This window comes from Oncorhynchus keta, chromosome 29, assembly GCF_023373465.1.
Source record: "Oncorhynchus keta strain PuntledgeMale-10-30-2019 chromosome 29, Oket_V2, whole genome shotgun sequence".
Taxonomy (NCBI): Eukaryota; Metazoa; Chordata; class Actinopteri; order Salmoniformes; family Salmonidae; genus Oncorhynchus; species Oncorhynchus keta.
In genome coordinates this window covers 40,333,937-40,400,021 of record NC_068449.1, presented here as the reverse complement: position 1 = coordinate 40,400,021, position 66,085 = coordinate 40,333,937, and the positions used below count along the sequence as shown (strand labels likewise).

The 66,085-nt window shown below is 42.7% G+C and overlaps 2 protein-coding genes and 1 pseudogene across 2 annotated transcripts; 2 read left to right on the top strand and 1 right to left on the bottom strand.

The window, feature by feature from the left end:
- Positions 1-6: 6 nt before the first annotated feature.
- On the top strand, positions 7-3,999 carry LOC127913647 (putative nuclease HARBI1; annotated as a pseudogene).
- A 1,676-nt stretch (positions 4,000-5,675) lies between these two features.
- On the top strand, positions 5,676-13,922 carry LOC118362890 (TNFAIP3-interacting protein 2-like). The gene is made up of 6 exons (XM_035743604.2): positions 5,676-6,468; positions 7,127-7,432; positions 9,225-9,314; positions 9,974-10,315; positions 10,551-10,673; positions 12,152-13,922. The coding sequence occupies exons 1-6, from the start codon at positions 6,127-6,129 to the stop codon at positions 12,443-12,445; spliced, it is 1,497 nt and encodes a 498-aa protein (XP_035599497.1). The 5' UTR covers positions 5,676-6,126; the 3' UTR covers positions 12,446-13,922.
- Positions 13,923-20,386: 6,464 nt separating this feature from the next.
- On the bottom strand, positions 20,387-62,973 carry LOC118362889 (protein FAM193A-like). The gene is made up of 23 exons (XM_035743603.2): positions 62,534-62,973; positions 60,436-60,510; positions 59,810-60,055; positions 58,018-58,202; positions 52,016-52,183; positions 51,259-51,490; positions 48,952-49,076; positions 48,556-48,703; positions 48,254-48,328; positions 47,787-47,861; positions 47,572-47,684; positions 46,914-47,168; positions 39,949-40,096; positions 39,400-39,543; positions 38,896-39,180; positions 34,534-34,750; positions 33,379-33,699; positions 30,466-30,772; positions 25,207-25,393; positions 24,510-24,869; positions 23,296-24,169; positions 23,031-23,112; positions 20,387-21,390 (listed from the first exon to the last, which is right to left on the bottom strand). The coding sequence occupies exons 1-23, from the start codon at positions 62,750-62,752 to the stop codon at positions 21,297-21,299; spliced, it is 4,935 nt and encodes a 1,644-aa protein (XP_035599496.1). The 5' UTR covers positions 62,753-62,973; the 3' UTR covers positions 20,387-21,296.
- Between the last annotated feature and the right edge of the window lie 3,112 nt (positions 62,974-66,085).

The window sequence follows — 66,085 nt, the reverse complement described above, 5'->3', positions numbered from 1 at the left end:
GGGCCTGTTGCACAAAAGTAGAATTAAGACATCCGGGATAAATGACTCAGCTGAGCTCAATGAATCCAAAACATGTGCGTCCAGGCTTAATTGGTTGCACAAAGACCAAGCCAGGATGAGCAGACACGGATTCATTAAGCCAGGTGAAACCAATCCTGGATAGGTGCGCGCTCACGGCTCACTCAAATAGACCCCGCCACAGATCACAGATTAACTGATTTACCATGGCAACTAGAGCCGCGTACTTTTCCCCGTCGGAAGCACAAATCCTCATGGAGGCATACGAGGAGGTAAAAGATATAATTAAGAAGAAAGGCAACACCGCCACAGTGATAAAGCAAAGAGAAAAAGCGTGGCAAAGTATTGCAGACCGCCTGAATGCGTAAGTAGTGCACAATTACACACTCACCGCTCTGCTGAAACATCACAATTACAATTCAAATATTTAATTCACATCTCCAAAAACGCAGTTGTACTGTAATTATGAAACGGTTAAATTTTAATTGAAATGCACTGCAGATATGAGTGAAATTGTGTAAAGTAAGTCCATCACACTGTATAAAGCTATGATAAATTATTATTAAAGCCTTACATTATTATTTAACGTTACTACGCTCAGTACGGTTTAATCTTAGCCGTTGTACACTGCTTCTTATGTTGTCCACCGTTTTTTTTGTGTTTCTCCTGCTTTCATTAATGTAAAGCTGCTTTGACAGAATTAAACAATTGTGAAAAGTGCTATAAATAAAATTTAATTGAATAAATAGATGAGCTATAATAATAATCACTTTAATTTATATAGCGCCTTTCAAAGGACCCAAGGTCGGTTGCTCACCGCACTGCAAAAATGTCTTTCTTACTTAGTATTTTTGTCTTGTTTTCAGTAAAAAAAAATATCTAAAAAACATCTTGAATATTTTCTTGAGCAAAATTACCTAGGAAAATAAGCAAAAAAATATGCCAGTGAAACGAGAACTTTTCTAAAATTAAGTGTTTATGGAAAAAGTAAACTTATTTCAAGAGAATTTTTATTATATTGACAGATTTTTTATTTGCTTGTTTTAAGCACACATTTACTTAAAGTTTATATTTTTTGTCTAAACTATACTTATTTTGCTAGGTCATTTAGCAAATCAAGAAAATACATCTTTATTTAAGTTTTTTTTTTTTTTATATTTTTACTGAAAACAAGACAAAAATACCAAGTAATTTTTTGCAGTGTGACTCCATTAAATGTGTGTGTGTGTGTGTGTGTGTGTGTGTGTGTGTAGATTAAACATGAACGGGCCAAAACGGACATGGCAGCAGGTCAAAATCAAATACAAGAACATTCTGCAGAATGGTATGGTCCCTGACTAATATTTAACAAAGCACAAGCATATATTGTACCCAGAAGGTGCCTGCTCACACATTGTCTGTACTGTTTTAGCAGTGAAAAAGAATACCCACAGACAAGGCACGGGTGGTGGGTCACCAAAGGCTGACCTTACCCCAGCAGAGGACATGGCCTTGGAGCTAAATAAAGGCAGGCCCGTCTTAGAGGGGATCCCTGGGGGAAAGAGACGAGCATAGGTTCCTCCCAAGATGCCACCCGCTTCATTCAAGGTATGTCCTTCCATCTCTACATGGGATACAACCACATTCATATTGAATCAATTTGGACTGTCTGACTTTGGTTTACCTATTGCCTTGCAGTGTCTGGCAGCACTGTGTTCCTGTTAGAGCCACCAGCACAAGCACCAGACGATGCTGATCCAGTGAGTACTCCATCAAAGGCATACTGTAGGCCTGGCATGTCTTGTCTACTAGCTTCAATATGAATCCGATTAAATGTGATAGGGTGAAGGCCCCAGTGCAGCAGCAACAGCACATGATGGAGACGATGATGATGAGGAGGAGACCATCTCTCTGGATTCCAGAAGGCATGAGGTATCATGGTAAGACTGTGAAAGTACTATTTACTCTACAATGGTGAGGAGTCCTCATCAAAATCAAAAAATCTAATTTCTTTTACAGGACCCAGATGCTATACAGTGGGAAAACCAGCCTGGCAACATAGTGCGTATTAATAAAAGGACACCACATCCTGCCAAATTCCAGCTGCGCTAATTGTATTGTGTTCACAGAGCTCACAAGCTATCAGAAAGTTGTATGGCAACCACCTCCGGCGCCAAATAGAACTGGCAGACATAGACATTCAGTACAAGAAGAAAAAGATGGAAAATCTTGCACTGGAGTCCGAAATAAAAAAGAGGACAATTAGGAAACTGGACCTTGAAATAAAAAAACTTGAGAGGGAGGTGAGATATGCCTTCAATGTACACTGTATGCTAACTGTAACACAAATGTATTAATCATTATTTGTATTTCCTCCCCCAGCTCCAAGAAGATGACACAGCTCAAAATAAAAATTAGGTATATTCTCGTAAAGTCAAGTGAGCCATGACATATGAGCTCTTATTGTGAGCACACAGGACGGTGGCATCTTTCTATGTTTTTTTTAATTTTCCCAGCAATCAGTACAACCAAGTCATCGTTATAAGGCATCGCCCTCTTTTGCCCACCCCCCCAGCACCAGGTGTGGCCACTAGCCTATATGAAGGCCCAAAATTGTGTGTTCCTTTCTGCTCTGACAATGGCATGCCCATTCGTGCGAGATGTGGTGGATGAAGAAGCACTTGTGCTGAGGAGAGCCTTCAGGAGAGAAAGGGTCTTCAGGGACCGGTTGGACCCACTGGCCTTCCCTGACGACCATCTATATGAAAGATACAGGTTTTCTGCAGATGGCATCAGGTATCTATGCAGACTACTGGGTCCCAGGATTAAGCACCGCACTGCACGGAGCCATGCACTGAGTGTGGAGCAAATGGTTTGTGTGGCCTTGCGCTTTTTTGCTAGTGGAGCCTTCCTGTACTCAGTGGGGATGCAGAACAGCTGAACAAGGCCACAATTTGCCGCACAATAAGGAGTGTGTGTCTGGCTATCAAAGCATTAGCAGATGTCTTCATCTCCTTCCCTGGCCACAGAAGACTCTGTGACATCAAAGAGGAGTTCTATAGGATTGCAGGTAAGAGGATCTACAAATTACAGGACAACTGTTAACACATAGTAGGATACTCATTACTTTGTGTGACAGGTTTCCCCAATGTCATTGGTGCAGTGGACTGCACACACATAAGGATAAAAGCCCCCTCAGGTGCCCATGAGGCCGATTTTGTGAATAGGAAATCCTTTCACAGCATTAATGTTCAGGTGAACATAACTTTTTGATATTGTCCATTGACGAACACTCTGCATTGCCAGTGATGTGCATTGATTGGTGTAATATTCCTCATCTTATGATTTCAGATGGTCTGCAATGCTGACTGTGTGATCAGCAATGTTGTGGCAAAATGGCCTGGCTCAGTCCATGACTCCAGAATCTTTCGGGCCTCTGAAATCTATCAGTGCCTCTGAAATCTATCAGTGCCTATCACAAGGTAAGCCACACAACCCCTATTTATAACCATCATGGCTGTGTCAAGAATATCACTGTGTTTATGAGGTAGTAATGATGAGATTTTGTGTTGACAGGTGAATTCTCTGGTGTGTTGCTGGGAGACAGGGGGTATGGCTGCCAGCCTTTTCTCCTGACACCTTTCACAGACCCCCAGGAAGCACAGCAGGCCTACAACCATGCCCATGCCAGGACCAGGGCCAGAGTTGAAATGACCTTTGGCCTCCTGAAGGCACGCTTTCACTGCCTTCACAAATTAAGGGTCAGCCCTGTTAGGGCATGTGATATTACTGTGGCTTGTGCTGTCCTCCACAATGTGGCCTGCCTGAGGAAGGAGAGGGCCCCCAGAGTGCCACCAGCCATGGACTGGGACAATCCGGCAATCTTCCCTGATGACGACAGTGGTCGGCTGCTGAGGGACCAATATGTGTTGAATTATTTTAGTTAGTATGTGTGCTTTCAATTTTGGTTAAATATGTCCTGCGGTGGCAGAGGAATTTGGGTTTTTTGGGTTAGTTTTTTACGAATTTGGCCTCTTATGATGTTTGTGCGGTATACTGTGTGTAATACAAGGCTGCAGGGAGGCTACTGCATCCAGTCATTTGTCTGTTCAGTTGATGTGTATGGATTTGTCCTGCATTTATTTTAGTGTGCAGACATGCAGGGTGTGTTATATACAGACCTTTGAATGTGTATGTATCATTTTGTATAATATGCTTGGATTCTGTGCTTTCCATCTTGTAGAGTCACTGTGACTTCAGTTTTGAAAGGAGCTGATGGTTTACCTGCTTTGTTTTGTCCTTATTCAATAAAGGAACATAATGTTACACATTGTGTTTTTATATTCATATGGAATGTGTATTTGTTTATATGACAGAGTACTAGGGCCACACTGAAGAAAAAGGATAAAGTCATACATTTATGAGGCTGGTTCTTTCTGCAGAAAAGCTACATATTGTTTTTACAGTTTTGATACTTATGACAATGTGATACTTAATATTCTGGCACATCAGCATGTCTTTGTTTATGAAACCATACTGAAGTACAATTTCACGAAATGCCCCGCATCTGTCATTTTAACAACTGTCCTCCTTTAAAACAACTGGTTACAATATTATGACTTGTCTTTTTTTTTTCCCTCTGTGGCCCTAATATTATATCATTTTATATATAGTCTATGGGAAACTGTAAATTATCTAATGATAGCAACATCTAAAAATCATTTTTTATCCAAAATCATTGAAATTAATGATCACAAACGTTTAAATAATGACAGTGGGTCTAGTTATGTGATAACAATGTATAGTGAGCAGTGAAATAACTATTGGTTTCCATTTGTGGTGACTGCTGACTGACATTAGGGATGAGATTAAATAGATCCTGGAATTTAGCCTGGTCTGGAGCAGGCTAGCTCCACAGAATAAATCTCCATGGTAATTTATACCATAACATATCCTCCTGCCCCTATCCATCTTTAGTGCAACCGGATTACGGATCAATTGAGCCAGGATCACCAAGATATCCTGGCTTAATCCCTTATCCTAGTTTTGTGCAACAGGCCCCCTCCCTGGCCGTTGTTACAATGTATCATTACGAACTGGGTTTGCAGAATGGATACATGTTTGCTTTAAATAACCACAACATTCCATTGCTGATTTCACCCAGCCGGTTAGCTCAGTCCTGCTAATAACGCGAAGGTCGCGGGTACGATACAGGTACTGGCCACAGACTTTTGGTCAAAATCCCAATGTAGGCTAGGTAGATCTGAGGTTGATAATTCATTGCCCACGGGTAAACTCATGTATAGGCTAGCCTACGTCCCACTGCTGGCACATTTACAACTGACGCTTTTCCATAATGTTGAATAAAACATCTGTTTTGTAAACAAATGAATTAAACACACCAGATTATGGCTACATAATAGCAGACAACCTTTCATGAAATTATTCGGAATTGTCATTAATTCAGGAAAATAGAGCTACCGGCAACTCGTTTTACATTCCATCCGATAAAACAGAGTTGCTTCACGGATTTTTTTACCAATGCGGATTACTCAAGCAAAGGCCATATGTTTAGAAACCGTCAAAACCAGAATTGCATGATCTGTGGATTTACGCAAATCACAAGAGGGAGGTAGTCTAGTATGTTACCCGAAATGTTGTACGCATGCGCAAATAGTGATTTCAGCTGCGTTTTAAATTTTTTTACTCCTGTCAAACTGTCAATTTAGTCCAGTCTACTTTATTATTAGACGATTAACGAAATCATATTATTTAGATTGTTACTGGAATGGATGTTTGAACAACTCGGAAAGGAGTTGTCAATTTACCCGACGTTGTTAAAAAGTAAAGTACAAGAAAAGTCCGCCTATTGTTTAGGGGAAGTCCCTCTAGGAAATCCCCTGCAGTTGTCGGAATTATTTCTTTCCAAATTCAGATGAGCCACATCCTTTAGGCTACATAGTTGACATCCTCCTCAGTCTAATTTTGAAGACATGTTGCATAAACTACGAACACGAACTCTATCGAACCAATAAGCAAAATTATTTATTAAGAAATTGATGGAATATTGAAGATTTTTCCCAATCCCCATCTATCAGAAGCAAAGGTGTTACCTCTGGAATAAGGAACATGACTGGAATAAGGAACGCGATGGATGTCAATTTGGATAATGATACACTGAAAGCAAAGATAAGGAGCTGCAATACATTGAATACTTTCTACCACGAAACTCTGCTGGAGATTGACACATTAAGTAAGAAAATCTACAAAAGGGACAATTTAATCGCAGATTTAAAGGCTAGGTTGGGCAAATACGAGAATACCTGGATCAATGTGGAAGGGTATGACCATGTTGTCATAGCACCGTCCAAATCTTTGCTGGAAAGTTTATGCAAAGAAATCTGCAAACTGAAGCAAAAATGGAAAGACACAGAAATGAATACGGCTCAGCAAGCAGAGTTGAGCCAAGAAGTGAGTAGAATTGACTGAATTGTATGTGTTCTAAATGTGTATCATGTGGAATTTAATATTTAGACTAACCCTGTGAAACATAGTTGTGCCTTTTAACATTAGGTTATAGCCCTACTTGAAATTTCAACGTCAATTATTAAAAACGATCCTTTATGACATATGTCCTTTCTTTCATTTTCAATTTGCACATTATGAAAGAAGGTTATTTTAGGCCTACTGTAAATGGTCTTCTCTGAAAATAGCCACTAGCCTACACCATGCCTATATGCACTTGGTTTGAGATAACCCTAACCCTACACTAGTTCACAACTGAGGTCTATTGGAAATACTACTAATGTAGGCCTAACCAACCCCCAAACTTGCCAACTCGGCTTAATGAAATGTCCCTGCTTCAAAACCACCTTGCAGTGCATAGAGGATGTTGCTATAGCAATAACTTCTCTTTTCCATTTCAATGTGTGGCGGGGGTGCAGGTGACAGTGTTGTTTCGCCTTAACTTCACAAAACAAAAACAAATCTGTATCACATAAAAGTCATAATTCAATACAATTAAACATTACAAAAAGCTATATTGTCCATCAAAAATAATAATAATTTTTAAAAGTATCTTTGGAATTTGACACTCAAGCCTATTCTATTCTATTCTCTCCCGATGAAGGAGATACAGAGGTTGCGACAGCAGCTGAGGGTGAAGGAACGAGAGCTGGAGAGTGTGACCCGTCAACCGGACCACGAGAAGGACCAGGTTATCCAGAGGCTACGCTCTGCCTTGGCAGAGAGGGACCGAGCACAGGCCACCCGTGCAGTTCTGTGTACCTCGCTGGCTGAAGAGGCCGACCAGCTCCGGGGCCAACTGGGAGCCACAGTCAGGGTGTGTCAAGAGTTACTGGGCCGACTAGAGGGAGAGAAGAAGGGAGGAGAGAGAGTGACGGAGGAGGTGAAAATGCAGCAGAAGGCAAAAGAGGTGTGTATGAAGGTTGTATGATTAAGAAATAAGGCCCAAGGAGGTGTGGTATATGTTCAATATATCACGGCTTAGGTGCTGTTCTTATGCACGACGCAACGAGGATTGGCCCTGGACACACCCCTTCGCCATGGTATATTGGCCATATACCACAAACCCCCGAGGTGCCTTATTGCTATTATAAACTGGTTACCAACGCAATTAGAGCAGTAAAAATACATGTTTGGTCATACCCGTGGTATACGGTATGATATACCACGACTGTCAGCCAATCAGCATTCAGGGTTCGACCCACCTAGCCTAAAATAAGTGTGTAGTAGTATGGTTATCAAGCGCTTTTATCCAATGCAAATTACAATTAACCCCTTACACTCGTAGGAATTGGCCTATATAGATAGGGCTAAATTGAAATGTTTTTAACAGAAGAAACGTGGAAAGAGTATGCATAACCCTGGTAGCAATCAAAAGGGAACAGTTTGGAGATTATGGGAAAATACTTATTAGACTAAAGGTGATGACAAAACAGTTAATCTGACACAAGACTGAATCCAAACAAAATCAACACAATAATATGTGTGTTTTACATTTACTGTTCTGTTTGCCACAATTGGGGGCGGCAGGTAGCCTAGTGGTTAGAGCGTTGGGCCAGTAACCGGTTGCTCGATCAAATCTCTGCGCTGACAAGGTAGAAATCTGTCGTTCAGCCCCTGAACAAGGCAGTTGACCCACTGTTCCTAGGCTGTCAATGTAAAATAAGAACTGACTTGCTTAGTTAAATAAAAATAAATAAAATGAACTCAAATACTCTGGTCAGGTGCAACATAAGACAAAGAAATTACTTGTGAGAGGTCTAACTGGTGTCTCCATGTGGCAGTGTGTTCTATTGCGAACATGGCTAGCTAAGTTACGGAATATGATCTTACGGTGCTTTCACAAGGCCATTCAGAAAAGCAAATTGGCATTTTGGTGCGAATAGAATCACGAGTTCCCGGCAAATGTCTTCGCAATACACCATGACATCTTGTAACTGTACATCAGCATAGTGATCATAAACGTTGGCATTGTATATTACATGAGTTCTGTGATATGAAATGGGGAAGTGCACATTTGAACTAACGGGTGTTTGGCTTGCTTGTGTGACACCAAAGTGGTAGTATTATTGTTCACGTCTCATTTTTCAAAGTACATAAGAGTACTCTTTATTGACAGCATTTCCCTCACTCAGACGACACAATTTGTGGGAGATATGGGGGTAACTTCTTGTTCATGTTCAGAACCAATACTGCGCTGGGAAGCAGAGACCTTATGCTTTGACGTCACACATCGCATGTTAGTGTACAGCCGCTGCATTCCAATTTAATGTGTTTATCATCACCCAAATCTGCTATTTTTGAACCCATAGAAGGGTACGAGTGTAAAGAGCTAACTCATATCCACAAACTGTATATACTGAATGTTATATTCAGTATATGTGGCCTATGCGGGAATCGAACCCAAAAGCCCACAATCAAGCACTGAACTCCAACTGAGAGATTGGAACAACAGTGGCTACATCCAAACAACATCCCCATCAGCAAAATACTTTGAAAATACGTATGTGCTCACTGGGAAAAGCTTTTTTCACTGTAACTGTCTTTCAAAAATTTAAACCAAAAGAGGTTTGTGTACTAAAGAGTTTGGAATCTCTCTGTCTCTGCCATTATGTGCTTTTCAGCCAAGTTGTTAGTGTTTGATTCTGTTGTATTTATAAACAGTATCATTTTGAGCTCTTGTTTCCCCTTTTCATGGTCAGATGTCGGATAATACGGAAGCGGGTCGTGGTGACACTCTGGTCAGCAAACTCCAAGAAGAGAACCAACAGCTAAAGCAAAGAGTGGCATATGTAAGCAGGAACACACTGTAGAAACTCCCTTCTACCTACATGAAAAAATATTATAGTATACTATGGTATTCACTGTAATGTTTTTGCAGACTTTACTGGAGTATTCACTGTAGTGTTTTTAAGGACTAAAGTCTGCAAAAACACAACAGCAAATACTGTAGTATTTAATATACATGACTGTAGTATACTGTAGTATGTACAGTAGTAAACTGTTGTATATGTATACTATAGTAATTACTCTAGTGTTTTTGCAGACTGTAGTAATCCAACATTGTCATAGCAAATGGGCTATCAGAACCCAAGTGGTGCCGCGGTCTAAGGCACTGCATCTCAGTGCTAGAGGTGTCACTATAGACACCCTGTTTCGAATCCAGGCTGTATCACTACACCGGCCATGATTTGGAGTCCCATAGGGCGGCGCACAATTGGCCCAGCGACGTCCAGGTTTGGCCGGTGTAGGCTGTCATTGTAAAAATAAGAATTTGTTCTTATTGACTTGCATGGTTAAATAAAGGTTAAATATTTTATATATTTTTGAAAGAACTAAAGTTGAACAGCCGTGTGTGTGTGTGTGTGTGTGTGTGTGTAAGAAGCTGTGTGCACAAGTGTGTGTTTGGGTCTAATGTCTCCCTCTTCCCCTCCCTCCTTCATTTTCCCAGGTGGAAGGTCTGAACTCCAAATGGCAAAAGTATGACTCGAGCAGGGAAGAGTTTGTGAGGAGCCTGTGTAAGAGGCTGAATGAGTCTAGTGCCCTGACTGCTACCTCCAGCCCTGCTCCAGGTGTGGGGCCTAGGCTAGGGCCCAGGCCTACACAAGAGCCTGGGGCTGGCCTGGGCTTGTTACCTGAGTTGGCCTCAGCCAACGCTGGGTTGCTTCAGCAGGAGATAGCCAGGCTCAACGGCCTACTGGAGGAAAAAATGAGGGACTGTGGGAGGTTGGGGAGAGAGCTGGATGAGAACAGGAGACGATACCAGGAGAGCATCCAGACGCTAGAGCAACAGGTTAGTGTGGTGTAGGATCGTCTGACACCTCTCTCTTTCTTTCTCTTTGTCTCTCTCACATTCTCTCTCTCTCTTTTTCGCTTTCCAACTCACTCTGTTTCTCCCTCTGTCTCCCCACTTGAATCCAGAAACCTCTCTTCTCTCTCACATACAGATCTATCCTATTCAGTTGAATCAGAAACATACCCCTCTCTCTTTCTCACACACCATCACCCTTTCCCTCTCTCCTTCACAGGTTCTCATCTACACAGATGACTTTAAATCGGAGCGGGCAGACAGGGAGAGAGCGCAGGGCAGGATCCAGGACCTGCAAGAGGAAGTATCTCAACTACAAGAGCAGCTACACACACAGGCACAGGTAAGGCCACACACACAGTCATTACTAACATACATAATATTCAAATGTGTTACAGGAGACAAAAAATATCTATGAAAAGGAAGCTTTTATGTCCGTCCCCTATTTGCCATTTATTGAGGATTGATGATACAATGATGTTTCGACAGACATGTTCTTCATACAGTTCGCTAACGGCTAATAAGATACAGTATTTGTATTTATTAGGGATCCCCATTAGCTGTTGCCAAGGCAGCAGCTACTCTTCCTGGGGTCCAATCATATAACATTACTACACCACTACATATCTACAATAAAAAAATGTATAATACAACAATATTACAATATACGTGTGCTAGCACTTGTATGCGTGTGTCTGTACCTTTGTGTGTGTCTCTTCACAGTCCAGGCTGTTCCATAAGGTGTATTGGTACCTGTTTTTTAAAATCTGATTGTAAAGTGACTGTCACTATTGTGAAGTGACTGTCACTATTGTAAAGTGACTGTTCTACTGGATGTCATAAGGTGAACGCACCAATTTGTAAGTCGCTCTGGATAAGAGCGTCTGCTAAATGACTTAAATGTAAATGTAAGGACTAAGAACAAACAAGAGAGAACTATTGTAAAGCAGACTGTGTCTGTAAAATGTGTATAATACGTATACATTGAAGGTAAAAGCAGAAGTGTTTATTAGTTTACTCCAATTGGGGGATCGGCGGTAGGGTTTGCGGGGAATAATAATAAAGGTATATTCTTTTAAAAAAGTATGTATGTCTATATAGCTATAGCTATGTGTATGTATATATGTGTATATGTATGCATGCGTGTATGGATATATATATTTACCAAAAAAATATGGGGGATTGGAAATGATGCAGACAATTACATTTGAAGCAACATTCTTTCTGCAATATTAAGCTGATCCACCCCTTTAAAAAAAAGATTGAAAGATTCCTGATTCTACCTGGATTATGTTGGAGAGCTTTCCATTAAAGACCAACCTCTGTTCTGTTAGACAGGTAAATCTTTATCCACAATATAGCAGGGGGTGTAAAGCTATAACACATACGTTTTTCCAATAGCAGACTATGATTGATAATGTCAAAAGCAGCACTGAAGTCTAACAAAACAGCCCTCACAATATTTGTATCATCAATTTCTCTCAGCCAATCATCAGTCATTTGTGTAAATGCTGTGCTTGTTGAATGTCCTTTCTTATAAGCGTGCTGGAAGTCTGTTGTCAGCTTGTTTACTGTAAAATAGCATTGTATCAGGTCAAACACAATTTTTTTCCAAAAGTTTACTAAGGGTTGGTAACAGGCTTGATTGGTCATCCATCACATTAGGAAACAACAAAGAGCACTTTCCTAAAATACTAATAATGATATAGTGATAATTTTATTTGTATGAAGTGTTTCATACATTATCCTCAAAGTGCTACTATGCCCAGTTTGGCTATGGGAAGGAACACTTTTACTCATGATCATTCATTTCTATTCCAGAGCCCTACTAGAGATGTCGACTCCACGTTCCGAGTCCATATGGGACACCGGATCTCCCCACGTATGAGCACGGACTCGGCCGAACCACTGCTGAGGAACAGCGTTGATCCACCTGCGACAAAACTTCAAAGCGGGACATCGCCTGGGGGGGCGTCGGCGGTATTAGCACCCAGTCCCACCTGGACAAAGTGTCAGGGATCGTCGGATCTCCAATGCCCAGGATGCTTCACCACGTATGATGACGCACATACGGTGGAGTACCTCAATCACTGTGAGGAGTGTGCCAGACTATGAGCTCCGGCGTGAAGTTTCCTCTAGGTACAGATATAGGATCAGCTTCCGTTCCCCAAACAAAACCATAAAGTGGGGAAAATGCTAAACTGACCCAAGATCAGTGTCTAGGGGCAACTTTGCCCTACTCCCAAGCTATGAGTTACTACCCCGCCCACCCCACTGGGGTGTTAAGACAAATATCACTAACTGATGATAATTGAGCACTGAAGAAAAAGCACTACATTCACCCTAAGAAGGGTTGGGACCGGGGAGCTTAGAAAGCTGACTAGCTGTGTTCATTAGGCACTAAAATGGAAGAAAACGGACTGAAACAGGGAGGTACTACCTGGGCTTCAGACGCTACCATGTTCTTTGGTTGTTAAAGGACAGAATCTAATAGATTATCGATGCAGAGTTGGAGTGTCAGTACTAGCTTGGTGGTCGTAGTGGGAGAAATATTGGTATAACTTTATTTTACAGTACATAAAAGACCAGGTATTTACCAGGAAACTACATGGTAAAATGATAACACAGTAATGACTTTGAATTACCTGTTTGTTTCTTTCGGATTCGTAACAACAAACACCACTGGCCACCATTTGAATGGGTTGAGCTCCTAGTAGGTACCTGATAAATACCAGTGGAAAAAGTAAGTGTGGAAAATAAAGTTTTTGTGAAATAGCTTTGGTTTGACAAGCCGAAGCGATTTCCAGTGCAAAGCCACTCATGTTTGACTACATGATCCATGTCAATTATCACATGATACTGCATGGGTGTGTTTCTGATTGCGTGGTCTGTAGAAAATCTAGATGGAAAATTGGATGTTAATTGCCATATTTGAATGTCACACACCTCAATTCAATATTCCGGCATCAAATTGTTAATCTGTTGCACTTTCCTAACCTGTTTACCAAAGTAATCGTTAATGTACAGATGCATTTATTGGATTTGAAATGCATAAGCTTCTTTCTGGTTTAAGATAATGTATGAACGTTGCCTTTCGTTACCATGGTGCTATTTGTTGTACTGTATATTTTGATGTTGTTGACATGTTTTGTGTAAGTAATCTATTTTCTATTTAACCTATATATATATTCACCTATGTGCCTGGAAATATGTATTCACAGTATTATATACGATTGAATATTTATTTGCTATTAGTGGGGCCTTTTCAAATGGGCAAATCTTTACAGTGCTGGGTCAAAATGAACTTCGCCATCATGTCTTGAGGTGTCGTCTGAATCCTGGCACACCAAAGCAGTATGTTTCCCACATCCTGGTAGGATAAGACAGTGTGGGAGACAAATTCTCCATAACATGGCACCTTAAAAAAAAGTGCCATTTCAGATCTGACATTTGAAACTACATTAGTAGAAATTACCTCTGAACTGACAAGTTTTATTTTTCTAGAAGCCATTGATTTATAAACATGTGATTATCTGTTTTAACCTGTTTTAATGGAAAGGATATTTTTGTAATAAAAAAAACTGTTGTTTGACCAATCATGTGGAGTGTTTGTGATACAAACCAGGCAACATCTCAGCTTGAGGAACTGTTGCTGGATTTTTGTTTGTTTGGTGGATAACTTCTTGTCAAATTATAGTTTGGGGTGCAGAGTCAGGAGGAGTGAGGGTGTGAGACAGCGAGAGGCTCTGACCAAAGATTAACCATTGAAACTCAGGACCCAAAGTGTGTGTGTGCATGTGTCCGCACGTCTGTATCTGCATTCGTGTGTGTCTGTGTGTGCTCGTATGTGCGCATTTGTGTGACTGTACGTTCCTTGTCTGACTGTGTGTATGTTTGTACACACTTTGGAAAACCCCTTCCCAGAGTAGCCTGAATGGGCACGCTGTCCTATGTGTCAGTGCCACATTCCCAGCTGTCCTGTGTGGCTGAAGTGAACACAGCAAGGGGACTAGAGACCAGTGAGACAGAGGCTCTGGTTACATCCTGCTCCTAACTACTGATTTGGGATCAGTTGTCTTCAGACTAGTTCTCAATTAAGTAATTTTGAGCTAAACAACACACGTCCAGGACCAGTTGTTACGGGTACAATATGGCCGCAGGGAACTGGACATTCCCTGTTATAAAGTCGCTATTTAAAGGGGTGGCAGATGAAGCACCAAACAAGGTCTTTGTGTGTGTGTGTGTGTATTGTCCATGTATTTCCGTGATAGAGACACTTAAAGTAGCAGATCACTGGATCATTAAGCTCCATTGTTTTTTAAATTTTATTTAGTGGGTAGATCAGCTTTAATATTGCAAAGCTCCATTGTTATTGGAGTCCTAGTTTATATTGAAAGAGAGAGAGTTCCATGGCACACTGTTCTGTGTTCTGGTATGATTAGAACACAATTTAAAAACCTACTCAATTATTTAGCAATTCAAAGAGGTATAGGTGTTACTTTGTTTTTGTACCTTTCTACATTTCTATTGATGATTTAGCCTAATGAATTATGGCTGATATTGATATAGTGTATTATGACTGCCTACGGAGGATTATAGTGTCACATACAGTATATACAATATGTTCTTTAAGTCTGTAATAGGTATTACTGTTGTAATATTGTACAATGACAGTTCAATAGAATTTGAAACTCTAAACTCTAAAAAGTGTCCATAACAGCCTTTAATAAATATGTCCTATATAGAGTACATACGAGGTCACTCTTGCTATACAGATGCAGATGGGGCCCCACTTATAGGAACTGTGACCTACAAGAAAGGCCTCGCTAATTGTGTCAAGGGACTACAGCAGCTGAAAGAGATAGAAACTCCATTAGAAGTTTCAAAGTCCTCCAAAGAGCTAAGTCACAGACTGTGTTCCAAATGGCACTCTATTTCCTATATAGTGGACTATTCCCTCAAAAGTAATGCACTAAACAGGGAATAGGGTGTCATGTGAGACTCAGCCACAGTCTCAAGATGACATAGCACGCCGCATGCTCACATACTCATATGCAGTCTGGGGAAGATGTTTGTGGTTGGACCAGTTCCTATCATTCTCACACATTTGCATCTGTTCAGTAAAAAGAGGGTGATTCTATGAGAAGTTTAATTCAAGAATTCAATTGGTTGTGTTTCAGATTGTAGCTTTGTACAGCAATCCTTATTTGACTGTTGCATAAGACCCACACACATAGTGTCACACACACGGCCCCCAAATAAGATATAGTTGGGGTTGACAGGAATTCCCCCCCCCCCACAAACACCTACACAACTGCATGGTTGGTCTATATGTGAACACACAGCCCACCTGCATGGAGTGGAACAAATATGGTGTCACAAATCCCTTTAGCTGAACTCAGCGTCCTTTTAATAGAAACAATGGCTGACTACCTACATTTACAAATCCATGAATTTCAAGTCAGATGACGTGGCAAAACAGTTCCTGGCGCCACTAGGTTTCCATTAACCGGGTGTCTACGAGATCTGTCCAAGTCATGCATTTTTTCAGCAATGGGAAAACTTAGCCTGACACTTATCTAGACAGACTACAGAATGGATAAATGTGGCCTTTAATCTCATGTGTATCCAAAAATAATGGGAAATTCCCATAAAGGGAATTCCCAACACGTACTGTTTGTTATGCGCTCTGGTTCACTTGAAAGTGGAGCGTGGCAGCTCTATACTTGGGAGCTGTAGATCATTATTAGTTATAGGGGGGTGGAGGTGGTTGATATTATTGCCAATTTCTTTTGTTTGTTTATTTTTATAAGAAAGGCCAGTTCATTGGCTTCGAGTGATTTTCCACTTGCTGGTACAAAACGTAGAGTATAATAATGAACCCCCTCCCTACTGATTACAAGCTACAAGCAACCTTCAGGTCTGATCCCCTCTAATATCCCTATTGCCTCTCGCCCCTGTCATAATTAGAGCCCTGCACCGTGTACTAAAGACTCAATAGCACCATGATATTTTTTCACCCCAGCCATCACGGGCTAAGGATAGAGACCAAAGCGGAGGCCAAAGCCAAGGATTGTCAGGTTTCTTCAAAGTTATAGTGATGCAGATAGGGTTTTAAAAATGATTTTAGCGATATACATTTTTTTAGAATAAGAGTAATGTCATACATGTGGTCCGGTATGGCTCAGTTGTTAGAGCATGGCAATTGCACCGGGGTTCTAGCGTCGATTCCTGGAACCACCCATACGCAATGTATACATTTAATTTACCTTTATTTAACTAGGCAAGTCAGTTAAGAACAAATTCTTATTTTCAATGACGGCCTAGGAACAACTACCTTGTTCAGGGGCGGAACGACAGATTTTTACCTTGTCAGCTTGGGGATTTGATCTTGCAACCTTTCATTTACTAGTCCAATGTTCTAACCACTAGGCTAACTGCCACCCCATGACTGTAAGTTGCTTTGGATAAAAGTGTCTGCTAAATGGCATATATTATGTATCATACATGTTCATTTTCGTGAACTTTGGACACCGAGGGATTCCTGAAAAAGGAAATAAATAATACTTTCATCAATGTATTATTGTATAATTTACAGTAACTTAAATTATGTTTCACAAATACCAGAGCAAATGTTAATGTCCTTGTCTAGTTCAGGTAGTCTTTCTTGTATGCCCTCGCTTACTCAAAAGCAGGTGTCCGTTCTTGCATCATTGGTGATTGATAGCAAACACACTGTACAGGCAGGCAGTCAGTCGGTCAGCTATTCATTACAGAAATAAACAATGACTAATTTCAGCTGTGCCGTCTCTTCAATCCATAATGTTTTTACTTCTCTCTGATGAAAATTTCCCACATTTCTTTCATCTGACAAATGTGTATGAATAGTGACTATTCATTGTGAAACCCATCTGTGATAAGAACAGTTGATCCTTGAAAAATATGAGGAAGCAAGCAATAAGGGAGAATGTCCTACTGTTAAGGTCATTGTTATTCAATTCCTCTTCCTCTCTTGAAATGTTTGATTAAGTCACTCCAACTTGTTTTATATTTTAGTCACTTAGCAGACTCTTATCCAGAGTGATTTACATTAGTGCATTAATCTTAATCTTAAACTAGGTGAGACAATAACATATGACAATCGTTGGAAGTACATGTACCCTCAACAAAGTAGTTTTCAACAAAGTAGGAAAAGACAAGTGCTGTGGAATTTATTTAAGATACTCTTTAAAGAGGTAGGTAGTTTTAAGAATTAAGTTTATGGGGGAAAATCTATATTTGATGAGTATGTAATGTTATGAGAACACTTTACTTACAATGCATTATAATGCGATTATAATGCAAAGTAAGACCTGTCATAAACATGTATGGCCCATTAGTCATTTGAGGCAGTTTTTGCTACAAAGATTGACATAATATATTTTTTATCCTTATAATACGACATCAAAAAGGCTCATACATGCTTATAACAAGTTATAAAGCCTTATACCTGTCAGTTTTAAGTAGGTGTTAGTCTGCCTAACAGGAAGTCTGCCTCACAGGAAGTACATACTGGTTATTGTGTGACTGTGACCTCATTCCTGTGTGAACCCTTAGTGCAAATGTGCAGTACCTCATACAGTAAAACAGAGAGCTAATCTACCTAATAACTAGTTTGTCTAGCTATTCATATGGAAATGAGCTCAGATGATCAAGCACTGTTGAACGAATCTCGTTTGGTGTCATGTGACATCAAGGGTGCTTGCTCAACCGCGCACTATGGCGCTTGGCAGGATGCTAAACAAAAACCAAAGGAAGTTCAGAAGATGACAGAGAGCCTCAAAAAGGTCCCTTTTTGTAGGTGTCATTTGAAAGAGAAAATAAAATGAATGGGAGTTGCCATTGGGGGCTAAAAATCATGTGGTTTGTCATTTCAAGAGCACATCCTTCTGGGCCCCCTATGAATGTGCACTGCGTTCATTTTAGGTATGTTAACAAAGTATTCATACCCATTGAGGTATTCCACATTTTGATGTGTGACAGTCTTAATTCAAAATTGATTAAATTGTTTTTTCTCCCCCATCGACACACAATACCCCATAACGACAAGGTGAAAACATGTTTTTATAAATTTTTGTAAATTAGCACACCCCTGAGTCAATACATGTTAGAATCACCTTTGGCAGCGATTACAGCTGTAAGTCTTTTTGGATAACTCTAAGTGCTTTGCACACCTGGGTTGTACATTATTTACCCATTATTCTTTTCAAAATTCTTCAAGCTCTGTCGTTGCTAGATAACCATTGGTTGTTGATCATTGCGAGGCAACCATTTTCAAGTCTTGCCATGGATTTTCAAGCAGATTTAAGTTAAAACTAACTCAGGAACATTCACTGTCTCCTTGGTAAATAACTCCAGCGTAGATTTGACCTTGTTTTTTAGGTTATTGTCCTGCTGAAAGGTGAATTTATCTCCCAGTGTCTGGTGGAAAGCAGGCTGAATTAGGTTCTCCTCTAGGATTTAGCCTGTGCTTAGCACCATTGTTTATTTTTTTATCCTGAAGAATTCCCCAGTCCTTAACAATTACAAGCATGCCCATAACATGATGCAGCCACCACTATGCTTGAAAATATGGAGTGGTACTCTGTAATGTGTTACTGGAATCACCACAAACACTGTATTAACAAAAAATGTATTGCCTTGCCATTTTTTGCAGTATTACTTTAGTGCCTTGTTGAAAACAGGATACATGTTTTGTAACGTGTTATTCTGTACAGGCTTCCTTCTTTTTCCTCTGTCAATTCAGTTAGTATTGTAGAGTAACTACAATGTTGTTGATCCATCCCGTCTTCTTATCACATCAAATAAACTCTAAATATTTTAAAGTCATCATTTGCTTCATGGTGAAATCCTTGAGCAATTAACACTTGTTTTTTTTACTGCACACAGAGTGAGTCCATGCAACTTAAGCACATTTTTACTCCTGAACTTTAGACTTTCTATAAAAAAAAAAAGAGGTTGAATACTTGACTGAAGATATTTCAGCTATTCATTTTTAATTAATTTGTAATAAATTTCAAAACTATTCCACTGTCATTATGGGATATTTTGTGTAGGCCAGTGACAATTTGTTTAAATTTAAATCAATTTTAAATTCAGGATGAAATGTATAAAAAGTCAAGGGTGTGAATACTTTCTGAAGGCACGTTCACACATATTACATTTAGAGTAAATATAATTGAATAAGAATATAATAAGAGGGACAGACAACACTAACAGTGCCATACATTAGTTTGGTATGTGGGCATCTAGGACCTTCATTTCTATCAGACTACCACGTCATTTCACAAACACACATCAACCATTTACCCTCCAAGGGAAAACCGTCAATTTCATAACACCATCATCAACCACGTTTTCCCCAGAGTTCTGTAAATATCGAAGAGCGACTTATGTTCTTCTAGAGGACTGAGGGTAAATAACTCACATTTCACCACTGACTGTCATGATAGTCAAGTCAGCCCCTTACCTTTTCAGTCACTGCTACGAGAATATGGGGTCCCACAGGACTCAGTCATAGCTCCACTACCGATTGGTACAATCAGTGGTAGAGATCCAGGAAAGCACACGGTACTCCACATGACTCACTGTCCCGTAGCATAGTGTGGCTGCACACCCCAAATGGAGAAGCATCAGTGATGTCTTTAAATGCCAAACATTCCCTGAGAGCACAACCAGTAAATATGAATCACCTTGAGGACGGTAATGGTGGACAGTTACTATCATCCTCTCGATACTGAGTGATTTTGCGACAGTATCTTCTTAGCCTACAGCTCTCTAGAATCTATTTTGGTGTATAATGTGCAGATGGACATGATTTACAATCTCCACCAGAGGTCCATCTAGGTACGAAGGTGAGAATGGATCTCCCCTATACATTTGGGGAAAATGTTAAATAAAATAAATACTCCTAAATGAAACTATACTAAATATATACCCCCCCTCCACACACACACACACACACACTGCATTAAAGAAGCGCCACCAAGGAAATAAGCACAGACAAGACACACATCCTGCCATACTACTGTATTCCATCTTTCAAAAAAGAAAGATAAGATTTTAATATTACTTAACAATATGTTAAAAAGGTAGCCAGTTTGGCTTCAGTGTTAATACAATATACACTCTATAACAGATTGATAGTGTGCATTGTTCTTTTCTTCAATTTCATTCTGAAAGTATTGTGATACAAGTTGGATACAAGTCAAAAATAGAAGAAAAAAAAGGGTACACTTTTACTTATCGGTTTTGTTAAATGGAACTGAAAAAAAAAAAGAAACGTTGTCAAGTATTAAGCCAAGCTCCTCTCAGTGAAGTGAAGGTTGTTGGGGCAGGGGAGAGTGCGGCAGACCATGCCCATTCCCTTGTCAGTTAACTGAATGAGATGCCGTGCGAGGAATCGTGGGTAACAAGGGGATAGTAAGCCACAGTAACTGAATGAAAGGCTTTAGTTTAATTCATTAGATATATCTTTTTTTCTCCACATTTTTTCCATGTGTGTCTGATTTCAGAAAGCATACATAGTAAGCATCTTTTGACTATGAATCAGCCCAAAAAAGAAAAAAAGAAAATGAATTTCAGAACATGGCTTTAAGTCAGGAGAAATGCCCCTCAGACTAAAAGCACACAAACAAGCAATAAAAAAACAAAACAAGTAGAAAGTAGCATTTTGTCATTTTTCTTGTCATTTAATTGAAAAAACAAAACAAAAAAACAATTCTCTCAAGAGTTCTGCTTGAGGATCAGACCAGAGGATGGGTTCATGGTAGAACCGCACAGCAACAAGGAACAAGGCAGCGTGGGTGGGCACAGCAGGGCTAGGTGATGACGGGGTCTGTGATAGCAGTTTGCATGGGGGAGGGGGTGGGGGGTGCTGATTGCTTCCTGCCACAGTCTCTTTTTCTTTGCCCTACGAGAGGTTCCATCAGTGGGCGGCGAACGTTGCTTTCTTCAAGCTAAAGTTGGACCAGTTGATGGACAGCCGTTGTCGGGTCTGCCTGGCGGAATCCAAGCAGAACCTGGGGGGGGAGGGAGGGAGGGAGAGCGATGGGGAGTTAAAGATCTACTCTAAGCAAAATGTTCCACTAGGGGCATTTGGAGGAGGGAAGTACGCTCAAGCTAACTACCAATTATCTCTCCTTCCTCCTGAAGTGTGCATTTGTTCACTTCCCTTCACTGATTTGAAAGGACTCCACCAATCTAATGCTTTTGTATTTATGGGACTGATTTGAAAGGACTCCACCAATCTAATGCTTTTGTATTTATGGGAAGTGGTGAAAAAGTACACACTTTCTCTCCACGCCCACAAGCATAAGCTTAGGAACACAAGTCATTTCTTTTAATATTTTGGGGGGATTTAATGACAAATTGATTCACATAATAGACTATGCATAAACTCAGCAACAACAAAAAAACATCCCCTTTTCAGGACCCTGTCTTTCAAGGATAATTCGTAAAAATCATAAGAACTTCCCAGATCTTCATTGTAAAGGGTTTAAACACTCGTTCAATGAACCATAAACAATTAATGAACATGCACCTGTGGAACGGTCGTTAAGACACTAACCACTTCACGGTTATGAAAACTTAGCACACTAAAGAGGCCATTCTACTGACTCTGAAAAACACCAAAAGAAAGATGCCCAGGGCCCCTGCTCATCTGTGTGAACGGGCCTTAGGCATGCTGCAAGGAGGCATCAGGACTGCAGCTGTGGCCAGGGCAATAAATTGCAATGTCCGTACTGTGAGACGCCGAAGACAGCAATACAGGGAGACAAGTTGATTTGATGGTCGGATTCGTTTTTATAATCGAAGGAATGAGAGTTACACCGAGGCCTGTACTCTGGAGCAGGATTGATATGGAGGTGGATGGTCCGTCATGGTCTGAGGCGGTGTGTCACAGCATCATCAGACTGAGCTTGTCGTCATTGCAGGCAATCTCAACGCTGTGCGTTACAGGGAAGACATCCTCCTCCCTCATGTGGTACCCTTCCTGCAGGCTCATCCTGACAGCATGACAATGCCACCAGCCATACTGCTCGTTCTGTGCGTGATTTCCTGCAAGACAGGAACGTCAGTGTTCTGCCATGGCCAGCGAATAGCCCGGATCTCAATCCCATTGAGCACGTCTGGGACCTGTTGGATTGGAGGGTGAGGGCTAGGGCCATTCCCCCCAGAAATGCCCAGGAACTTGCAGGTGCCTTGGTGGAAGAGTAGGGTAACATCTCACAGCAAGAACTGGCAAATCTGGTGCAGCCCACAAGGAGATGCACTGCAGTACTTAATGCAGCTGGTAGCCACACCAGATACTGACTTAATTTTGATTTTGATTTTGACCCCCCCTTTGTTCAAGGACACATTATTCCATTTCTGTTAGTCACGTCTGTGGAACTTGTTGAATCTTATGTTCATACAACTATTTACACACCTTTTTTAAAAATTTTTTTTAAGTTTGCTGAAAATAAACACTGTTGACAGTGAGGACGTTTATTTTTTTAGAGTTTATAAACCATCCAGCTTCACTTCAAGCCAGATTCAATTTCAATACTTCGCAGCTAAGCTTTCGGACGGATCGTTTAAGCATTTTTATCTTTAAACAAAGCTTTATGGAGTCAATGCAAAGCAAGAGTCATTTGAGTGAATAGAATTAGGCCCATACCTTTTGAAATACTCCACCTCCCTCTCAGTCTCGTCCATGTCAGTACTGTCCAGATCAATGTCTTTGGGCAGGAAAACGTCATCTGCAATAAGAGAACACTCGGTCACAAAATGCCAAGTTAACAATTGTAAATGTATGTTTCACATTGTCCCCGTCTCAATATGTCTGGATGTTGTATGCTGCACTTCTGCAGCCCTGAAACTAACCATTCTACAGGGATAAATAAAACTGCACAACATAACCTAGCAGAGCATAGCATGCTGACCTATTGAGTTGTTCATCTTGTCAGCCTTCTTTTTCTTGTTCTTCTTGGACTTGGCCTTGGGCTGGGGGGATTCTGCGCTGAGGAGTTTGCCGTTCTGCTGGGGCTGCGCCGTCTGTGAGGCAGGGGGTGGGGAGGGCTCCTTCAAGGGTCCGCTCCTCTCCTCTTTCGCCTGGCTCGCCGACTGCTGATGGTGCTGCCTTTTCCCGTTGCTCCTCTCCTCCTTCCTGGGTCCCGGTGCCAGAGGGGCGACCGGATCTTCTGCGGGAGGCCTGGGTCGGGTCACTTTGACATCTGGTGGTAGTTGTGGTATACCGTTGGTGGTGGTCGCCTCTGGCATTTTCTTGACCATCATTGTCTCGCTGGCGGATTGCCCGATTGGCTGCTGCTGTTTTGGCTTGGCTTTGCCATTGGCCTCCGTCGGTTGGCGTGCGGCGGAGGAGCCGTTGAGAAGAAAGGGGGCTGGGGAGTTGGGGGCATTTGGGGTGAAAAGGGCCGGAGTAAGGGCTTTCTCCCTGCTGCTCTTTGGGCTGTGCTGTGAGGGGGGAGGCTGGGGCCGGGGTCGGTGCTCCACTCGGGGATCCTTGTGGCCAGGGAGGCGCATGAGGCTGTGCAGGAGCTGGCTCTTGCCATTGCGGAGGTTCTCAAGGACGTTCTGGGCCGTCTGTTTGAGGGGCTGGGGGTTGTTCTGAGGTACGGGGGTAGGGAGCGGGGTGGCGAGCTCCTTGGCCTTATCCTTTTTCTTCTTGGCGGCGCGGAGGTGCTGCAACTCTTGCAGCCGGAGGAGTTCCCGTTGAAGGGCCTCCTCCTCCTCCTCCCGACGCCGCCGCTCCTGCTGCTCACGGACCTCCGCCTCCAGACGCACCTTCTCCTCCATCTGAGACACACACAGACAGACACACACACAGTTCATATCCAGTTGGTCCTTTGCTTTATTTAATAACAAAAACGATGGCTTGAACCAACTCCCCTTTTCAACTAATTCCTTTGCACCCATGTTAAAATTAAACCTTGAAGGGTTAGTTCAGCCCAAAATCAAATACTAAAACATATCATGTGTGGATTATTAGCGCAACTATAGACCACTTTTGAGGTCAAAATGCCAGGGGTGAACTATTACTTTAAAGTGTCACTTTAATCACAAAACTGTCATCTAAACAACAAGGGGTAACACTTGAAACACCTTCAAAATGTTGTAAAACTCTTTAAATCACTACCTTCTTCTGTTTGTGGCGGGCCCGCTTGGCGGCCTTGGAGCTAGAGGCAGGCTTGTTGTCGCTGGCGCTGTTGATGAACTGCAGCAGGTCCTCCACCAGCCGATGGTCCTCCACCCGCCGGGGGTCCTCCGCCCGCCGGGGGTCCTCCGCCCGCCGGGGGTCCTCCACCCGCCGGGGGTCCTCCACCCGCCGGGGGTCCTCCACCCGCCGGGGGTCCTCCATGCCGTCGGCAGCGCTGTCACGCTCCACCACGGCTGGCTGCTCCTCCCTCTTGGGCTGCTCCTCCTTCCGCTTGGTCAGACGGAGGCGCAGCTTCTCGCGCATTTCCGCGTAGTTGCGGCTGGTGGGCGCCGCCGGGGGCTAGGGGAGGAAACAAGGAAATATAGTGTTAGATTATTCTGGTAGTTTCGAGTTGAATTGTGTTTGAATATCAGAGCCCTCAATACTATCTGAGGTGAGTTGCCCCCATACAATGTAAAATGTGTCGGGGACCTAATCAAAAGTTCTATTGAAAGTGCCAGCACTCAAGACAGTGTCCAGCAGGCCATTATAGTAAAGATGTACATACTGTATTCTACATAATGTCAGTCTATATCAGTAAACACTATTAAACTTCTGTTTCTGACTTTTCTGCAAGTTGATACATAGTAATATACTCATATTAGTACATGAGTATATGCGTGTGTGCATGTCTCACCCCGCCGTGGCCAAAGAACTCGCAGTAGCAGCAGTCACAGTACTTCCCTTCCTTCTGGTTGGTGGAGGTGGAGGTGGAGGAGCTGTGCTCCGAGCAGCTGTCCTCGTCCTGGCTCTCCTCCCCGTCGTAGCCCTGGTGGTCGTACGCCCCGTTTCCCTCACAACGGTGGCCCTCACACTCGGGGTCACTAGACGGGGTCAAACGCCAAGGTCAAAATGTCAATGTCATGCCAATATGTAGTAGTTGAAGCCCCGGTATGTGAATTTCACCCAATAAATATCGGAACTTTCTGTTCTGTCAAATAAAGTACTTCCAATTGAATGTATTTGTTTTACCAGAAGGAACCGGCGGCAGGGTAGCCTAGTGGTTAGATCATTGGACTAGTAACCGAAAGGTTGCTAGTTCAAATCCCCGAGCTGACAAGGTACAAAATCTGTCGTTCTGCCCCTGAACAGGCAGTTAACCCACTGTTCCTAGGCCATCATTGAAAATAAGAATTTGTTCTTAACTGACTTGCCTAGTAAAATAAAGGTAAAAAAATAAAATAAAAAAAACTAAGTTTGGATAAGACAAAGATCTATAGTAAACGTATAACCAGCAACATTCACACACGACTGATACAAATGCTTACAAGGTATACGCAAGATAAATGTGGGGCACAAAATATATCTACTTCATTAAAGAGCTGTGCTATACAAAATAAACATACTGTAAGTCACACAAATATATTTTTCACTTAAACGCCGTACTGATACCGATACAAAATGTTAGTAGTGCTCTTGGTTTTAAGAGGTAAAAGACCTGAGCCGGTTCCCCGATGGCAGTACTGCATATTGGTTGTCCAGTGGATGTGTAAGATTAAATCATTATTTCTTTACCATTCTTATGTGTGCGCTCTTTGTAAATATAGGAGAGCCCTTTGCCTTCTCCCGACAATCTTACCACTGACCTGCACAACTCTCTAGGGTATTCTGACTTGCCCATGTGAGGGAGCCAAACCAGGCAACTACACTAAATGTTAAGACAGGCTCAATAAAACAATTTGTAAAAGGACAAACAGATTTACATCAGGCCTTCTAAGTTTACAAAGGAAGTACAGTCTGGATTGGTATTTAGATAACACTGTCCCAAAGTTCGCTCCTAAGTTCAGCTTGTTGTTAACTATTGTACTGATGGTGATTGACTTGGAGCGAGACGGCCGCTTCCTAAAGTCCATGATTAGGTCTTTGGATTTCAGCACCAGAGGTCAAACTTGTCCACTGAATCAGGTCATCAGAATCAGACGTGCCAAGATTAGCAGTGTCATCGGAGTATTTTATGTACTGTATGTTCTCTCAGGGCAGGTGCTCCTACAGTCCTCTGTATAGTGTAACCAGGACAGGAGAGATGATTGAGCCCTATGCTGCACTCACAGTTGAATCTCACCAACGGTGGTCTATTTGACAAAAAATATAAAATCCACAGAATGAGTTTAGGACTTAGGTTCATATTCAAAAGTTTCTGACCCATTAGATATGGCTGTATAGTGCTAAAAACACTGGAAAAGGCCAGAAACACCATCCAGGCATAGGACTTAGCAAGGTGTAGTACAGTAGGAACACAAGAACATCGTCCACCCCATTGCTTATAGGCAAATTGAATGGGGTTTGTATGTGGGAGAGAACCAAACACTCCAGATTTTTCATTATGACAGGCGTTAATGCAACAAGTTGGAAATTGCTGAGGACAGCAGAGCGGATCTTCTTGGGCACTGGGAGTACGATGGATGGTTTCCACAGGGCTGGTAATGTATGCTCCCTCAGTGAGCGATTGAACAGCTCACAGAACACATTCAATTCAGTTGCTGATGTTATCTGGGGCAGTTTTGTTTACTGACATTTGATTTAACTCCCTATCAACATATGCTTCCTCTATAACCAAATCAGCTTCCCTTGTGCTAAAGATAAAAATTCACACAACAGCTCATCCTCCTCCGTACTGAAGTCCAGACTATCTAACCTAGAATAAAAAGTGTTCAGACTCTTGGAAAAATCTATGCAATGTTCTTTTGATTGGACATTGAGCTCAGTGTGGTTAGTTGGTAGTCCAGAGAGGGTTTTAGGCCCTTCCAAGTACCCCTCATCTTTCCATCCTGGAATAGTCCTTCACCCTTTTATTTGTAACCCTTTTTGCTTATTTTATTGGTCTGTTTAGCTTCAGCTGAATATGCTTTGATTCCATCCTTATTACCAGAGGAAAATGCTATTTATTTTCTAATTTAATGTTATTTCCGGTTCCTTTGTAATGCAGGAAATATGATTTGAAAACACTTTTTGAAGAGACCACTGTATCCTCACAAAAATGTATATAATCAGACAAAGCCTCTAAAGTATCATCCAGTGTGACATTTTCTGAGAACAGTCCAAATCTGTACTGCCAAAGCAGTTTCGCAGCACTGTCCTGGATGTTTCATTCCACTGTTTGACTGATTTATAGACCATTCCCTCTTTGTAGTTTAGTTCGGTAGGCTGGTATGAGGTGGACTGCATTATGAGTCGCAGTGCTTAGAGGAGCCTTCTGAATAGACTGGTGTTTTACTACCCCATGTTGCACATGTAACATATTGCTGATAAGGAAGTCTTTTTGAGAGTACAGCTGTTGAAATCACCCAGTTTTACTGAAATCGGGGAGTCCGGGTGATTTTGACTATGCGCTGCACGCAAGAAGAGATAACATCTGCAGTGCACGTAACATTGGCTGTGGGTAGTACATAGACAAGAATGATAAAGAACTGACCGAATTCACAGGGCAGGTACTTTGGTCTGAAGAAGAGGGATAGTAGCGCCACATCTGATGAGCAGTGCGATTCCAGAGTGGTACAATATACTACAATGCAAGCTAGATCTACTCAGGCTTTTATAAAGCTAGCCAACTTCAGTTAGCTTCACACTCCATCTGAGACTTCATTCGTACTATGACAGTGGATATTGCTCGACTGCCTGCCGCTAACTCTATGAGGGATGTAGCACGTGGCGAACACCGAATTCGGGATTGAGACAATGCTGAAAAATCTAAAAAGCGATGGCCGATTTCAGTGCCACATTTTTATTAAATCAAAATTAATTGAGAGTTTTCTTGCAAATTCAGAAGGCTATAGTGTGAAATAGGCCATTAGAAGTGCGGTCTCTTTTAATCTGGCCCTCAAACCATCATGGTCACCTAATAATCCCCAGTTTACAATTGGCTCATTCATCCCCCTCCTCTCCCCTGTAACTAATCCCCAGGTCGTTGCTGTAAATGAGAACGTGTTCTCAGTGAATTTACCTGGTAAAATAACAGCTAAATAAAATAAAAAATATTACGTAGCTTTAATGTCGTCTTTGGTGTGCTGATCAATTTCAACAGCTAACGACCTGCTAACGAAACTACCTGCTACTCAGGCCAAAAAGCTAAAATATGCATATAATTAGAGATTTGGATAGAAAACACTGAAGTTTCTAAAACGGTTTGAATGATGTCTGTCAGTATAACAGAACTCATATGGCAGGCAAAAACCTGAGAAAAAATCCAACCAGGAAGTGGGAAATCTGAGGTTTGTAGTTTTTCAAGTCATTGCCTATTGAATATACAGTGTCTATGGGGTCAAGTTGCACTTCCTAAGGCGTCCACTAGATGCCAGCAGTCTTTAGAACCTTGTATCAGGCTTCTACTGTGAAGGGCGTGAGAATAAGAGCTGTTTGAGTCAGGTGTCTGGCAGAATGCCATGAGCTAAATCATGCGCTTGGCCATGAGAGTATACCTCCTTTTAATTTCTAAAGACAAAGGAATTGTCCGGTTGAAACATTGAAGATTTATGATAAAAACATCCTAAAGATTGACTCTATACATCGTTTGACATGTTTCTACGAACTGTAATATAACTTTGACATTCCATCTGAACTAAGCGATCGCACATTGAGCATTTGGATTACTGGGCTAAACACGCAAACAAAAAGGAGGTATTTGGACATAAATGGACTTTATCGAACAAAACAAACATTTATTGTGGAACTGGGATTCCTGGGAGTGCATTCCGATGAAGATCAAAGGCTAGTGATTCATTTAAAAATCGCTATTTCTGACTTTTGTGAGCCCTCTCCTTGGCTGGAAATTGGCTGTATGGTTTTCTGTGACAAGGTGCTGACCTAACAATCGTTAAGTGTGCCGTAAAGCCTATTTGAAATCGGACACTGTGGCTGGATTTACAAGAAGTTTATAATACTTGTATGTTTTAGGAATTTTAATTATGGGATTTCTGTTGTTTTGAATTTGGCGCCCTGCAATTTCACTGGCTGTTGGCGAGGTGGGACGCATATCCCAGAAAAGTTAATGAAAAAAAAAAAAAAGAAAGAATACTGACATGCCAATGCCTAACCACTGATACAGGCTAGGGTGTACTCTGCCCAGAGTAGGTGAAAACGCACTTTCGTGATGACATTTGCCTTCTTTACAGTTTACCAAGACAAATATGATTCTTCCTGTTCTGAATCGTTCTGTGGGTTTTTTCTCTAACATATTATAATGAAACAGCAGGAAGCAGGTCGAGGGTTCTAGCCCGAAGGCCAGAGCGCTATCGACTGTGCCGCAAAAGCATGCTCGAGCGGCAGAGTCGATATCCACGCTTATAAACCCAGAGTCGTTACACGACTCCCTCCTTTCAAAGAGCGCATCCTCACGATAGCTTGCGACTCAACGTCTTATAGGAACGGGCTCACCGGCCAAGCACACGCACAGTCGTGGATGCAAGGTCCGATCCCACTTCCGACACCAATGTAATGAAACAGCAGGGAGCAGGTCTCGAACCCTCGACCTTCTAGCCCGAAGTCCAGCACGCTATCAACTGTGCCGCAAAAGCAAGCTCGAGTGGCAGAGTCGATATCCACGCTTATAAACCCAGGGTCATTACAATATCATTATATCCAAAACGTCGGATTTTGTAACCTAATAATTCCGATTTAAAAAGCACCGAGCTCTATTGACAGTAGCGTAGCTTTCTCGCTGAAACTTTTGAGGATTATACATTTTTTGGTCATCGTCTTCCAAGTTGTTTTCTGCAGGTCGGAAAAAGCTAAAATAGAATGACACGAGCTGAATTAAAATGTAAAAGGCTTTGAAAATAAAGCTTGCAGTATGCTCAGGCCTTGATATTTTATCAACACTCGAATGGTCAATGTTAGTATCAGGAGTAGGTTAATCTGATCTTAGATTTGTGATAAAAGGAAACTTAAACAAGGGATTGACCTGCACACGCTGGGCGGGGCGCTAATGGCCCCGTCGGCTGGGGCAGCGGCAGGCGGCTCGGCTGGGGACAGGCACATGCCCTGGTGGTGGGCCTCCATGAAGCCTGGGGCTGGGGTGGCTGTCGTTAGGAAGGGCTGCGAGCCCATGCTGGGGTAGTGGTGCTGGGCGGTGCTGCCAGGCGCAGGTGGCAGGGCTGGGCCAGATGAGAGGGGAGGAAGGGAGGCCAGGCCTGTGGGGCTGTTCCTAGGGGCGATAGGGCCAGGTTGTTGCCTATGGTCCTCTTTACCTATATTGTGAAATACGTCACCTGGCAGAGACAGAAAAAAAAATGCATACGAAATGCACATTCAGCAGCTGAAGATCGGAGACAATTTACATGAAGTCATCTCAAATGCCCCAATGGAGGAAATGCATTTACAATCTATCAACACTAAGTCACACCCATGTTTTTGGGTCATCGGGTATATTCTGACCTCTGCGTGTCTATTGTGTATTTGGAACATGTTAAATTACAATCAATACTGCAAACACTTTCCCTTTCTCAGGCAGCTGTCCTGTGACATCAGTACAGATCAAGGAGATGTCTATGAAAAGAAGCTAATTCAGGCCATTGAAACGCAGCCTTGGGGCTAGTGACTGCTAGCCGTAAGCACCCCCCCACACACACACTTTGTCACGTACAATGGGGCAAAAAGTATTTAGTCAGCCACCAATTGTGCAAGTTTTCCCACTTAAAAAGATGAGGCCTGTAATTTTCATCATAGGTACACTTCAACTATGACAGACAAAATTAGAAAGAAAAATCCAGAAAATCACAATGTAGGATTTTTAATGAATTTATTTGCAAATTATGGTGGAAAATAAGTATTTGGTCAATAACAAAAGTTTCTCAATACTTTGTTATATGCCCTTTGTTGGCAATGACAGAGGTCAAATGTTTTCTGTAAGTCTTCACAAGGTTTTCACACACAGCTGCTGGTATTTTGGCCCATTCCTCCATGCAGATCTCCTCTAGAGCAGTGATGTTTTGGGGCTGTTGCTGGGCAACATGGACTTTCAACTCCCTCCAAATATTTTCTATGGGGTTGAGATCTGGAGACTGGCTAGGCTACTCCAGGACCTTGAAATGCTTCTTACGAAGCCACTCCTTCGTTGCCCAGGTGGTGTGTTTGGGATCATTGTCATGCTGAAAGACCCAGCCACGTATCATCTTCAATGCCCTTGCTGATGGAAAGAGGTTTTCACTCAAAATCTCACGATACATGGCCCCATTCATTCTTTCCTTTACACGGATCAGTCGTCCTGGTCCCTTTGCAGAACAACAGCCCTAAAAAAGCATGATGTTTCCACCCACATGCTTCACAGTAGGTATGGTGTTCTTTGGATGCAACACAGCATTCTTTGTCCTCCAAACACGACGAGTTGAGTTTTTACCAAAAAGTTATATTTTGGTTTCATCTGACCATATGACATTCTCCCAATCTTCTTCTGGATCATCCACATGCTCTCTAGCAAATTTCAGACGGGCCTGGAAATGTACTGGCTTAAGCAGGTCGACACATCTGGCACTGCAGGATTTGAGTCCCTGGCGGCATAGTGTGTTACTGACGGTAGGCTTTGTTACTTTGGTCCCAGCTCTCTGCAAGTCATTCACTAGGTCCCAACGTGTGGTTCTGGGATTTTTGCTCACCGTTCTTGTGATCATTTTGACCCCACGGGGTGAGATCTTGCGTGGAGCCCTAGATCGAGGGAGATTATCAGTGGTCTTGTATGTCTTCCATTTCCTAATAATTGCTCCCACAGTTGATTTCTTCAAACCAAGCTGCTTACCTATTGCAGATGAAGTCTTCCCAGCCTGGTGCAGGTCTACAATTTTGTTTCTGGTGTCCTTTGACAGCTCTTTGGTCTTGGCCATAGTGGGAGTTTGGAGTGTGACTGTTTGAGGTTGTGGACCGGTGTCTTTTATACTGATAACAAGTTCAAACAGGTGCCATTAATACAGGTAACGAGTGGAGGACAGAGGAGCCTCTTAAAGAAGAAGTTACAGGTCTGTGAGAGCCAGAAATCTTGCTTGTTTGTAGGTGACCAAATACTTATTTTCCACCATAATTTGCAAATAAATTCATAAAAAGAATCCTACAATGTGATTTTCAGGATTTTGTTTCTCGTTTTGTCTGTCATAGTTAAAGTGTACATATGATGACAATTACAGGCCTCTCATCTTTTTAAGTGGGAGAACATGCACAATTGGTGGCTGACTAAATACTTTTTTGCCCCACTGTATGTACAGATCAACAAGACATGGAGATATAGCGACTTTAGACTATGCAGATATGGCTCAGCTCCAATACCCACACTAACATACTTCTTAAAGCTTCTGCATGCAAGAGTGTATTATGAAGACATTGTGATATTATTGTTTGTTTTGGACTGCTTGTTCGGGCACTATTATTTTTTTCGTTGAGGCAAAACGAAGTCGGTAGCCGAAGTCTACGCCCCTTCGTTGGTGATTGGTCAACAGTAGGTATTCTTCAAGTCTTTGTTGTCCTTCTACAACATACCTTTTAATTGAAAAATGCTGCACCAAACATCTTAGTTAAATGTAAAATTGCACGACTAAGATCTTCGTCAAAAACGTCAAAATTAACAGACAGATTTCTTGAGTTCTTAGTTGAATTCTGACTACAGCGTCTCAAAATGGGCGAACAGTACTACTGCTGCTTTTATGAAATATTTCAAGCGAAGATCTTTTAAGGGAGTACACAAGCACACTAGTTCGGTTATGAAGCATGCTGACGCCTTTAGAATTAACCAAACGTATGCATGTGGTGGTGTGTTAGTATGGATATTCGAGTGTAGCAGTGTGCCATCGGGCTAGCCCAAAGCTGCGCTCCTCCTCCTCTTCAGTTTTACCTAAGGAGTTGGGTCTTTTAGATGAAACTTGGATGTGATTATTACTTGACTGGACAGTGGTTGCCGTGCAGGAGACTGAGGCGGTGGAGGCAGAGGTGGCCATCACCACTTTGTTGGCCTCCAGGAAGGCATCTTGGAAATTGTAGAGACACTTCTTCTTGGCGGTGTTCTTCCTCTCCCTGGGCAGGGGCTGTTGCTGCTCCGATGGCGAGGGGGGGAGGAGGTGAAGGGGGGTGGACTCGGACGAGGCGGTGTGGGCATGGTCCCCATAGCCCGAGGAGGGGAGGGGCACGCCGGGGTGGGGTGATCCCAGCATGTCCCCTGGAGATGAAGACAAACATTTTATTTGTATTTATTTCACCTTTATTTAACCAGGCAAGTAAATTGAGAACAAATTCTTATTTACAAGGATGGCCTGGCAAAAAAACATTTGAAAAACAAGAGTTCGCCGCATGTGTAAGATCCTGTGTAAGCCTAAAGATTTAGACGGGCGAGAAAGAACATCGGACAAACAATAAGGATGGCTGTCACTGTACACAAAGTTCAAGAGTACATTGAATTCTATAGCACGAGGGTGGAACAATTCTACTATAGTAGAATGAACACTGAACCTTGTCAGGACCCATCCTTGTGTAAACTACAGAGACCAAGTCAGAAGGAGGAGGAGCTGGGGGAAGCAGGCTGAAATGGGAGTGGAATGGGACTCTTACAACAAGATCAGGCATGTAGTTGCAGGCAATGGAGCTCGGAGCTGAAATAAAATAAGCCCCTCCTCCTTTAGCCTACATCAGGGATGGCAGAATCATCTTTCTCTTGGAGAACAACTTGGTATGCAGGCTTTTGCTCCACCCCCATTGTACCACACCTGATTTAGCTAATTAAGATGAATTATTCAGTGTAAGCAGCTGGTTAGTAGAATCAGGTGGACTATATTAGGTTTTGTAGTGAAAGTCTGCAGTATGGTAGCTAGCTCCGTGGTAAAGTTCCCACACAGATCTAGGATCAGCTTTCCCTCCCCCAATCTTAACTGTAACCATTAGTGCAGAAAATGCTAAACAGACCAAGTACCAGCGTCAAAGAGCGATTTCACCCTACACCAGCTCTCTAGGAGGAAGGTTGGTCATCCATGGGCTAGATGAAGAGGTATGTTCTCACCTGGCAGGGGCTCCGGCAGCAGCACTGATGGGTTCCAATTCTTCATCATGGCAGCGTCACAGATGTTCTCGAACTTGAGCGAGAGGCACTGCAGCGAGCTGTTCCAGTCGCCAGCGCCTCCGCCAAAGCAGTTCTGGTAGACGTGGTCCGGTAGGGAGGGGCTGAAGGCCTGCTGCTTGGGCCCTGTGTGGCTCGATGTGGGGGAAGGGGGGAGAGGCTAGGAACAGGATAGAATAGTTCCGTTTGATCTTACAATCTTGATGGTTGTACAGTTGTCTCATAAAACTGAAGAACCTCTGCGTTACTCTGGACCCTGACCTCTCTTCTGAAGAACATAAAGAATATTTTAAAGAAGAGCAGCTTTTCTACATCTTCTTAAAAATAATCGACAACTTTTTGTCCAAAAATTATGCAGAAAAGTTCATCCATGCTTTTGTCACTTCTAGATTAGACTACTGCAATGCTCTACTCCCCGGCTACCCGGATAAAGAACTAAATAAACTTCAGTTAGTGCCAAACACGGCTGCTAGAATCTTGGCTAGAATCAATATTTGATCATATCACTCCAGTATTGGCTTCCTGTTAAGGCTAGGGCTGATTTCAAGGTTTTACTGCTAACCTACAAAGCATTACATGGGCTCCTACCGTACGCTACAGTCACAAGACACAGGCCTCCTTATTGTCCCTAGAATTTCTAAGCAAACAGCTGGAAGTAGGACTTTCTCCTATAGAGCTCCATTTTATGGAATGGTCTGCCTATCCATGTAAGGACGCAGACTCGGTATCAATCTTTAAGTCTTTACTGAAGACTCATCTCTTCAGTAGGTCCTATTTTGTATTTATTGAACTGTTATTTAACTAGGCAAGTCAGTTAAGAACAAATTCTTATTTACTATGATTGAGTGCAGTCTGGCCAGGGGTGCAAAGGTGAACGGCAAGACACTGGAGTGACGAATCGCCCTTGCCGTTTCTGCTTGGTTGGCTCCCCGCTCTCCACTGGGATTCTCTGCCTCTGCCCAAATTACGCGGGCTGAGTCACTGGCTTACTAGTGCGCCACCATACCGGCCCTACGATGGGTGCAGTATCTATGGTGCAATAGTCTGTGCCAGGGGGCTTGGTTCAGTCTATCCTATCTGGTGTATTTATCCTGTCTTATCTGTTGTTCTGTGTGCCTGATGACTCCAGCCTAGCTCCTCTCTAGGGTTCTGCCTATTGAGAGTTTTTTCCTAGCCAAATAAATGTGATTGATTGATAGTCCTAGACTAAAAAGCATTTTCCATTGATCTAGCTTTTTAGTCCAGGAGTACGCTTAATCTGGGTTCGGGAAACTGGCCCTTGGTGCTTGGACCCTCAGCCCATATTAATTCTGTGTCTGTGAAAAAAACAGCCAAAGTAATGCCAATAAATGCAATAAGGACACAGAATCAACTACATTTGCTCAGACCCTTAGTCTCACAGGATATTTTCAATAGTGACAGCTTTTTACAACAACACTTGGCACAACCAAGCTGCAATCCCTCATAGTAGATATTAGAGGTCGACGATTAATCGGAATGGCCGATTAATTAGGGCCAATTTCAAGTTTTCATAACAATCGGAAAACGGTATTTTTGGACACCGATTTGGACATTTTTAAAAATATTTTGAACACCATTACTTAGTCTTTATTTATCTAGGCAAGTCAGTTAAGAACACATTCTTATTTTCAATGACGGCCTTGGAACGGTGGGTTAACTGCCTCGTTCAGGGCCAGAACGACAGATTTTTACCTCGTTAGCTCGGGGGATTCAATCTTGCAACCTTACAGTTAACTAGTCCAACGCTCTAACCACCTGCCTCTCAATGCACTCCACGAGGAGACTGCCTGTTACGCGAATGCAGTAAGCCAAGGTAAGTTGCTAGCTAGCATTAAACTTATCTTATAAAAAACATTCAATCATAATCACTAGTTAACTACACATGGTTGATGATATTACTAGTTAATCTAGCATGTCCTGCGTTGCATATGAAGTGCGTATTGTTGCTCCAATGTGTACCTATAACCATAAACATCGATGCCTTTAAAATCAATACATGGAAGTATATACATGTATTTTTAAACCTGCATATTTAGCTAAAAGAAATCCAGGTTAGCAGGTAATATTAACCAGGTGAAATTGTGTTCATTGCACGCAGAGTCAGCGTATATGCAACAGTTTGGGCTGCCCAATTTGCCAGAATTGTACGTAATTATGACATAATATTGAAGGTTGTGCAATGTAACAGGAATATTTAGACTTATGGATGCCACCCGTTAGATAAAATACGGAACGGTTCCGTATTTCACTGAAAGAATAAACATCGTGTTTCCGACCATGTTAATGACCTAAGGCTCGTATTTCTGTGTGTTATCATGTAATTTTACTAAGTCTATGATTTGATAGCGCAGTCTGACTGAGCAATGGTAGGCACCAGCAGGCTCATAAGCATTCATTCAAACAGCACTTTTGTGTGTTTGCCAGCAGCTGTTTGACTTCAAGCCTATCAACTCCCGAGATTAGGCTGGTGTAACCGATGTGAAATGGCTAGCTAGTTAGCGGGGTGCGTGCTAATAGCATTTCAAACGTCACTCGCTCTGAGACTTGGAGTGGTTGTTCCCCTTGCTCTGCATGGGTAACGCTGCTTCGAGGGTGGCTGTTGTCGATGTGTTCCTGGTTCGAGCCCAGGTAGGGGCGAGGAGAGGGACGGAAGCTATACTGTTACACTGGCAATACTAAAGTGCCTATGAGAACATCCAATAGTTAAAGGTTAATGAAACACAAATGGTAGAGAGAGAAATAGTCCTATAATTCCTATAATAACTACAACCTAAAAACGTCTTACCTGGGAATATTGAAGACTCATGTTAAAAGGAACCACCAGCTTTCATATGTTCTGAGCAAGGAACTGAAACATTAGGTTTCTTACATGGCACATATTGAACTTCTTTCTTCTCCAACACTTCGTTTTTGCATTATTTAAACCAAATTGAACAGGTTTCATTATTTATTTGAAGCTAAATTGATTTTTATTGATGTATTATATTAAGTTAAAATAAGTGTTAATTCAGTATTGTTGTACTCGTCATTATTACAAATAAAGAAGAAATCGGCCGATCAATCGGCATCTGCTTTTTTTTTTTGGGGTCCTCCAATAATCGGTATCGGCGTTGAAAAATCATAATCGGTCGACCTCTAGTAGATATGAGCTCATTTGATACCGTGCGACCTCGTGGCATATCCATGGAATTACAGTGAAACATCCAACCAAAAAAAAGGTATAACAGAGTTGAATCACTTCCTTGTGATGATGTAAATCCCCTGAAGGGAATGTATCAATGGGCAAATTCGTTTTGCATGGCCCGGTGCCCCGTTTGGGTGGAGATTTCACTTAAGGACCAATGGAATAGTCTAAAATGAAAAAACTCCACCCACCCGGGGCCATGCAAAACAAACTCCACCAATGAAAAGTTCCCAAGGTGAAAACACCCAAAATTACCAGTTAAGAGGGATGAGAGGTGTTACCACTCAAATCATATCCTTAAATCATGTAAATACCCATCACTTTTCTAGACAAAGTATAGCCAATACAGTGTCTAACTAGGGCTGTGACAATAATGGAATTTTTGGTAACAATTGTCATGCAAGTGACAACTGTTACTCAATTGTCGTTTTGTTGAATAAAGTTTTGAGCTTATAATGAGTCTTTGAAAATTTGCTACAACATACCTAATGAATATAACACAGCTTTGGTGACACCACTGTCTCAAAAACAAATGGTTTTGACTGATTGGAACTTTTGGAAATTCAGCTTCTCCTCCCGACCTCTCGTAAAATGATTACCAACTTTACCCAATTCATGTAAAAATTAAAAACTGCTATTTGGCAAACTACACATAGTTCAATCCCCCATTCTCCTAAAAGGAATGTACTAATACGATGACGATTATCATTTTTTTTGTTCATGGTCATTGTCCATAACTGATTATACAATAACTGTGCTAGCCATATCTGTATGTGACTATGGCTGTATCCCAATACCCATAAATGACTTCCATTCGTTGTCTCCTCTCCCTCAAGACCATTGAAATGGTTTTCACCCATCAACACCCTTACAGAGCAGTGGTAAGATCAGTAAGGGACACAAGTAAAGGAAGCCTTTCAAGACTATTGATGCACAGCCTGTATCTGTTGAGCATTCAGGAGTTAATATAAGCTGCCCCTAACCACTGACACAGGGTGAGATTTCATTCACCCCGCCCCCTCGGACACCCAAGGTCAGTATTGGGAGTAGGGTAACATCTACCCTTAACCCTTGTTGGTGGTATGTGTGTGTTCACTCACCTTGCTGTGTGAAAGGGAGGGGCTGGGGTAGAGTGTTGGGTGCAGCAGGGGACGGGGCAGGTGGGAGAGGTTATGCAGGGGCAGGTGGCCGTGGATGTGGGGGTAGAGGTGGAGGGCAGAGTGGTTGGGGGTCTGGTTGTTGCCCTCAGTGAAGAACTGATGGTGGTGGCCGGAGGGGGGCGTGTGGATCCGGCGGGGGGAGAGAGGGGGAGCTGGGCCCAGGGGGGGGAGGGAGGAGGACAGGTCCTGGTTGCACACGTGGCACTCACAGGCGTGCTGTTCCACCTGGAACGAGAGAGAAAGAAGATGGCTACCGTGAGTTTTACTTCATTTGCACCAATGTGAACATTTTACGCTAGATGGCGACATACACAATCGGCTGTGTTCCCCATGCATTGGAATCTATTCAAATTGAATAGAATCTTTCTCTAGGTATTCCATATCTCAGTAGGTTAACCTGACTCCAATTCTACCTCGAGCCCTAGTTGTGTAGTGTGGTTGTACCTGTTGCTGTTGGTAGTAGGGCGGAGGGCTGTTGCTCTTCCCTGGGGAATGCTCCCTCCGCTGGCCCGGAGGCTCCCCGCAGCTCTCCTCGTCAGCCTCCTCCTCGTCGCCCTCCGACGAACTACTGCTGCTCCCTCCAGGAGACTGGAGGGGGAGAGAGAAATCAGAGTAAGAGGGGATAGTGAGGGGAATGGAAAGAGAGAGATGGGAGGAAGTGGCAGAGGATGAGAGAAAACAGAGGGGAGTGAGGAGGATAGAGATGGAAGAGAGCAAGGAAGCAGGAATAACTAAGAGTCAAATAACATTTCCTCAATCAAATCTGTCCCAGTCCAGGAACTTGGACAGAGAAATTGAGCAGCGAAATGTGTTAAACTTGCATCAAGGGCACCATCACTCACGGTGTATGGTAAAGTTTCCCCAGATGCTGATCTTGGGCCAGTTTTGCATATCCCCCACTAATGGTTAAGGTCAGGATTGGGGGAGGGGAAGAATATCCTAGATCTGTACCTAGGGTAAACTACACCCCGGAGCAGTCAACCACCCACACACCTCAACTTTGAGCGCCATGTTCTCTCCGCCACCATTGAGCTCGCTGTGCAGGCCGTTCATGCCGGCCACCACCCCTGGGTCCTCATAGCTGCCCATGGGGTAGATGTCCGCAAACTTGCCCAACAGTGGAGGCACTTCATCGTCGTCACTACCATTGCGAGGAGGAGGAAGGAGAGATGGGGAAAGGGGAAAGAGAAAATAATGAAGGTGAATATCAAAACAGGAGTGGCCCTGTTAACATGATAAAATTATTATAGGAAATGACATTACATGATTGGAGAGCACATACCCGATAACAAGGAGTTATATCTACATATACCACAAGAGTAACCATAACCACAATAAATACATTATAACAACATCAACTAGATATTGGGATAAATCCTGCTGGTAGCATGAACTAGAGCTGGGCAATCTGGACCAAAAAAAAAAACAAATCACGATAAATTGGATGAATAATCACAATAATGATAATTGAACAATAACTTTATAACAAAGTGCAACAGTTATTTTTTGTAATATTACCCTTAAAACTCATACTTTGAATATTGTAGCTATCAAATTGTCCCATTAACTACCCGTAGTAGCAAACTTATTTCATACTTCACATTTAATTTCTTTGGGGTAGGGGGCAGTATTGGGTAGCTTGGATGAAAAAAGTGCCCAAATTAAGCTGCCTGCTACTCAGCTGTAAAAGCTAGAATATGCATATAATTAGTATATTTGGATAGAAAACACTGAAGTTTCTAAAACCGTTTGAATGATGTCTGAGTATAACAGAACTCATATGGCAGGCAAAAACCAGAGAAAAAATCCAACCGAAAAGTGGTCTTTCAACTATGCCCTCATTGAATATACAGTGGGATATTAGTTGTTTCACTTCCTACAGCTTCCACTAGATGTCAACAGTATTTAGAACCTGTTTTGAGGATTCTACTCTAAAGGAGGGGCTCATAAGAGATCTTTGAGTGAGTGGTCTGGCAGAGTGCCACAGCCTCGGTCATGTGAAAGGAATTGTCCGGTTGGAACATTGAATAAGTTTTATGTTAAAAACATCCTAAAGATTGATTCCATACTTAGGTTGGCATGTTTCTACGGGCTGTAACAGAACTTTTTGAACTTTTCGTCTGACGTTCGGCGCGACCTGAACGCGCTTTTGGATTTGTTTACCAAACGCCCTAACAAAATAAGCCATTCTGCTTTTTGTGACTCTTTTCTTTGGCTGGAAAAATGGCTGTGTTTTTCTGTGGCTTGGTGGTGACCTAACAATCGTTTGTGGTGCTTTCGCTGTAAATCCTTTTTGAAATCAGACACTGTGGCTGGATTAACAAGAATTTTATCTTTAAAATGGTGTAAAATACTTGTATGCTTGAGGAATTTTAATAATGAAATTTTTGTTGTTTTGAACTTGGCGCCCTGCACTTTCACTGGTTGTTGCGGGGTCCAGTCCTAGACAGGTTAAGGGCTCCTGAGTGGCGCAGTGGTCTAAGGCACTGCATCTTAGTGCAAGAGGCGGCACTGCAGTCCCAGGATCGAATCCAGGATGCATCACATCCGGCTGCGATTGGCCCAGCGTCGTCCAGGGTTTGGCCAGGATAGGCCATCATTGTAAATTAATCCCCGAGATGGCATAGCAGTTCAGACGTCTTTTGTCCTCGTCTTGTCGTGTCCTGTATATATATATATATTTACAACTTCTTTTCACATTCATTTTATTTTTATTTTCCATCAACTCATCTTCAAAACACTCTCCTGCAACCCGCCTCACCAATTTATATTTATAAATAAGTATTATTTACCTCAAATCTGCAATCCTCCAAGAAGCTAGCCAGAAGCTAGCCAGAAGCTCCAAGAAGCTAGCCAGGAGCTAGCTAGAAGCTAATCAGAAGCTAGTTCAGAAGCTAGTTCGCTTCTTTACTGGCAAATCGTTAGTATTCAGCTAACCACGGTTTGTGGTCATCAGCTATCCTTTAGCTCGAAAATCTATTGCCAGTTGTTGTACGCCGCGGCTCGGAACGGAACATACCGGACCAATTTTTCTCTCCATGTCCTTGGATTTCGGCTGCTCTCTGGACATTCATTCCCGGATCTCACAGCTGGCTGGCTGCTGTCCGTCTGCTCTCGTCGATTCCGGAGCAAGCATCGGTTGCTCCTGAGCTCCGTCAATCACTCCTGGGCTGCAGTCACCTATCCGGACCCGTTTTACCGCCTAAGCGGAGCCCCACCGGGCCTTCACAACTGGACTGCCGACGTTATCTACCCGAAGGAGATCCGGCTGGCTCCTCCGTCGCGACGTTACCTGAACGCCCATCTGCGGCCTGCTAACCGTTAGCTGTCTTACCGGCTGCTCTCAGAATAGACAATCGGACAATTTATTTATTTTTATTATTATGTTTCTTCTTGGGCCTCTATAACTATATCTATCTATTGTTTTTATTTTATTTTTGTTGTGTGATTTGGACTAATCCCCTCTACCACACGGAACCCCACTAATCTACTTACGGAACGCAAGAGGTGGCTAACAACAGACCTCCATCCTATGCTAGCTTGCTACCGATGTCCTGGCTAGCTGTCTAAATCGCCGTGACCCCCAAACCAACCACTCCACTCACTGGACTCTTTTGATCACTCGACTAAGGATGCCTTTCCTTAATGTCAATATGTCTTGTCCATTGCTGTTCTGGTTAGTGTTTATTGGTTTATTTCACTGTAGCGACTCTAGTCCTGCTCACTATACCTTATCCAATTTATTAGTTCCACCACCCACACATGCAATGACATCTCCTGGTTTCAATGATGTTTCTAGAGACTATATCTCTCTCTTCATCACTCAATACCTAGGTTTACCTCCACTGTATTCACATCCTACCATACCTTTGTCTGTACATTATACCTTGATGCTATTTTATCGCCCCCAGAAACCTCCTTTTACTCTCTGTTCCAGACGCTCTAGACGACAAATTCTTATTGCCTTTAGCCGTACCCTTATTCTTCTCCTCCTATGTTCCTCTGGCGATGTAGAGGTGAATCCAGGCCCTGCAGTGCCTAGCTCCACTCCTATTCTCCAGGCGCTCTCTTTTGATGACTTCTGTAACCGTAATAGCCTTGGTTTCATGCAGGTTAACATTAGAAGCCTCCTCCCTAAGTTTGTTCTAATTCACTGCTTTAGCGCACTCTGCCAACCCGGATGTTCTAGCTGTGTCTGAATCCTGGCTTAGGAAGACCACCAAAAATTCAGAAATTTTAATTCCAAATTACAACATTTTCAGACAAGATAGAACTGCCAAAGGGGGCGGTGTTGCAATCTACTGCAAAGATAGCCTGCAGAGTTCTGTCCTACTATCCAGGTCTGTACCCAAACAATTTGAACTTCTACTTTTAAAAATCCACCTCTCTAAAAACAAGTCTCTCACCGTTGCCGCCTGCTATAGACCACCCTCTACCCCCAGCTGTGCTCTGGACACCAATTGTGAACTGATTGCCCCCCATCTATCTTCAGAGCTCGTGCTGCTAGGCGACCTAAACTGGAACATGCTTAACACCCCAGCCATCCTACAATCTAAACTTGACTCCCTCAATCTCACTCAAATTATCAATGAACCTACCAGGTACCCCCCCAAAGCCTTAAACACGGGCACCCTCATAGATATCATCCTAACCAACTTCCTCTCTAAATACACCTCTGCTGTCTTCAACCAAGATCTCAGCGATCACTGCCTCATTGCCTACATCCGTAATGGATCAGCGGTCAAACGACCTCCACTCATCACTGTAAAACGCTCCCTGAAACACTTCAGCGAGCAGGCCTTTCTAATCGACCTGGCCGGGGTATCCTGGAAGGATATTGATCTCATCCCGTCAGTAGAGGATGCCTGGATATTTTTTAAAAATGCCTTCCTAAACATCTTAAATAAACATGCCCCATTCAAGAAATTTAGAACCAGGAACAGATATAGCCCTTGGTTCTCCCCAGACCTGACTGCCCTTAACCAACACAAAAACATCCTATGGCGTTCTGCATTAGCATCGAACAGCCCCCGTGATATGCAGCTGTTCAGGGAAGCTAGAAACCGTTATACACAGGCAGTTAGAAAATCCAAAGCTAGCTTTTTCAAGCAGGAATTTGCTTCCTGCAACACTAACTCAAAAACGTTCTGGGACACTGTAAAGTCCATGGAGAATAAGAACACCTCCTCCCAGCTGCCCACTGCACTGAAGATAGGAAACACTGTCACCACTGATAAATCCACCATAGAGAATTTCAATAAGCATTTTTCTACGGCTGGCCATGCTTTCCACCTGGCTACTCCTACCCCGGTCAACAGCACTGCACCCCAACAGCAACTCGCCCAAGCCTTCCCCATTTCTCCTTCTCCCAAATCCATTCAGCTGATGTTCTGAAAGAGCTGAAAAATCTGGACCCCTACAAATCAGCCGGCCTAGACAATCTGGACCCTTTCTTTCTAAAAATTATCTGCCGAAATTGTTGCCACCCCTATTTACTAGCCTGTTCAACCTCTCTTTCGTGTCGTCTGAGATTCCCAAAGATTGGAAAGCAGCTGCGGTCATCACCCTCTTCAAAGGGGGGGACACTCTTGACCCAAACTGCTACAGACCTATATCTATCCTACCATGCCTTTCTAAGGTCTTCGAAAGCCAAGTCAACAAACAGATTACCGACCATTTCGAATCTCACCATACCTTCTCTGCTATGCAATCTGGTTTCAGAGCTGGTCATGGGTGCACCTCAGCCACGCTCAAGGTCCTAAACGATATCTTAACCGCCATCGATAAGAAACATTACTGTGCAGCCGTATTCATTGATCTGGCCAAAGCTTTCGACTCTGTCAACCACCACATCCTCATCGGCAGACTCGACAGCCTTGGTTTCTCAAATGATTGCCTCGCCTGGTTCACCAACTACTTCTCTGATAGAGTTCAGTGTGTCAAATCGGAGGGTCTGCTGTCCGGACCTCTGGCAGTCTCTATGGGGGTGCCACAGGGTTCAATTCGTGGACCGACTCTCTTCTCTGTATACATCAATGAGGTCGCTCTTGCTGCTGGTGAGTCCCTGATCCACCTCTACGCAGACGACACCATTCTGTATACTTCCGGCCCTTCTTTGGACACTGTGTTAACAACCCTCCAGGCAAGCTTCAATGCCATACAACTCTCCTTCCGTGGCCTCCAATTGCTCTTAAATACAAGTAAAACTAAATGCATGCTCTTCAACCGATCGCTACCTGCACCTACCCGCCTGTCCAACATCACTACTCTGGACGGCTCAGACTTAGAATACGTGGACAACTACAAATACTTAGGTGTCTGGTTAGACTGTAAACTCTCCTTCCAGACCCATATCAAACATCTCCAATCCAAAGTTAAATCTAGAATTGGCTTCCTATTTCACAAAGCATCCTTCACTCATACTGCCAAACATACCCTTGTAAAACTGACCATCCTACCAATCCTCGACTTTGGCGATGTCATTTACAAAATAGCCTCCAATACCCTACTCAACAAATTGGATGCAGTCTATCACAGTGCAATCCGTTTTGTCACCAAAGCCCCATATACTACCCACCATTGCGACCTGTACGCTCTCGTTGGCTGGCCCTCGCTTCATAATCGTCGCCAAACCCACTGGCTCCATGTCATCTACAAGACCCTGCTAGGTAAAGTCCACCCTTATCTCAGCTCACTGGTCACCATAGCATCTCCCACCTGTAGCACACGCTCCAGCAGGTATATCTCTCTAGTCACCCCCAAAACCAATTCTTTCATTGGCCGCCTCTCCTTCCAGTTCTCTGCTGCCAATGACTAGAACGAACTGCAAAAATCTCTGAAACTGGAAACACTTATCTCCCTCACTAGCTTTAAGAACCAACTGTCAGAGCATCTTACAGATTACTGCACCTGTACATAGCCCACCTATAATTTAGCCCAAACAACTACCTCTTTCCCAACTGTATTTAATTAATTTATTTATTTTGCTCCATTGCACCCCATTATTTTTATTTCTACTTTGCACATTCTTCCATTGCAAAACTACCATTCCAGTGTTTTACTTGCTATATTGTATTTACTTTGCCACCATGGCCTTTTTTGCCTTTACCTCCCTTCTCACCTAATTTGCTCACATTGTATATAGACTTGTTTATACTGTATTATTGACTGTATTATTGACTGTATGTTTGTTTTACTCCATGTGTAACTCTGTCGTTGTATCTGTCGAACTGCTTTGCTTTATCTTGGCCAGGTCGCAATTGTAAATGAGAACTTGTTCTCAACTTGCCTACCTGGTTAAATAAAGGTGAAATTAAAAAAAATAAAAATATGTTCTGAAATGACTTGCCTAGTTAAATAAAGGTTAAATAATTCTCTAGAGAAAGTCAGTTGTCAAACTGAATATATTCAACTGAAATGCGTCTTCCGCATTTAACCCAATCCCTCTGAATCAGAGAGGTGCGGGGGGTTGACATCCACGTCTTCGGCACCTGGAGAACAGTGGGTTAACTGCCTTGCTCAGGGGCAGAACGACAGATTTTTACCTTGTCAGCTCAGGGATTCGATCCAGCAACCCTCCGGTTGACCCAATGCTCTAACCTTAGGCTACTTGCCGCGCCTAGTAGGGCCCTATACGTTATTTATCGTAATGAACGATATCAGCATAATGTCCACGATAAGTATTGATAATTTTCGGTTGATCGTCCCAGCACAAGCATGAACTCACAAGCCTGTTCTTTGTTCATTTTAGTAATGTGCATCTTTGATAAATATATAAATATATATATTTTTTACATTATTGTAATGTATTGCTTTTATTGTATGTTTTTTTTCTGTGATATTTTATTGCTTTACATGATACACTAAGGTCTTGTTTTGAAAATAAATTTGCTATAATCTGCTGAATAAATAAATACACATTTTTACAACAAAGAACACGCCACCCCTGGTGGACTTACAAGGTGGTGGCGACCCCTTCTGGCAGGATGAGGTGTGAGTGCTGCTGTATGGTGATGGGCGAGCTGGAGGCCGAAGCGGAGGCTGAGCTGCCCCCGGAGGAGAGACTGGGGGGGTGCACCTCGGTCAGGTAGTCCCGGTGCTGTGGGGGCTCCGTGGCCTGAAGCGGCAGCTTGATGTGGAGATCCTCGGCAATGGGCGAGTCCATGATGCCGCACGTCAGGATGTGGGAGAGGCTGCAGTCGTCGCAGGTGCATCTGGGAGAGGAGCAATGGTTGTTAATTAAAAGGTGGTTTCACAAAGTTTGGGTCGCAGGTGGCCAGTGATGGTGTTCCAGGTCATCGTTTTTGTGGTTAATATATTATATTGATGTGGTTCATGAGATGCTAAACACTTTTATACCCCATTTCCTTTCAGGTCACTAAATAACACTGGGTACTGGTTGAAACATCGGTTTGTTTTACTTTGGGTTAATAAATGATTAAAAACATACTCGCACACAAGTTTGAATGTCTCATTGGACTTGTGTCATACAATACCCACATAGGTAAAAAAAGAAATATATATATTCAAATAAAATGATTATTTTACTTTACACGCTACAAAGAAACAAACGCACCATCTGTAAATCGCAAGCAAAATGAATCCTCTAAAACTCACCGTCTTCGATAATTGCAATTTGGACAGTCTGGAATGCTGAGACGAGAGGAGAGCATTCTCATCGTGTCTGTAAAGTTACTGTCACCAGCTAAAGACTTCTTACTGCTGGTTAACTACAAAGAGAAAAATAATACAATTCACGTAACAGCAGATTTAAAAATGTACACGGTCAAAATCTGTCTGACCAGTTTCTATAGACTTTTTGTTCATCATACCTGTTCTTCTATAAACCTCCTCTGCTTAAAGAACTCCCAGTCTTCCTTCAGCATCCGTTGTTTTGTTTTCAAAGTCTGGAAATGGGTAGACATTAATTATATATATAAATACAATATATGCCATTTAGCAGACGCTTTTATCCAAAGCGACTTACAGTCATGTGTGCATACATTCTACGTATGGGTGGTCCCGGGAATCGAACCCACTACCCTGGCGTTACAAGCGCCATGCTCTACCAACTGAGCTACAGAAGGACCACAATTATGCGCTTTGACAGATGGAGGTCAAAAAGTGTCAGCTTTTTAATAAATTAGAGAGCACCTATTCACATTTTCTCTGTTGGACTATATAAATAATATGACATACATAAAATGGGTAAGGATTAGGGAATGAAAAGATAGCCAATGCTGATACCTAGAGTAACTGTCTTATTACTTGAAATTGAGTTGCGTGATAAACCACTTACATTTTTGCTAATTAAAGACTTATGTGGTTCTGTCCGTTGATTTGTGAGATTCTGGCCCTCCACCTTAAAAAGCAGCTGCCAGAAAGAGAAAACTAGTTGTTAAGCATCAGAAAAAAACAAAAGAAAACCATTCAAAAGAAACCATTCAAAGGAGACATTTGTTAAAAACCTTCAGGACATCACAATATGTAAATTACACTTAAGTTCCATTGTCACACACAAGGAACTGCCCGTGGAAAGTAGCAGAGAAAGGCATATTGTGTGTGTATTTGATGTTTTTCTCTCGGTCTGTGTGTGTGTACCTGTTCGTCAACGTAGTCGTCAATCCTCTTCTCACACTCCTGCCACTCGGCCGCCACGGCAGCCATCTCCTGCTCCAGCTGCTGGTAGCTCTCCAGCAGGGTCCTGTACATGTCTTCGTTGTACGAGTCGAGGGAGGCCGTGCCGTGCCTAATCAGAAATTGCATAATTTTTTTAAAGAAAACATTGGAAACACACAGCTAGGCCAGTTTATCATACCAATGGCCTATTTAGGTTTGAGGATAGACCAGGTTTAATGATGTTGCTATACTAAGACGAACAAAACAGGGATTATATAGGGAGACTATAATACATTTTAAAAAATAAAGAATTCTCACGGAAGAATACACTTTAATAACGCCTCTTAATGGCTGTTTTGTCATTCGACTCAGTCTTACCTCAGCTGTGCAACCAGTGCAGGTAAACTGCTGTGCAGGATGGGCTCAGAGAACACCAGGTTCTCAAAAAGGTGCTTGTTGTGCAGCTCCCACGTCACCTGGAACTTTTGTAAGTGTTCGTTCTCCTGTGGAAGCCAGACAAGAAAAGAATAAGGAAACCAAGTTAATGCGGCCTGGCGGTAATGCCGCAGCCTCAGGCACACATGTCTACTGTGTTCGCATAGGGTCGTATCCGGCCGTTTGACACAACCTCCCTGTCTCTCCCCATTATCATCCTCTTTCACTATCTGTTAATGAACTTTAAAATTTTTTTTTATAAAATAATATTTTGGAAAAGTCTTTAACATACAGTGCGGTCCAGAATTATTGACACCCTTGATAAAGACAAACAAAAATGACTGTATAAAATAATTCAAATACTGTGCTATATTGTATGCTCAAGCACACATCAAAATCCACAAAGAAATGCTTAATTGGTCACAAAATCTACATTTTGCAATGGCCATCTCAGCTCAATGCCGTTATCCTCAAAAGGTGAAGTATTGAAATATTAATTATTTTGACCCCTACCTTTGAGAGAAAAAATTATATTACTTGGTAAACAAAATTGCTTTCTCTGAGCAATTCTATTAGTATAAAATAATTTACCAAATCTCTTTGAGCATAAAATATAGCTCACTATTTAAATCATCTTTATCAAGGGTGTCAATAATCCGGACCTCACTGTGTCTGTGTCTGTGTGTATGTATGCATGTATGTATAACTTAACAGGAGCGACACCATTGTCAGGTGTCTAAATGGCTGCTACCCCATATTCCAGAACCACAGCAGTGGCAGCTGTCTAGGCTGATGACTATTGTCCCTAATCTAAGGTGACAACTTTCAGACAAACATCTGTGCTGCTTCCGAAAAGTATGAGTCATTCTGTGACACAGTCTTTGGCTTGTCCCGGAGTTCTGTGGAGATTCTAAAGCCCATGTTAATCCTGTGCGAGTTACTGAGGCAACATTACTCATTAGCCTTCACGTACTGGGGGCATGTCTAGTATAACTCACGTTGTCGCCAAGATTCAGGCTAAAGAGACACTGAGCAGCACCAAGCATTGTCCCTCTGTGCTAGTCCGATGCTAACAAAATGGCTAACACAAAGGCAACCGTAAAAGGTAACCAGGACGTGTGCTCCGGGCATGTGCTGACAAAATGGCAGGTGTCTTCAGACATTTTCAACATGTCCCTGATTGAGTCTGTAATACCAACATGTTTCAAGACCACCATAGTCCCTGTGCCCAAGAACAAAGGCAACATGCCTAAATGACTACAGACCCGTAGCACTCACGTCCGTAGCCATGAAGTGCTTTGAAAGGCTGGTAATGGCTCACATCAACAACATTATCACATAAACCCTAGACCACTGACGTGGAGCAGGTTGAGAGCTTTAAGTTCCAACAAACTAGAACGGTCCAAACACACCAAGACAGTCGTGAAGAGGGCACGACAAAGCCTATTCCCCATCAGGAAACTAAAAAGATTTGGCATGGGTCGTGAGATATTCAAAAGGTTCTACAGCTGCAACATCGAGAGCATCCTAACTGGTTGCATCCCTGCCCGGTACGGCAATTGCTCGGCCTCCGACCGCAAGGCACATCAGTGGGTAGTGCGCACGGCCCAGTACATCACTGGGGCTAAACTGCCTGCCATCCAGGACCTCTACAACAGGCGGTGTCAGAGGAAGACCCTAAAAATACCGGAGTGCCAAGTCTAGGACAAAAAGACTTCAACAGTTTTTACCCCCAAGCAATAAGACTCCTGAACAGGTAATCAAATGGCTACCCGGATCTGAATTGTGTGCGCGCACCCCCAACTCCTCTTTTACGCTACTGCTACTCTTCTGTTTATTATATATGCATAGTCACTTTAACCATATCTACATACTACCTCAATCAACCTCACTGACTAACCAGTGTCTGTAGGAGTTACTACTTTTTATAGCCTCGCTACTGTATATACTCTCGCTTCTGTTTTTCACTGTCTTTTTACTTCTTTACTTACCTATTGTTCACCTAATATCTTTTTTGCACTATTGGTTAGAGCCTGTAAGTAAGCATTTCACTGTAACCTGTTGTATTCGGCACACGTGTCAAATAAACTTAGATTTTATTTGATAAAGGCTAACGCACAAGCTAACACTAAGGCTAACACTAAGGAAAACCCTGAAAGTTACTGAAAAAAATGTTTAAAAGCCCACTGGTCTAAGACTATGCCATTGCTAATGCTAACGTGATGCTATTGCTAACAGCGGAAGACTCACCAGGGTGAGGAGGAAGCTGCTGATGGTGCGCGCAGCCTGGCAGAGGGCGCTGTACTCCTCCAGGAGCAGCGAGATGAACTGGTGGGCCTGCGGGGGGCCCTGGGCGGCGGCTGCCGCAGCCTTAGAGCCGGTCGACAGGTGCTTGAGCAGGCGCACCTTCATTTCTAGGACGTACTCGCGGGCCTGCTGCTCCAGCCTCTGGTAGAGCTGATACGGGTCCTTCTCGCACAGCCTGAACAGGAGGTGAGAAAGATGGATATCATAAGACCCAGCGTACAATATGCGAATACTTGTAGTGATTATCTATGGTGGTCAGACCTGGGTCAAAAGCATCTCCAACACTTTCAAATGACTTGAGTTTGATTTAGTTTTCCTGGAATGACGTAACAAATGGCCTAGTAGTAGCAGAGGAAGGTTTAGCCTCTGAAATGACTTAACATTTTCTGAAGGTAATCTCTTATCTGGCAAAATTGAATTAGGGAAAGTGAGGTAACCACTCCTCAATGATTACTCTGGTACTCTTGTCAGATAACTGATCACGTTGAAGATGGAAGTGAAAAGAGGATAGTAGGGATGGGAGCGAGAAAGGAATGAGGCAGGAAGCAGCGAGAGATGGAGGGTAGAAATGAGAGAGTGTAAAGGAAAGTATGAGGGAAGGAAAGATGGAAGGAATAGAAAGAGGGGAGAAAGGAAGAAGGCAGACTGAGGGAAAGAGGGTGGAAGACATGCTGCCTTTTCTCTAGCTGGGTCTCCTTACCTGTCCACCAGCTCCTTCATGCCCTCCTTGTCACGGTCCAGGGGATGGTCATGGTCGTCGGCCAGCGGCGTGCCTGTCTGGCGGTAGATGCACCGCACTAGGTAGCGTACCTCTGACCAGTGGTTCTGCAGCAGCTGGGACTCGCGCTCTGACTCGGCCGAAATCTCCCTGGAGGGGGTGAAGGTCAAAGATGTAATTGTGATGAGGACACTGGGTGCTCTTAGACAAGGGACCCAGGGTCATGTTCATTAGGGCAACCAACAGTAGGGCAACCAACAGTAGGGCAACCAACAGTTAAACATTTAGCAACAGAAAACAAAAATGAGCATTTCCTACTTCATTTACTATATGAATACCCATATAGTAGAAGTATTAGTGATTCTGTGCATCCATGTTCCTCTTTTAATGGGCTGATATCCAGTCCCTCCAGGATTCCACTATTCTGTGATTGTTTTTTTCAACACAAAAATCAACGAATCCACTCATTTATGCGTGAGCTCGCAATTTTGACCAATCTCCGCACAAGTGTCCAATCAAAAGAGGGTTTGCACCTAGGATCACTGTTACCATGAAAAACAGCCCAATCAAACAACAAACTCCCCCCGTAAGCCGATGGTTGATTACTGACAGATAATGACTGACAGGCAGAACAATGAACAGGAAACCATCTCATTTACCAACAAAAATCATAGTTAAAGGCCGTGCAAAACTATTTCCAAATGTTTTACATTAAAGTGGGGGCAAATAGTTTTGCACTCTGAGCAGCGTTGTGCTGGAACACCAGAGCCAGTGAAGCATGTGAAAAGGTCTGAACCACAGCATGTGAGCAAAGCTGAGCGATTTCCTACCGCTCATCTAAAAACCTCAACAAAATTCACTCTATTCTTCAAAATCACAATTAAAAAAAAAAAACTATTTTTGTGACTACCTGGACCAAGCATTAAAACAAAACCATATGGATTTGAATGAAAACTATTTTCATAAAAATGAAGATTCATGTGAGACGCAAGCATCATTTCAAATATATTACATGTCATATTAAACAGCATAGAAACACGCCAGACAGGGAGCCTAAGAAAGAACGAAAATGTATTATTTAGGCTACGTTATTCCAATTATTTCAAGCCTATCAAGAAATATATAGTGAAGCATTTGTGAGTGCAACACAGTAGTCTGGTAGGGACATAAAGATTTTTCTATTATTTTGTGTTATTGACTGTACGTTTGTTTGTGTGTAACTGTTGTTTTTGTTGCACTGCTTTGCTTTATCTAGGCCAGGTTGCAGTTGCAAATGGGTCTTCCAAATGGACAATGACCCCAAGCATACTTCCAAAGTTGTGGCAAAATGACTTAAGGACAACCAAGTCACAGTATTGGAGTGGCCCTCACAAAGCCCTGACCTCAATCCTATAGAATATTTGTGAGCAGAACTGAAAAAGCTTTTGCGAGCAAGGAGGCCTGCAAACCTGACTCAGTTACACCAGTTCTGTCAGGAGGAATGGGCCAAAATTCACACAACTTATTTTGGGAAGCTGTTGGAAGGCTACCCGAAACGTTTGACCCAAGTTAAATAATTTAAAATCAATGCTACCAAATACTACTTGTGTGTTTTTATCTTCTGACCCACTGGCAATGTGATGAAAGAAATACAAGCTGATATAAATAATTCTCTTTCACATTCTTAAAATAAAGTGGTGATCTTAACTGCCCTAAAACAGGGAATATTTACTAGGATTAAACGTCAGGAATTGTGAAAAACAGAGTTTAAATGTACTTGGCTAAGAGGTATGTAAACTTCCGACTTCAACTGTAGGATGCGACGTACTAAAAATGAAATACAAATTAAAAGCAAAAAAGGATGGTCTATTGTACAGAGAAGAGAACAAAAAGTTTGAGATCAGATTATTTGTTTGTAAATAGTTTGCTACAATGACGCACTTAGTTATCTACCCAACTCTTCCTTTCTCTTAGCATGCACAGGCAGAGGTGTAAAGTATTTAAGTATAAATACTTTAAAGTACTACTTAAGTAGTTTTTGGGGGTATCTGTACTAGAGGTCGACCGATTAATCGGAATGGCCCATTAATTAGGGCCGATTTCAAGCTTTCATAACAATCGGAAATCTGTATTTTTGGGCGCAGATTTGCCGATTTAAAATATATATATATATTATTTTTACATCTTTATTTAACTAGGCAAGTCAGTAAAGAACACATTCTTATTTTCAATGACGGCCTAGGAACGGTGGGTTAACTGCCTCTTTCAGGGGCAGAAAGACAGATGTCCACCTTGTCAGCTGGGGGATCCAATCTTGCAACCTTACAGTTAACTAGTCCAACGCAATAACGATCTGCCTCTCGTTGTGGAGACTGCCTGTTACGCAAATGCAGTAAGCCAAGGTAAGTTGCTAGCTAGCATTAAACTTATCCTATAAAAAAAACAATCAATCATAATCACTAGTTAACTACAGATGGTTGATGATATTACTAGATATTATCTAGCGTGTCGTGTGTTGCATATAATCTGACTGAGCATACAAGTATCTAAGTATCTGGCTGAGCGGTGGTAGGCAGAAGCAGGCGCGTAAACATTCATTCAAACAGCACTTTCGTGCGTTTTGCCAACAGCTCTTCGTTGTGCGTCAAGTATTGCGTTGTTTATGACTTCAAACCAATCAACTCCCGAGATGAGACTGGTGTGACCGAAGTGAAATGGCTGGCTAGTTAGCACGAGTTAATAGAGTTTCAAACTTCACTCGCTGAGCCTTGGGGTGGTTGTTTCCCTTGCTATGCATGGGCAACGCTGCTTCGATGTGGTGGTTGTTGTCGTTGTGTTGCTGGTTCGAGCCCAGGGAGGAGCGAGGAGAGGGACGGAGGCTACACTGTTACACTGGCAATACTAAAGTGCCTTTAAGAACATCCAATAGTCAAAGGTTAATGAAATACAAAATGGTATAGAGGGAAATAGTCCTATAATAACTACAACCCAAAACTTCTTACCTGGGAATATTGAAGACTCATGTTAAAAGGAACCACCAGCTTTCATATGTTCTCATGTTCTGAGCAAGGAACTGAAACGTTAGCTTTCTTACATAGCACATATAGCACTTTTACGTTCTTCTCCAACACTTTGTTTTTGCATTATTTAAACCAAATTGAACAGGTTTCATTATCTACTTGATGCTAAATTGATTTGATTTATGTATTATATTAAGTTAAAATAAGTGTTCATTCAGTATTGATGTATTTGTCATTATTACAAATCAATTTTCCTTAGTTAAAAAAAAAAAAAAAAAAAAAAAAAAAAATTGGCCGATTAATCGGTATCGGCTTTTTTGGCCCTCCAATAAACGGTATCGGTGGTGAAAAATCATAATCGGTCGACCTCTAATCTGTACTTTACTATTTATATTTTTGACAAATTTTACTTCACTACATTCCTGAAGAAAATAAAATGTACTTTTTACTCCATGAATGTTGGTTCAATTCACGCACTATCAAGAGAACATCCCTGGTCATCCCTACTGCCTCTGATCTGGCAGACTCACTAAACACACATGCTTCATTTGTAAATTATGTTGGAGTATGCCCCCGGTTAAAAAGAAAGAAAAAAAATGGTGCAGTCTGGTTTGCTTTATATAAAGGAATTTGACATTATTAATACTTCAGTATATTTAAAAACAAATACTTTTCCACTTTACTCAAGTCGTATTTTACTGGGTAATTAGAGTCATTTTCTATTAAGGCATCATTACTTTTACTTAAATATGACAATTGGGTTCTTTTTCCACCACTGTGTACACGTAGTAAGTACACCATCATGCTTTTGGGATGTGTCTTTTCAGATTCAACAAAGATTCTTTAGTTGTGGACACTACATCATCGACTCCCTCTCTTGCTCTTGGTCCTCATCTTTGTAAGTCACCTTGATTGATCAGTTTCTTTATGAAAATATTTAGTTAACTCCATCACAGTAGCTAAAGCAAGGGGCTATAGCAGCAGCACACAAGGAGACTACGAATGCATCCTGGGCCGGGCATGCCCCGAGTTTGTGAAGTGAGCGCTACTGCAGCGAAATTGGAGCTGGAGAGAAGGCCGACGCTCCAGCCTTTGGGAATCTTGCGCCAGTCAAACTGGGCACACTCCACATCTGCTCCAGCTTCGCTCACATACTCTGGTCCGAACAACCACCACAGCAGAGCCAGATCACTGTGACCGAAGAGATAACAGGGAAATATGTGGTAGTTATCTGCAGTTTGCGAACAAGTCGTTCTTTTTTAAATGACTTGACTGATTTGAGAATCATTTATTTTGTTTGAACTGCTGGCCGCAATAAATCAATGAATTGCAGTGAAGGATTGATACATGCTCCTCTGTCTCAGTGGCTCCAGAGACGTGTTCAGACCAACAACTGTCGATCATATGTGCGCAATAGAAAACAGATTATGCTGCATTATAGAGAACTATTCGGCTTAAAACCTTACTAGTACTGAGCACATAACCTTTTACTGCTTTATATGAACAAATATGACCAATAACAACAATTCAACAAACTGAATAAGTTCCACAGACATGCGACTAACAGGAATTGAATAATGTGTCCTTGAACAAAGGGGGGTCAAAATCAAAAGTCAATGCTGCTGGTGGCCACACCAGATACTAAGTACTGCAGTGCATCTCCTCCTCATGGACTCCACCAGATTTGTCAGTTCTTGCTGTGAGATGTTACCCCCCTATTCCACCAAGGCACCTGCAAGTTTCCGGACATTTCTGGGGGAAATAGCCCCTAGCCCTCAACCTCCGATCTAACAGGTCCAACAGGAAATCACGCACAGAACGAGCAGTATGGCTGGTGGCAATTTTATGCTGAAGGGTCATGTCAGGATGAGCCTGCAGGAAGGGTACCACATGACGGAGGAGGATGTCTTCCCTGTAACGCACAAGCTCAGTCCAATGATGCTGTGACACTCTGCCCCAGACCATGACGGACCCTCCACCTGAATCCTGGTCCAGAGTACAGGCCTCGGTGTAACGCTCATTCCGTCGACGATAAACGTGAATCCGACCATCATCCCTGGTGAGACAAAACCGTGACTTGTCAGTAAAGAGCACTTTTTGCCAATCCTTTCTGGTCGCAGGTGTGATGTTCAGATGTACCAATCCTGTGCAGGTGTTGTTACACGTGGTCTGCCACTGTGAGGACGATCAGCTGTCCATCCTGTCTCCCTGTAGCGCTATCTTAGGCGTCTCACAGTACGGACATTGCAATTTATTGCCCTCGCCACATCCGCAGTCCTCATGCCTCCTTGCAGCATGCCTAAGGCCCGTTCACACAGATGAGCAGGGACACTGGGCAACTTTCTTTTGGTGTTTTTCAGAGTCAGTAAAAAGGCCTCTTTAGTGACCTAAGTTTTCATAACTGTGACCTTAATTGCCTATCGTCTGTAAGCTGTTGGTGTCTTTACGACCGTTCCACAGGTGCATGTTCATTGTTTATGGTTCATTGAACAAGCATGGGAAACAGTGTTTAACCCGTTACGAATTACGATCTGTGAAGTTGTTTGGATTTTTACAAATTATCTTTGAAAAGACAAGAGTCATGTCATGAAAAAGGACATTATTTTTTGCTAAGTTTAGCTTATTTTGTCACAAACTGAAATTAGGTGACCTATTAGAGTTTTAGCAAACAGGTAATCTATCAAGTGAGTTAAAGTATTTGAAAGAAAAAGAAAACAAGATGCTGATGGACAGAGATCAGCCAATAAAACCAGCGGATTGGTCGTCCACTCCAGACTGTTCGACAGAGAGAGAGCCGGCTGGTGGACTAGATTAGTCATTATCTGACAATGCTAGAAAGGATGGCAGCACAGGTGGCGGCTTCTTGAAACTCCCTGAACACATAGCTGATATACTAGGCTAGCTCAATATGTCAAACGATAGACACTTTCGTCCTTTCTAGTGTGGTTGTCTAGTGACCACCACAAATGTGTCCATCCAGCTCACCGTCTCTCGTTGCAGGCCTCACAACTGCACACGGTGTCAGCGGTCATAGGGGTGGTGAGGTCTGGGACGGGGAGAGTGGGGAGTGTTGGGGGTGTGCCACCATTGGTCAGTCTGCCCCCTGTGGCGGGCAGCTCTTGGCCCAAGCCTCCATTACCCACAGGCATTTGCAACTGGAAGTCTTGGCTCTGGGGGAATGAGAAATTACAGAGCATCAGAAAGTGCAAAACAGCAGTGATAATGCAACCAAGCGTGACCATAATAGTGACATAACTTTACCAACTGTCACCTTAGGTTTGTATTCTGAAGTATTTAATTGCAGCAAAGTGCACATAGAAGTCGATGCTCGTTATACTTGACTAGACACAAAATTCCAGAACCTAGCTGCAATTAATTCCGGAAATTAGAGAACGTAAATCAAGCAAATAGCAGAAAAAGAGATGGAAAGAAAAATAAGCGCATTCCAGGCCAGAGGGGCACTGCAGGAATTGTCGGGCTCTCTCCAACTTCAGAATTCAATTAGCCGCTAGATGTCGCCAACAGAGTGGCTCTTACGAGTGAGGCAAGACAGTGTACACGGAACAGCCATTAACATGAAGTCATTAGCAAGAGAGACATCTAAACACTGGTGTGGCTTTCAGTCTTATGTCATTATCTCCCACTGATAGTAAAGGAGGAGCCAAAGACTATAATGCTGAGTCATCAGACAGAGGGAAACTGTAACGTTATACAATCTGTGCATTTGTTCAGGACTCAGGTGTTTCTGCTCCTTGTTACACCTCCACCTGTAGCTTGCCTGTTTCTCCCACTTTCTCTGCGTGTGTGTGTATGGTACGGGTCGGTGTTTCTCTCTTTGGTTGTTTTCGACATCATCAAATCTGTCATGCATTTGGGTAAATGTTGACAGACTAATCTACAAATAATAATGAGTAGTTATTTATGGCAAGGTAATTTGTCGATTAGTCAGTCGGCTGCAAGCCCTCTGTCTCCTTACCTATTTATTCCTTGTTGTGCTCTACCTTTAGTATGCCTGTCGCCATCACGCATCTGCGCCGTCTCTATGGAGGTGTTCGAGCGGTAACGCTAACAAAGCCGATAGTAGACGAAAGTCAGCGAGTAAAGTCAGGGAAGGTATCTGCGACAGCAAGGCTCCGATCAACATGGAACTGTCTGCTATTGCTAATAAAAGTGTATCTTTATAAAAATGTCTATACCCCCATATCACACTCACAACATGAAAACATAACGTGTGTAAAATGTATTGATTAGAGTTCTCAAATGTCACTTTCGTTTGCATCTCATGTTTCTGTAGAATAGCAGTAAAGCTGGTTAAAATTTCAGTCATGTAGTTGGTCACGTTCGCACGGGTCAACCAAATAACACCCTAATGATCGGTTGACAAATAGTGCCTCCCACAATGCAGGTGATGGCTGCATGGTGGAGTTGGTAAGAAGCAACTGCAGCGACTTGAAGGCGAATTCATTTTTTTAAAAACTGCATGACCTTCGATCACATGGTTTTGGGAAAGTTCATGCAGTCGACCTGGAGGTGCAAGTCAGAAAATGTTCATCCCCATAATGCAACACACTTTGAAAGGCCTAGACAAAATGTTTATGTTATGATGTTACACCAATGCCTGCCTGCATCTATCTGGCGTTTGGCTATCCACTAACTGCACACAAATATCCATTTAAACAGCCTTTGTCATTCAGTTCATTGGTCCAGCATCACCTTTTCACCACCCTACTTCTCCCTCCCTCCACCCACACCCCTCCACCAGCCCGTGGTGACTCACCACCAGTGACTGCTCCAGGGAGGAGTGGCGGTCCTCCTTCTCTACTGTGCGCCGGCAGTCGGAGCACACCCACAGGGGTAGATGCAGTGCGCTGGGGGACTGTGCCATACCATTCTGCCCTGCCCCGGGGAGCCCCGTGTCAGGATGGAGGGTGCTGTCTGGCTTGCGCTCACTCCGGCACAGGAGGCAGCGGTCACCGGTAGTGGAGTATGGGGCCCTCTGACTCAGGCCAAATGTGAACGGGGTCTGGTGGTTGGAAACGGAGTGGATGTCAGTTAGACGAGTATGTAGCACTACTGTAGTGGCAGTAACCAGTAGCTACTAACTAGTCCTCCAATATGAAGCCTACACAGGCAGGTTCTAAAGTTAATTAAGACAATGTCACGGGCAGTAAGCACAAACAGGTAGAACAAATGTTTAATTGGAAACTGAATGGTAGAGTTATTGGTCCTAAAGTTTAGGATGGGCCATTTCCATTTTTTTCATACATTTTGTGCCTACTGAACGCCACCCCGGGGCTTTACAGTTCACACAGACAGTGATACTCAGAGCAGATAAACTGATGCTGATCTATGTTACCGTAGGCCTAACAGGAGTAGCTGCGGAGACAGTGAGTGATGTATTACCTGAAGGACTCCAGAGAAGTCGGAATTCACCGGCCCCTCCGAAAATTGTGGTGTAACGTTACCGTTCATAGGGACCTGGAGGACACAAAGGGCCCGACATGAACCAACACCTCCGGAGTCACCCCTCTCATTAGCACCGATGCCAAGCGTCAATTACAAGGCTATCTGAAGCATGTTAGCACTTGACCTGACTGGGGGCTACTTGGCCACACACAATTAAGGTTTGTCTTCGAATTATGTTATTTGAATTACAAATAAAACACAAAGCAGTTGATGTGTCCTGGCGAAATTGCAAGGAACATATGCAGATATTACGTTTCATATTAATGCTCAGCGCAGCAGTATATTGACGAGGCCAGCAAGGTCACCTGCTGTTTCTGTCTTCAACAGCTGATCTTTACATATGCGGAGGGTAGTCTCGATTTGGAATTGATAGATCAAATGCAGTGTATGTATGCACTATGCAAAGATTTGTGTAAACATCTGAAGAATTAATCAGAACACATTGATGAGGTAAACAAAAGGTTATGAGGAAAAACTATATTACTTCTTAGATGAAAATAATAGTCCTGACTAGTGTAAATGCTGAGCAGATCTATGCAAATTCTTTCCACAATAAGTAGCCTGGCCTAGCTGCTTTGTTTGTCAAGGAGTGGGACCTTCCCAAGACAGGTAGCAGATGCCATGTAAAGTAAGTACACGAGCCAGCATCTCTTGGCAGCTGTCTTTCTCTTTCATTGAGTACACAACCATCAAGATTAATAATTTGACCAATAACTGGTCCTGCAAGAGATGGGGCCTACTGAATGTATATGATGGAGAGGATGTCTGGCATATAGGCTAGTTATTCTAATGAAACTCAATCTTTGAATGAGTGCAATACGTTGCATTTAGCTCAAATCAGACTTTCCTTGGATTTGCTTAGACAGTGACTAGGTATGCAAGTTATTAACAAGTCTGCATTATGGACTTGTTTGGGAATATTGGCTCATTATATGAGAAAGTCCTTCAGCCCTAAAGATGGTAAACCTAGTAGTAGCCAATGTGAGGTACACATGATAGGCCTAGTCTTTGGTGATTAGTGGATGTTGTTTCCCTGGCTACTGTTGTGATATAGAGAGACTGACAAGGCATAGCTACAATATATGGAGAGGTGGTTAGAAACCGAGAGAGTAAAGCAAGACACTCAATATGCCATTTCACAGCAAAGTATGTAATGTTGTTATGTTAGCTATGCCATAGGTACATTGCAGGATCGTGGTTTATTTGGCTGGCTTGGCTGTGTGACAGTAGTCTTGCAGTTGTCTTACACGTTATTCTTGTGCCTGTAAACGCAGCGGACGACCTAACTACTTAACCTACCTATGAAATAATTGGTTCGAGTAAACAAACTATAGGGCTACTGTTACTTAGCAGATGACACTGACAGACTCGACTGAGACTTCCTGTAACGTTAGTCTGGTGAGCCACTACTCCTGCTAAAATTGTGAATATGAAAACATCAGACAAGAAATGGAAGGCCAACTGGCTGTACAAATTGATGCGAAATTGTTAGCTAGCTGCATTCTGTAACTAGTTGCTAGTCAGTTACAAAAGACAATTCAGTTTAAGGGCACAGTGCAGTGTCGATGGTCATCTTGGTCATAGCTAACTATCTAGCGTGTAAACTAAGTTATCCATCTAGCAAGTAACAAACATCCACTCACACACACAACGTTGCGAACAGTTAGCTAATAAGCTAATAAGATAACGACTGTGGAGTAAGCAAATTATGCTATTTTCGGGCTGTCAACATTGTGGTTGTCGAGTAGCTCGAACAAGATGGCTAGAAACGTCAGCCAGGCTAGTTTATGTTCAAGTTGAGCAAGTAGCTAACACGTTACCTTATCTGGAAAGTTTACTAACGTGGTTAGCCAACTAAACGAACTTGTTGGCTGTTGTCAACGTCGGGTTGCCATTTCCCGAGTTAACGTTAACTAACTAGCTACCTCAGTGGCTTAGCTAACGTTACTGAAGAATGTCAGGCCTCAAATGTCTCGATTATGTGTAAACGCGATCTCTAACGTTAGTGTTCAATACGTCGACTGTATATTCTCACCTCTCCGTTCAGGCCTGTTATAGAGACCATGTTCCCATTTCCAGAGCTCCCTGGTGTCAGAAAGCCCATGGTAGACACGGGTGTTGCCGTGGCTTGAGGACTCAAGGCCGTGGCTGAAACCCCGGCCTTGCCACTGGTACTGCAGACAGTGCTACTGCTGCCACCGCCCCGCTTGTTCTTCCTGCGTTTAGCTCCTCGTTTAGCATCGGTTGGACTCATTTTCCCACAAAAGTCAGAGACAACTTGCCGTTCAGTACAGGCAGAGTCTCAGGTGGAATGTCTGGCTCAAATCACTCTGTTATAAAAATACGATATTTTTAAAGACTTCCACTTAGACAGCTAACCCAGTACCTTTAGAGTCCTGATAGACTTGAGATTTCAATATGGCCACTGGACAGGAATTGGCTGCTCGAGCTTGCGTTGCAACAGTACGTTCCCCCCTCTGTCTTTGAGGATTCATGGGAAATGATGTTTTTTTCCGTTAGTGCTGGGGAGATGGATAATGACAGACTGGTTTTCTGACTGCATCCCCAAAATTGGAAGAAACACCAGAAGTGACCATTCATGATCCCATTCATAACCACTCCAGTTCATCAATACAAGTGGCAATTTGTATGCTACAGATATATGCAATTATGTGTCCTCAAGGGGTAGTGGCAAGTATTTATCATTTCAGTCAAGTGATCTGTACTAGGTCATGACAGATTGTTCATTGCATTAACTTGGCTTCACTGTTTATATCCTTGTTCATCTTCTTTAAGTGTGTGAATAATTTCCTGGAGGGTAGCTTTCTCCATCTCTGCCCTTGCATTCTCAGCCTTGGTCTGCTTGGAGGCGCGCCTAAGATCTTCTGCATCCTAAAGCTCTTACCTACATCTCAGCTTTCTCTTTCTACACTTTCTCATGAGTATCCGGGATATCTCTGGTGGTGAGCACTGAGCAGTAGATCTTACTCGTCATCTCTCCCCGCCCCCTCTTTCAGACCCTCTCCTGCTGGGCCCACTGGTCTGTAGTCCTCCTGTGGTAAATTCAATTGATTGGACATAATTTGGAAAGGCAATGTCATCTCTCTTCACAAACCAAGCCACGAGGTCGAAGGAATTATCCGTAGAGCACCGAGACATGCCGCCCCGGCAGGTAGCCTAGTGGTTAGAGCGTTGGACTAGTAACTGGAAGGTTGCAAGTTCAAACCCCCGAGCTGACAACGTACAAATCTGTCGTTCTGCCCCTGAACAGGCAGTTAACCTACTATTCCTAGGCCGTCATTGTAAATAAGAATTTGTTCTTAACTGACTTGCCTAGTAAAATAAAGGTAAAATAAAAATATAAAAATCTGGGGAAGGTTACCAAAAAATGTCTGCAGCATTGAAGGTCCCCAAGAACACAGTGGCTTCCATCAATCTTTAATGGAAGAAGTTTAGAACCACCAAGACTCTTCCTAGAGCTGGCCACCCAGCCAAACTGAGCAATCGGGGGAGAAGAGCCTTCGTCTAGAGTTCCAGGACAACCATCTCCGCAGCACTTCACCAATCAGGCCTTTGTGATAGAGTGGCCAGATGGCAGCCATCCTCAGTGAAAAGCACATGACAGCCCACTTGGAGTTTGCCAAAACTAGACCATGAGAAACAAGATTCTCTGGTATGATGAAACCAAGATTAAACTCTTTAGCCTGAATGCCAAGCATCACGTCTGGAGGAAACCTGGCACCATCCATACGGTGAATTATCACAGTGGCAGCATCATGCTGTGGTGATGTTTTTCAGTGGCAGGGACTGGGAGACTAGTCAGGATCGAGGCAATGATGAGCGGCGCAATGTACAGAGAGATCCTTGATGAAAACCTGCTCCAGAGCACACAGGACCTCAGACTGGGGGCGAAGATTTGTCTTCCTACAGGACAATGACCCTAAACAAACAGCCAAGACAACGCAAGAGTGGCTTCGGGACAAGTCTCTGTATGTTCTTGAGTGGCCCAGCCAGAGCCCGAACTTGAACCCAATCTAACATCTCTGGAGAGACCTGAGAATAGCTGTGCAGCTACGCTCCCCACCCAACCTGACAGAGCTTGAGAGGATCTGCAGAGAAGAATGGGAGAAACTCCCCAAATACAGGTGTGCCAAACTTGTAGCGTCATACCCAAGAAGACTTAAGGCTGTAATCGCTGTCAAAGGCACTTCAACAAAGTACTGAGTAACTGGTCTGAATACTTATGTAAATGTTATATTTCTTATTTTTTTAATGAATTAGCAAAAATTCTAAAACATGTTTTTGCTTTGCCATTATGGGGTCTTGTGTGTAGATTGATGAGGGAAAAAACTATTTAATACATTGTAGAATAAGGCTGTAACCTAACAAAATTTGGAAAAAGTCAAGGGGGCTGAATACTTTCCGATGGCACTATATGTCCTTCATCCATTCAAAACCTTGATTTGAGTATTTTCCAGCAGTTGGTGCAGCTTCATCAGCAGCCTGCTCTTTACCGCTGCCTTAGCTTGACAGGGGTGCATCCTTACATCTTACAGACCTGTAGAAAGAGAGAGAGAGACAATTCAATTGCTCTTAGCTTTCTTTCCTTGGGTGCACATATACTTTGAAATATGCACTTGGTGGTGGACTATATTGATATTATATATGACTTAATAAAAGTTAACAACGTTATTTGGGTAAGAGTCAATTCAACAGAATAAATACATTATTAAAAGATTTTTATAAAAGTATTAGCTGTTTATTTTTGAAAGCAATTTATATATGCAATTTCTGATATGTAGCCTGAAGGTCAAAGGTCAAAAGGTTAGTTGCCACGAACATAAGCTTTCCTATGATATATGATGAATGAATGTGTAATAACTTGTTCTCTACTGCCATCATTTGTCCTAGGGTAAAATCCTATGTGAAAAATGAATGGGATGGAGGGATTAAAGAAAGAGTGATAACACACAGAGAGCTACCACTGCTGAAATACTAGGACACATTTTCTATTTCTAGGGACATAGACCTTCAAAAGAATCACTATGAGACATTGCTCCAGATGGTACTGATGGTAGTAAGTTAGTAGTCTGTTGATATCCCTTTGGTGATGTGGGGGCTGTGCTTTGGCGAAGTGGGTGGGGTTATAATCCTTCCTGGTTGGCCCTATACGAGGGTAACTTTGGACGGGGCCACAGTGTCCTTTTCTGGGTCTGGTCTGAGCTCAAACAGGGTTGACACTAGCTTCTATTGCCACAAAGTCATAAAACACGCCAATTTCTACAATTTATCTTCTTAAAATGTGATTTTAACCCTAACCCTAACCGTAACCACAACCACACTGCTAACCTTATGCCTTAACCTTAAATTAAGTCCAAAAAGCAAATTTCTGTTGTCAATTTTGACATTGTGACTTTGTGCCAACATAAAAGCTAATGAAGAAACACCTGTGTGAAACTAGCCACAACAAGGATGATCCACAATAGTGGAATTTGCTGGACAACTTAAAAATAAAAGTTACCAAATGAAACTCATCTAAACGGATACAAATAGTGGAATAATGGACTAGATAATGCCAAGCAAGGTT

What these genes read in the sequence shown, in the direction of transcription:
- LOC118362890 (XM_035743604.2), top strand. Translation starts at nt 6,127, where the DNA reads ATGACTGGAATAAGGAACGCGATGGATGTCAATTTGGATAATGATACA. An exon ending in TGCAGCAGAAGGCAAAAGAG is followed by an intron (nt 7,433 to 9,224) that starts GTGTGTATGAAG and finishes TTTCATGGTCAG; the next exon opens with ATGTCGGATAATACGGAAGC. An exon ending in TAAAGCAAAGAGTGGCATAT is followed by an intron (nt 9,315 to 9,973) that starts GTAAGCAGGAAC and finishes TCATTTTCCCAG; the next exon opens with GTGGAAGGTCTGAACTCCAA.
- LOC118362889 (XM_035743603.2), bottom strand. Translation starts at nt 62,752, where the DNA reads ATGAGTCCAACCGATGCTAAACGAGGAGCTAAACGCAGGAAGAACAAG. An exon ending in ACATGGCGCTCAAAGTTGAG is followed by an intron (nt 39,544 to 39,948) that starts GTGTGTGGGTGG and finishes CTCCCCCTCCAG; the next exon opens with TCTCCTGGAGGGAGCAGCAG. An exon ending in AGTTCTTTGGCCACGGCGGG is followed by an intron (nt 24,870 to 25,206) that starts GTGAGACATGCA and finishes TTCCTCCCCTAG; the next exon opens with CCCCCGGCGGCGCCCACCAG.